Raw genomic sequence first — 60,948 nt, 5'->3', positions numbered from 1 at the left:
AGGGAGGAGTTTCATTTTAACAGCATGTTTTAGTTTGAAATGAAAAAGATAATTTGATTCGTTTTAACTTAGAAATCAAACTCATCAGTAGCTTGTTCAGTAATGTGCTCCTCTCAGTTCACTCCCAAATTTCTAAAGTTAGTTCTGTTGTAGTGCGATAACATTGTTTCTGCAGGCTTTGTGCTGTCTTGATTTCATTGGGCAAGATCTCTCACCCACATTTTGTGGTTTGGCTATTTTCTCTCATCCAGGAAAGCTGATCCAGATTTGCTGTTTGTTTGTCCAAAAGGAAATCACACTGAGAGAATTCAAGTTACAGAAGCACATTCAAGTCGCCTTGAAATATATTTAAGTTACTACAAAAATCATCAAATGGAGGTGTTCTGTGAGTGTTCAGTCCCCAAGATATTACTGCCTGATGATAATTAATTTAATTAAACATGCTCATTGCGATTAGTTCAAATGCAACCAAAGCAACAGGGTTAATGGAATGCTAATATTCAGCACAATGCTTTAAACTCATAAGCATAGATTCATTCTTCTTTATAGGAAGTTTCTTAGAAGACTTTTATAAGAAGTACAGGTATGGAAAAATGCCAAATCTTCCCATAACTATTTATACTTGTACTGAGGCATACTCAACGTGCTGCAGTCCTCTGGTAGTCCCAGCTCAGAAAAAAATCACATTTGGAACATGAATACAAACCAAAACAGGAAACAAAGCAATTGCTGAGGTTTTTCACATTTTTTTGCAAAACCAACCGAGGCAGCAGTCTCCCTCGCTCAGCAGTCATGACCTCATGTTAGCATGTATGTGCAAGGACGATCATATGAACTGGTGTTTAAGTCTGGCCAAACAAGCAACCTTGCTCTCTTGACTTTCTTTGTGTGATACATAAAGGGTTGTCTACACTCCAAGACACTCATTCATCGTGCATCTCTGATGGTTGGTTGTTAGCAGACATTTTGGTATGAAGTTGCCTACAATGTAATATTTATCACCTTGCCAAAAGGCTGATTCTGTTCATCTGGGCGTAGCGTTTTCAGTGGAAAAACTCTTCAGTCTCAGCTGACTGCAGGTTTCCCCAACCTTATAAACGGTACATTGCACAGTGACTGAAACTAGCAGCACTGGGCTTTGATCGGTAGTTGTTGATCAATGGTCATGAGAATTTGCATATTAATGATTAAGGAACTGACCTCACAGCCCATTGTTCAGTCAGTTGTGCTAGTTTACTTACCTGGATGACTGAGCATGCATCACGACATTTATCACGGGGGCAGCACGGTGGCACGGTGGTTAGCACTGTTGCCGCACAGCAAGAAGGTCCTGAGTTCAATTCCAACATCAGGCCGGGGTCTTTCTGTGTGGAGTTTGCATGTTCTCCCCGTGTTTGCGTGGGTTCTCTCCGGGTACTCCGGCTTCCTCCCACCGTCCAAAGACATGCAGCTTGTGGGGATAGGTTAATTGGATAATCCAAATTGTCACTAGGTGTGAATGTGTGAATGAATGTGAGTGCGAATGATTGTCTGTCCCTGTGTGTTGGCCCTGCGACAGACTGGCGACCTGTCCAGGGTGTACCCCGCCTCTTGCCCTATGACAGCTGGGATAGGCTCCAGCGCCTCCCGCGACCCTGAAAAGGACAAGCGGAAGCGAATGGATGGATGGATGGATATAAGTCAGTGACCGTTATCCTTTGGTCTCAAATTAGTAGTTCCTCTTTCCTCAGAGTTGATTAAGTTTAACTCAGGACCTGACCACTTTGTCACCACTTGTTGTTTCTCCTGTCGCTGCTTGAAGTCGCGGAATTGCTTTCCTTACTCGATTAGGTAATCCAAATTGGCATTATTTTAATTTATGTTACTATATTACTATCTGATAGTTTAGCATGACTGATAGATCATACCACTAGAACATTTGATTAATTAGCTAAGAGTCTCGCTGTGTTGAGCAGTTTTTAAAAATACTGGCGGTGGCCAGGAGCAACCCTCAGTAGATGCACCTGCAGTATAAATGTCAAAATCCTACATGGCTTTGTTCTCAAGTTATCGCATTCACAAACTCGGATGTTCAAGTAAGCCGATACCTCATCAGCCTTTTACGATTGAGAGGTAAAAACCTATGATGTGAACTTTCCTTAACTCTTTACCCCAACAAAGCTAGTGAATCAACTGACCTATAATTCAGTTTGTCAACACATGTTGACAAACAACGAGAGGCGAAAATGTTGGACCTGCCAGGCCTGGGAGCTGCTGCTGGTCCTCAGTGAAACTTTCCCCAAACTGCAGCCTCCGGCCTAGCTCACAGCTTTGCTATAAATAAGTTTGCCATTTACTTTTTTGTGTTGGAGTCTTTGCTGATGAAATGACTGGAAAATTTGACCTAATTCCCATCATGATATCAGGAATTGAAATCAAATAGAAATGTATCAATAGTGTTTCTCTTAGAAATCTGAATCCTGTCGCAATTAATACATCTAAACAGCATCACTGTTATTTACTGCTGACTAATGTGCTGTGAAGAAGAAGTAAAAGGAGAAGTAAAACTTGTGCATAGCCTTTTGATGTAAGTGGGTCACACAAACAAAATAATGACTAGTGGAGCTTGTGAAGATTCAGAGTCTGGTTAGATGTTGTTAAGACTCTGAACTAGTTGGTTTTCATGGCCTTACTCTGTTAATATGCTTGTGGGGTTGTTGTGTGGCTTGGTTACCGTGGCAGTGGTGGCCCGGTTTTTGTCTATGTCCTGAAAGCTGAAAGCCTCTGTGTCAGGAAACCTTTGGTTCCCATGATTGATCACCTGTGGACACAATACCAGGGTCCTGACCCAATGGGGTTCCTATCTACGCAGTAATTAACTTAATACCAATTAATCTACAGACTCTGCTGTCTTCTGTCAACTCTGGCTATTTTGTGAAGGGGCATGGATGTGCAGAACCTCGGGTAAATGTGACAGGAATAAAACGGCTCCAAGCTGATGCAATTAGTGCTAATGGGTTTTCTTTTACAGACGGACAAGAAAAAGAGCTTGGGACTGAACCTATGCAACCCACTCACCTGTTAGTTTCTCTGATGAAGAGCTACTAGATGAGGTTAAAGTATCAAAGAATATGAGATGATATTTAACTTTAAATCATGATCATCTGTTTATTTAAAAGATAATTATTCATGTGTCCTGCTGCTGTTTCTGTGATGAAATATTGCTCAAATGAAAGAGAGGGTGGCATTTACGGTAACATGTGCTGGGCTTACTGTTGCCAAGTAACAAAATGAGAACCAGACTAAATGAACTGGCTTCATAATATGTCGTTTGTCTTCAACCTCAGATGTTAAATCACAGTTTCAGCAGTGAAACAAGTCCACTGTTGACACTTTATTAGGGTTCTGCTGATGGATGATGATCTTGGGGATAGCGTGATCATCGCTTATTAAAATTTAAGATTCCTCGTTTATGGTGTCACTTGCACTTAGAATAGCGGCATGTGGGCGTGCACGCTCATGCACATACACACTGCCACTGCTCACAAGTGTGCACACTTTAACTTTTGACTTAGCTTCACTGCTCCATCATCATCACAAAAAACGTAGTTTATCCCCTCAGCTCCTGGTTTCCTCGTGCGCGTGTGTTTATGTAAAAGCGAAAGTGAATTTCAGGCGTGCAGTGATCATATCAACCAACAAGCTACAGCCTGAACAATACGGTTGACTTATTCCTAGGACTTGCATGGTAACCGTATAAGCACACCTTGACATGCTTCCAGGGATGTGATTGTGGAACAAATAAATTAAAGAATTTGTTTGTTAACACAGTTTGAAATATTCCACCATGAATACACTTTCAAATAACTAGCACAATCACAGCAGTGTGGCATGCAATCACTTCATCTTTCGTGTTTTTGCATGTTTACAAGTCACTGTCAAATCATTTGAATATGCCACGAACACTCAATAAGATAAAGTTCCTGTTCAAGTGTTTTTTTGGGTTTTTTTGTTTAGCACAGCCAGTCATGTGTAGCACTCTACATAAACAGTTTCTCAAAACCAACTGGACCAACTGGATTTCCACTCTCCATTGTACCTGCTCTCACTTCGTAGTTCTTTCATTTAAAGTCCCTGCTCTCACCTCCTAACACTCCCCCCCTCTTTCCTTTGCCTTTGTCTTCAACCAGCAGTAGCACAGTTTCCACTGGCACCCTGTTGGTCAACAGTACTGGAAGTGCTTTTATTAACATCCGTCCATCCAATCCAGTATGAAAATCTCATTCTCGATGAGCTGAATGTTTGATTTGGCAGAAATTTTATGCTGAATGCCCTTCCTGAAACAACACTCCCCATTATTTGGGCTTGGGACCGGCACTAGTAGTACATTGGCTTGCAGCCTCCGTGGCTGGTTAGTCTCTAAAAAGAAATGCTTTTGTATCCAGGTTGCCAAGCAGGTGACCTGGAGAGATGCTAATGTGAACTGGGCCTGAGGTCGTTTGAGTATGTTGCAGGGTTTTTGACTCATATACGATACATATATCGTACATTATGGATACATACAGATAGCGTGCCAGATATCGTGTAGCTCTGAAGTGTGTTGTACCACTGTGTGTTATAAAATTTCTTTTAAGACTAAAGGAAATGAGAATAGGTATAACAGAGAATGTAACTGGACTTTTGATTATAAAAATAGTTTGTTGTCTTCCTGTTAACTAAAATAGTTTTTCTGTACAGGTTTTCCCATGTTTTGACTTTCAGTGACCTGGTGCTTTATTTAAATTCATTCCTGCTTCTGTCATTTTTTCCCTCATTCTTTTTCCCTTTTTTTGCACTTGCCCAGTTATTTTCAATGGTGGCTTGTTTGCTCTGCAGTCACTGTAGCAATGTAAAATACACATCCAAAATACAGAAAACTGGAGGAGTTTTCACTTCGTTTTAGCAGCATTTAATTTTTTTAATGTTTTTTTTCCCCCGCTTCTAACTAGTGGCTTAATCTCTGTGAATCTGACTATTATAAATGAAAAATAATATGTTGCCATATGAACCACAAACATTGGGACCTTGCAAGCTTCTCCCACCAGCTATGCATATCATTTTCTTTTCATTATTCATTTTCATATGATCCATAATTCATGTCTTGTTGAAGTGACTCTATATGCACGCAGCTGAGAGTCTGCAGGGGGGGTGTCCATGCTTCTGCTGCAGTGTAGCACGTGCCACACACTCCACATCGTATGTCCTAGATTAACAGGGAGGCAGAGTGGAGGGTCTACAATTGAAGAAAATGCACTATGATAGGGTAATGGCTGTGGAATGGATGATGATATGGGGGAAGGTAGAGACTAGCAGAAGACAGCCTAAAGAAACAAGCCCAGTGTAGCTCAATGGGAACACAATATTAATATTGTGTCAGGATTTATCAAACAAGGCTACATTTGTCCAGTTTTGGTGAATCTGCAAGTCAGTGCCTTTGTTTTCTGTTCTCGGTTAGCAAGGAAGGAAAGCGCATGGTTTTCTGCTGTTTAAGCCTATTTCTACTCGATCCTGACATACTTTTCTGCTTTTAAGAGTTGTGAAGACGTATCCAGTAGATCCGAAGGTCCAGAAATAAGCCAAACTGTCTGCCAACCGACAAACATGGCAAAATCCCAGAGGCCTTGTTAACGACTAGCATTACATGCCTCTCGAGGAATCCGATCATAAGTGAGCAATTCATAGTAGATCAGTTCACATCTGTCATTAGCTCTCACAGCCCGAGTCTATATCTGTCAGCCAAAGTATTTGTTTAAGTCTTCATTGTGCCCCCCAAAATAGAGGTCTTCTTAGGTGTCCTATGGTTTATTGACTCCAGAACATTGGCTGCAGATACTTTTGAGTCTTTGGGATGCAGGTGCGGGCCTCTGACACAATGAATACAATGAATGCTCATTTGGTTTTGAACAAACAAACAAAACAAACCAACTCACATTATCTGTGTTTCCAAATTTGTGTTTTCCAAATGTGTTAGAATAAGAGTGTGCTTCTGTTCGGCTTCAATCTGGCCAAACACACATCTGCATACACACCGCTAACAGACATCTGATCACTCAGGCCAGAAAATCTTTGACCCAACTTGGACTCATTCACACTTATGGTGAGATCACCCAGAAGCATCTTAATGTCGAATCTAAACAGGATTTTGTTTGGTTTCCGATACTTAATGGGAACGTCGATGCTGCTGACCTGTAGCCACAGTATTTCTTCTTCTGTGCTGCTGCAGCATGATTGGATAAGTTCATGAATGTGCAGGTGTACATGTTTTCCTGAGATTACAATGAGTAACCTGCACTTCCATGCTCAGTGCTGCTTACACATGCTTTTTTTTTTTTTTTTTTTGAAAAGGTCTGACTGTTGAGAAATACACTGCTTGCTTCATATCTAGCAAACAAACATGATGAGGTATTAACTTGGATGGGAATGATGGAGTAACAGATGGAGCATGACTGGCACATTGGTGATGGCTGAGGTTTCCTGTTCTCATTTGCCTGCAATGTGTCCATCATCAGACATTTGTCATCCAGCCAAAGTTCCCTTGAGAATAAAAACTTGGCCTCTTTTAAAGGCAATTACACACCTCAAAGAGCGTTCACACTTCTACCCTAAGCCCTCTTTTTGTCCCACCAAACAGCAATCTTGCTCCATTACCCTTTTCCCAGAAGTACAAGTTTATTGCAGTGTTATGGAAATTTTTAGAAAGTGTGTCAAGCATTTTGCATTTTTAGTGTTTGCTAATGGCAGCCGCCTGGCTGCCGAGTAGAAACCAATTGAAGTTGTGTGACCTGATTTTCTTTAATTAAGAAAAAGGTGTTTGAGGCAGCACTTTTCTTCAAAACTTTTAAAGAGGTGACAGCAAAGGCAGAGAATGAGTATTATTCCAGGTGGAAGGTGACTGGAGAAAGAGGGAGATGAAATATTGGAGTGATTATGACTTATCTCTTCAGGGTGTGTGTATTTGTCTTAAAGGTGGTGGATGGGGTTAGGAAATCTCCCTCGACTCCCCTGGGCTCTGACCCTCAATCTGCTGTTAAGCTAAACCCCGTATCCTGCATCCAGGGTTAAAAATCCCCAAGTGTGCAAGTGGGGAGGTCTGTTGAATGTGGATCCCCATAAAGCCTTTAGAAGCCTGTGTGTGTGTGTGTGTGTGTGTGTGTGTGTGTGTGTGTGTGTGTGTGTGTGTGTGTGTGTGTGTGTGTGTGCGCGTGTGTGTCAGACCTCCAGAGATGTGTGGGGGTCTTCAGGACATGTGTCAGCACACAAGCACATGCAGGCCTGACCTATAACCCAGAGCGTCTAGTCTCACCCATCCATTCCCTCCCTCTATCCTGCTCATCCTTCCACCCTCTCCTCTTTTCCTCTCTGGGGATGATTCCTCGCTCTGGTGGAGGTGTCGAGCAGCAGCTGTTTGTCTGCAAAGAAGAGTTAAGTGGAGCTGGTCAAGGGATGGATATATGGGAGAAGGAGGGGAGCAAAGAATAATAGAAAAATTGATCTTATTTATGAGTTTTCAGTAACCTTTGCCACAGATTGCATTGTTGTCAGATATCCTTGACTTCAGTAGCCCCTATAGCAAATTAGTTATAGATTTACTACCATTTGCTTCAAATGTGAAATGCTGTTTTTAATAATCGAAAACAGGGATAATCTTTAGGAATCATCAAAGTTCTCTTACTTACAGGAATAGTCGTCACGTTTTGGGGTAATTTGTTTTTAACTAGCTAAGGAGCAACCCTGGTTAAATTATCTTTAACCAAAGAGTGGAAATGGAGAAATGGATAACCAAGCACAGGAAAAGAAAAATCATCAAACCAGCGGTTTGAAAGATGACTTCTTGTTTGTGTGATCTGTTCTGAAGCTGAGGCATAAAAAAACAGCAAGTTGTGGTTGTGTGCCCACCTGTTCTTCATAACTCCAGGAAGGAAAGGCTTTTAAATAAAACATTTCCATTACCTTATAACTCCCTATTACACCAAATGTTCATTTTACAGTGACATGTAAGGGAATCATTAATAAGTTTTAGGTCACATTCAAACCTGCATTAGTTTGTATTGTTGTTCTGTGTGACTCGTTTTAGAACAACAAACAAACTTTATTATTTGTCACATACAGTATTATCATACAGGGTACAATGTGTAGTGAAATGCTCTTGTGTCCGTGCTGTGGACAGGCTGTGGACAGGCTGCAGACATAGCTGCGCCGTCCCAGGGATTTTTTATTTTTTTTGTGGTTAGCATGAGGGATCTAGCCAGGACCCTTACTGGATACTGGGTGAGAATCAAACTTGTGACTCCTGTTCCAAGACATGTAGTCTTACCACTACACTATCCAGCTGCCAGAAGATAGTTTGGTGTGGACTCGAGCAATCACCTTAAGACCCTTTAGGTAGAGACGACTCAGGGTGATCCCAGTGAGCTGGAGTGTAGTCAGATACACTACATATAAAGTTATACTATGTTAGACAACACATTCTCAGGGACACATTAAACCTTCCAGTTTTTGAACCAGGTCTACTTCCACGTTATACTCTATGCTGTTTACAATATTGTATAAATACCTTGCTTGTGTTAACCGTCACCAATCTAACTATAACTCATTCATACAGTCATTCAGCATTCTGTCTTTAGGCATATGGGACCCCCTGGGCATCTGTGATGTCCCAGAAGGAATCTGCCACCCTAACCCTAGGAAATCACCATCTGTCTTGGATCACCTGACCTGAAATGGTCAACCTTGACCTTTACCCCTCCACTCCTTCACACGTGCCTGCTGAGCCTGCACACACACAAGAACTACCTAACTGTGTCATTTAACTCAGTGAACTTGAAAGTGCAGCACAAAGGATGTGGATGCAAACACCAGATTGTATCAAATCCTCTCACTTCAATTAGAAGATTTTAAATCGGAATGAAAAAGATGTGCACTTGTAACCCAATGAATGTAAAAAACAGTCAATCTTATAATAACAGTCAATGTCTGTTTTGCTACAGTCACACTGGAGGAAACAGTTTGAAATCAAAATTATTATAATCATGTGCAAGGAATTAGTATTTTATTGATTTTTAAATGGTTGCTTCCATGGGGACAAGATCTGCGAACACTTGTAGTCAGTTGCCATAATGAAAGTGACTTTGTTGCAAAAAAAATGACGATAAAATGCAGATAAAACAGAATCAGTCTGCTATCAGGTTGCGATTGAATGGGGTCAAGTTAGCAATGTCATGCGTTCTTTTGTGATAATATGCAACAAACTATGATAAAATCTGCAAAAATCTCTTATGGGATCTACATACAGAGAATCTTACATTAAACGGAAATTTACATTAACTACTTACTTGCTTAAGTAGTTAATGTAACTTCAGAATCACAAATAATGACATATTTGTTACATCAAGACAGACCTTATGACTGCAAATTAAATTTGCTGGTTCCAGAAACAAAATTAGCTCAGATTCAGAACTCATCAGAACTTATTTATTGCAATGTGTTAGCAGTCTGCCTGTGTTTACAAATTAGACAGCAATTATTTGCAAATGTCAGAGGTGATTGCAAGGTGATTCCTGTGCAATCACCTTGCAATTGATTGTAAAGTGGTTGCCCATGATTTGAGTGTGCAACACACCCTCAGCTGCTGAGATCGCTGTAAATACTTGCAACTAGTTTCCAAATGTGAAAAAAAAAAATCTGTGTAATAACCTGGCAACCACCATTTGTTTTTGTTTTTTTTTTAATTTTTGTTATGAGGAGGTTTCCATCATATTTTTAGTGACTGGGAACACGATGGAGAAAAAGTCCCAGGACAACAAAATTAAATAATTTCCTGAAATTATTTAAATGGAGGAGGAAATGAGCAGTATTCTGTTATTACAAGTCTAACTAATCTGTACAGTGTAGATAAATCCAAGTTTATGCAACAATATTATTCTAACTCTGCTTAGTTTCCTTCATTTTCTTTTCTACACCTTATATTATAATCTGACCCTCTGAGACACAAACATGGGACTTAAAAAGGATGACCCATTCCCAACAAACTAAACGCAGAGAGATGACACTAAAAGACAAACTGAAACTAAAGAGTTGCCTTTTTGCTTTCGAATGCATCTTCACCAACTCTTACAAGTGTAAAAGGAAGTTACAGTTGGCTGTATGCAATAGTCTCCTTACAGTCTTTTTACTGTTATTTATTGCCATACAAAAAAGTTTGTGTCTGTATCACAAACTGCTGTGATCCAGGTTTGTATTTACAGAAAACATGCGGAATATGTTGATGGTCATTTATGTAACAACCCAGTGTTGCGTGTCTGTCTTTCAGACCGCATACAGTTCCAGCCAAGAAGACAGGGCAGCTTGTAATATTGGCTCAGGGGCATAAAGTCTCCAAAACAAAGTGCTGTGTTGAAGCTTATTGCCTAGAGTACAAAGCAATAATTGAGATGATTGTATCAACATGTTTATCTTCTCTCATCTGGACTTTAGGTAAGACGACACAAAGAGATTGCAGTGTTCCTGCATCCCCAGTGGAAATTATACCCTTCAGAAAAGGCACATTTTGTTTTTGTCATTTTTCACTGTCTTCTAGTGGTATCTCAGACACAGGGCCAATAAAACCCAAAACTATCTGCACAGCGAGATACCACAAAAAGTAAGAGAGACAGAGGCGTTTTGCAGTCACGGTCTGGACGAAACGCACTGAAAGAAAGTTTTCTTTGAGCGACTTTGACTTGTAACGACGTCTTCATCCTGTGTGCTGTTTACAGTGAACAAATAACGGCAACCGTGTGAGCACGTGTTAGCGGCTGCTGCCACATCTGTGTAGAAATTTGTTGACTTTACCATGAGCTCACAGAGGGGCTGAATGTAATTTAGCAACTGGTGTTTTATATGCATGTGTCAGTTTTTCCGTTTTTCTCACATTCCTGTTGGTGGGGGTAACACAGCTGTACACTGCCATTATAAAACCAGGAGGAACGCTGTGGTTGGCCCTGCTGGAAGTCTTGTCTGCTGCCGGGGCAATTGCTCTGTCCGCAACTCACGTTTTAACCAGAGCGCCAAGGCAAATCAGACTCCTGCTTGCTGCTGCTCGAGACTTCACCCCATCGAGCTTCTCTGTTTCCCTGCTTTTGCTGTCTGTTTAGTGATATTTTCTCCACCTTTTGGGCTCACTGTCGTACTTGGCTTGAAGTTAAGCAGCCAAAGGAGTAGAAATCCATGTCAGATAATTACCCTAGTCTGTGCGTGATTGATGGTGTGTCGGAGAAACAACAACAGGCCAGTGCCAAAAATTAAAATAAAATAATGATTAGAGTTCTGATAAGTAAACAGAAGAATTTTATTTTTAAACACCTACTTCCTTTGCAGCTCCATAAATAGCTTTGTGATGGAAACTGTGAAGTGTCGATGAGAAGTGACATAACTGGTTGGATGAATCGAGCGGAAAACTTTAAAGAGAGAAGCTGTCAGCAGTGATGGACTACCTGTATATGAGCCAAGCCTTTCTTCAGCAGTAGCCTCTCTGCCTCTGAATAGCAGGAAACTGGCCATATAAACAGCTACAGTTGATGGAGGGAGCTGAAGCAACACAAATCAACATAAATGCTCAAAGTGAGAGGGAAAACAATCTGAACATTTCCAGGTACAATGGAAAAAAAAACAACCCAAAATGACGTGAATAATCTTCATTTTTTTTCTTTTGATCCTGATGTTTACATAAACACAGACTGATTTTACTTGTACTGCAGGAAAAAATGTGCATCTGGGCCAACTTCTTTGGAAAAAGATGCTTATCAGGCTCCAGCCCACTCAGCAAAATCATGTCATTCCTGACTCGAAGGAATTTACAAGTGGGAGTAAAGGTTTTCCAAGGAACTTCCAGAGCAAGTAGTATGTTGCAGTGAAGACCACGACATCATTGTTCTTGACAAACAACAAAACTATTGGGTGGGGGAGTGGCACGTCGACTGTATGAACTTCCTTTTGTTGGCACACACTAATGTCAGTTGCTCTATTTGGTTAGGAATTCTAGAGGAGGCTGATTTTTAAGTGTATTTCCCGTTTAAAGGATAAAACACTTTATCTTAGGTTATACATATTAACCATTAAGTTAACCATTAACTATATTTATTTTTAGCTTATATCAGTAGGATGTTGGATACATATTAGCTATTATAAAGCACTTATTAACATCTTATTGTCTATATTTACCAGCTTTCCCCCCACAATAACCACTTGTTTAAGTATCGTGATTTTGGCAGTATTAACTGCTGCATTTTGGAATAAGATACACTTTAGCCCTTTTATACTATAAATCTGAATGAAACTTTTCCTGCTTCCGAGTACATTTGAGTTTTTGCGAGCCTGCATGCTTCCCCCCTCACAATAGAGACAACGAGACTTTATAACTTGAGGTATTTTCTCCTATTGTCATATAAAGTGTTACTTTGTGAAAGATGTAACAATAGGAACTATTCATTATCTATATTATACATAACCTTACTGTAGCCCCTGACTGCCTAAAAAAGCTTTTTTAGCTACTTCCTTAAGCCAGCTTTCCACTGAGTAGCTGCCTCTCATAAACAAGATGGTTTTTACATCCACTCTTACTGACAATATCTAATATACAAAATTAAAGAAAAGCATGCCAGGTCCCCTTTAAAAGAGTTTATGTGAACAGAAATTTAAATTCATTCTCTAACATTCATCTATCCATGTTTTTTAACCACTGTGCCAGTCCATAGCCACTGAGGGGCTGGGTCCTGTCACAGCTGTCAAACAGGGTGTATACCCTGCACAGGCTGTTAGTTGATACAGGCTTATACAGTGCTGTGGAAAAGTATTTGCTCCTTTCTGATTTCTTATTTTTGCATATTTGTCAAACTTGGAGGTTTCAGTTACAGAATTCAGTTTACCCAAGCAAAATTACTGACAGATCTTTGGAATCAAGAAATCACTTATGGGAAGGGAAGAAGGCTAAAAGATCTCAACACCCTGCTACACCCCATGTGACCAAAAACAGACACCACCAATGGCGATGAAATACCTTTCAGGAAACTCTCCTAAAAGGTAAGGAGCGTGAGTCCTCATGAGCTTCCTGATTATTCCCTGGAAGTCATTGAAAATACAATCAGCCAGCATAGGCTGTAAACAATAGTCATCCTGCTGTTTAACTGGATCTTTCTATCTAACGTTGTCACTGTTGCTCCATGGAGGAAATGGTTCTTGTGTTACATAAGATTTGAAACAGTCTTATATATGAAACTAATGTAAGTGTTCTGGCAAATGATTAGAAAATATATACTATTTATATGAATTGGGAAGCTCACTTTATGAATGTGTGTGGTCTGATAGTTGTTTTTTCAGGAGTGGGTACATAGTGGTGTATTTTGATGCAGGCCTCAGGTGGCAAATATAAAACAGTTATATAATCAGAAAAGCCTCTAATAAATAAAGGCACAATCACACAACCTGATACCAAAACTCCTGTTTATGAAAAATAAAGAGTCACAGAAAAAGATTTCATGACATGTCTGATATCAAACTCACACAACACTCCTTCTATCACTAGAAAAGCAAAACAGTTCTGGAGCTTTCATTTTAACCCCTTTGGCCATATTTATATACAAAACCTCAAAGACGCTCTACTGACTTTGTATCTATTTATTTGATGTCTTTTATCAGTTAATTTGAACTGAATAAAGCTATTTCAAGACATAACAGCACCTCCTGGCTCTGACTCTCCCGAGTGTTTTTGTTTTTTAACCATAAAAAAGAAAAGTTGTGTTGTTTTCACATCATCTGTATGGGTGTATGCAAGTCATTTGGGTGTAATAGTGTTATATGAAAGTTTTTAGGTCTGCAGGGTAAAGGTCAATGGTACCTCACGCCATAAGGGAATTTCGATTCCATGAAAGGGTGTACATGGTCTGCAACAACACTTAGCTAAGTAGTACTTTTCAAAGTAGCATCCACATGGTTTGGCAGAGCCCAAGGTTTTCCAGCAGAGAATTTGCCAAAGTATCACACTGCCTCCGCCAGCTTGCCTTCTTTATCTGGAGCATCCTGATGGTAGGTGTTCCACAGGTAAGTGGATCTGGCCAGCCACATGATGTAAAAGAAAATGTAATTCTTCAGTCCAGAACACCTTCTTCCATTGCTCCGTGGTCTAGTTCTGACGCTCACATTCCCATTGTTGATACTTTCAGCAGTGGACAGGGGTCAGCATGCGCACCCACATACACAACAAACTGCAAGTCACTGTGTTTTCTGACACCTTTCTATCAGAATCAGCATTACCTTTTTTGGCAAGTTGAACTACAGTAGCTTGTCTGTTGGATCAGACCACATGTGCCAAACATGCCTCCTCGCGCGCCAATGGTGATAGATACTGGCTACTGCAGGCTGGAAACACGCCACAAGAACTGCAATTTTGGAGATGCTCTGACCCAGTTGTCAAGCCATCACCATTTGGTCCTTGTTAAATGAGCTCAAATCCTTACACTTGCCCATTTTTCCTGCTTCTAACACATCAACTTTAAGGACAAAATGTTCACTTGCTCCCTAATATATCCCACCCACTAACAGGTGATGGCTTTAATCATAAAAGTCTAGTTGGTGAGTGGTTGGCAACCATTGGTGAAATGTGAGTATGCCAGATGGGCAGTGGTTGCTGCCTGTCTGTAGGTGACTATTCAGTGCTGCATCGAAAATCTTGTTCCGACTGCTTTAGTTGCTAGCAGATTAAGTAGTTGGCAAGCGTCTGCAGATAAGTTGGCATTTTCTGTGCAATCTACAGAAACCACAGCAAAGTGTTACACAAACAAGAATCAAAGAACCTTCAAAATAAAAGTTGTGCCTTAGTGCTGAAACCAGAACATTTCAAAAGCCAGTCTTTTCAGGTTCAATAGTTCTTGAAATCTGTTATGATGTGTAACATTATATTGTTCTTGACTGGATCCTACTTTGAAAACCAAACAAGCTTACACACTGAAACAGGTGGTGTAATGTGTGTAATGATGTGTGCTGTTAGGTCAGGAAAGGAAAGGTCATGCTGCCCATCAAGTGTTACTCTCTTTCTCCACCCTTTTATTTTTTTAAATAAAGAGAACAAGAAGAAATCCTGTTTTTCACATCACCACATTTCTAGAAACATTTCATGGAAACTAACCATCCACCATCATACACCCTCACTTATATTGTGATTGTGCTATGATCGCCTCACATTTAGCTCTTGGCTGCTCTTTGATGTGTGCTAAGTATAATCATTGCATCACTCTCATTCTTATCAACACTTATCCAGACATTTAGCCTTGCCTCTTTAACTCAAAGGATGATGCAGGGAGGAATAAAATGAGGAGAAGAAAACAAAGATTCTCCTCGTGGGAACTGGTGCGGTAAGTGATACATCCTCCTCTGCACGTATGTGAGGAGAGAGGCAAGAGAAGGACTCCTCTCTTCTTGAAGCTGAGGTCATCCTAAATTAGTTAATTAAAGCAGTTTGTTGCCAAAACATTAGATCATCCCCCAGCTTGTTTTGTCATTAGCTGAACTTGTGTCCCTGCATTAGTCTCCTCTCAGTGGGAAGAACATGAAGGACAGTTTGTGTTTCCAGTGGGAGAGAGCTGCTAGTTGTAACCTTACTAATGTCCAACTTTCAACTCCCCCCGACTTTACGTTATTACAACCTATATTGTTTTGTTCTTGCATATAGTCACACTAGCGGTCATATAGCAATCCCGTCAGTTTGATTCCATGTTAGTGTAGGATTAAGCATATTATCCCTTAAAATATATAGAATATAATGATATATTTGGGGATTGTACAGCTGCTTGATTACAGAGCCCTTAGAAAAACATTTCTATTTTCAGGCATGTTCGACATTTCTCATACATATTCCTTTTTTAATATATAGAATAGCATTGAAAAATGCGTATTTCCACAATTTTGCTCAAGAATATAATGGAACACAACGGCTGCTGGAAAATCTGCTCTGCCTCTGCCTCAAAATTCGGTTCTGAGCCTGTTTTTTATTCTCGCGAGAGCAATGGGGTTACCAAGGTACCGGGCACGCAGCGTCCTCCAAAAATTGCAAATGCCTCCGGCTAGCCAATGAGGGGAGCTCGGACCGTACCAAAGTGGGAACCGGTTTAGGGGTGCTCCTTAAAGCTTTCTCAAAGAAACTTGGCAATATTAAAGGAACTCGGAATTTCACAACATGAAAGGGACAACAGTGTAAACGCATTATTACAGTGCTATTGGAGAGACTGCAAAGCTTTAAATGTGCCCTTTTACAAAAGCCCAAATGTAACCGTGTGTTCAGAGTTAATTAATGGATTCGTCCGCGCCAACATTGAAAGTTTCGTGAAAGTGAACTCCAATGCCGTTAGCTTGCTGTTGGTTTACTTGTGTTTAAATGCTTTGACACAGCTGTTTGAACGTCGAACTGTATTTGCTTTACTCAGTTGGTTTTGCAGGTGAGTAATCTTTTTGAACTGCTCATTTGTATAGGTTAATGTTACGCACCTGTATGAGGAATACACCTTTGCCACAGTGTATTGGCTAGTGGAGTCGCATCTAAGGAAGATGGACATCTTTTTGCATTGTGTTAAGGGGACCTTGAGATACGAATTAGTTTTACTATTGAAGATATTGACTGTGGATCTGTAGGTTCGCGATTGTAGAGTCTGAAATGGCCCACTGAGCTTGCAGCAGGCCTCAAATGTTGCGGAGAACACCATGCTGGAAAATGTGCTCTTTAACTGGAAACGTGCACAAAAGAAGTGTTGCATAAGAAGAGGAAGTCGTGTAAAAGGATGTGAGTCTGGTTTAAAGGTCATGCAGAGCTTCACTGTGCTCGGGATGTTGATGTATTGAAGCTCAGGTTTTTGCCAGGGGGGAGGAAAACGGTTCCCTTTTGTGTGTCAAAGGAGGAAGTTACGGCCCTAAATGCATTGCTGTTGAATTGGAGGTCCCTTCCTGTATTGACACTAGCAGCCTTCTCTTCAGCTGATTAAGTTTTTTTTTTTTTTTTTAAACCTTTCAATCTATATAGTCTATTTTATCTAATCTATCTATGTCAAACGCATGTCTAGACAAAGTGAGTTGTTTTGTATGTGATGTAAGCTCTGAATCATGTTGGGTAATTTCTCTGTCCACTCCTCCAAGGTCAAAAGGTCAGCTGAGTTATCTTTAAGATACCACAATGGGACCTGATTACAAAATTCTGCGCGTGAGGTAGGCAGGTAAAAGATTGCAGTAATGGGCACGAGGTGAGGTAAATGCCTTGCAACACTTTTCACCTGGGGCGACAGTCACAAACGCACCCTTGTAATTTCCATTCTTAATAATTTCCAGGATAGGAATGTGTGTCTTGCAGCCTAGAAAAGTCACTCACTTGCCACTTTTTTGTTGTTGCTGTGCTTGTAATTGAGCTAATGTAGATGGGACTGCTTCTTACATCTATACTGGAAAAACATTACTACTATTCAAACATGTTTATAGCAGTGGTGAAGCTCTGGCCTACTGGTATTCGCATTTGACTGCTGAAGAATTTGCAAAGACTTTGTTTCTGAAGAGAGGAAACATCAAATAGTAGCAGGAGTGTGGGTTAGTGTTGTCTGGAAAGAAGCTTATGGGGCTTTTAGACGGAGACCCACCACAGCCCGAGGGTGTATTTTCACTGTTTTTGAAGCAATAGACGAGATCCTGCTCTTCTAATGTGATTGGAAGATGTTGCGTTAACATTGATAACAGCCTTTTGTCTAGTTCAGAAACTTTGCATGCTACTTGGTACCAGCAGTGCCAAAATAGTGGTGGAAATGACAAGGGCTGTTTGGTTTTGTTTTAATTCATTGAAGAGCGTGTCACTGAATAGCACTCGCGGAAACCGTGCTTGTGTACAGTGGGGCAAAAAAGTATTTAGTCAGCCACCGATTGTGCAAGTTCCCCCACCTAAAATGATGACAGAGGTCAGTAATTTGCACCAGAGGTACACTTCAACTGTGAGAGACAGAATGTGAAAAAAAAAATCCATGAATCCACATGGTAGGATTTGTAAAGAATTTATTCGTAAATCAGGGTGGAAAATAAGTATTTGGTCAATAACAAAAATACAACTCAATACTTTGTAACACAACCTTTGTTGGCAATAACAGAGGTCAAACGTTTACTATAGGTCTTTACCAGGTTTGCACACACAGTAGCTGGTATTTTGGCCCATTCCTCCATGCAGATCTTCTCGAGAGCAGTGATGTTTTGGGGCTGTCGCCGAGCAACGCGGACTTTCAACTCCCGCCACAGATTTTCTATGGGGTTGAGGTCTGGAGACTGGCTAGGCCACTCCAGGACTTTCAAATGCTTCTTACGGAGCCACTCCTTTGTTGCCCGGGTGGTGTGTTTTGGATCATTGTCATGTTGGAAGACCCAGCCTCGTTTCATCTTCAAAGTTCTCACTGATGGAAGGAGGTTTTGGCTCAAAATCTCACGATACATGGCCCCATTCATTCTGTCCTTAACACGGATCAGTCGTCCTGTCCCCTTGGCAGAAAAACAGCCCCATAGCATGATGTTTCCACCCCCATGCTTCACAGTAGGTATGGTGTTCTTGGGATGCAACTCAGTATTCTTCTTCCTCCAAACACGACGAGTTGAGTTTATACCAAAAAGTTCTACTTTGGTTCCATCTGACCACATGACATTCTCCCAATCCTCTGCTGTATCATCCATGTGCTCTCTGGCAAACTTCAGACGGGCCTGGACATGCACTGGCTTCAGCAGCGGAACACGTCTGGCACTGCGGGATTTGGTTCCCTGCCGTTGTAGTGTGTTACTGATGGTGACCTTTGTTACTTTGGTCCCAGCTCTCTGCAGGTCATTCACCAGGTCCCCCCATGTGGTTCTGGGATCTTTGCTCACCGTTCTCATGATCATTTTGACCCCACGGGATGAGATCTTGCGTGGAGCCCCAGATCGAGGGAGATTATCAGTGGTCTTGTATGTCTTCCATTTTCTGATGATTGCTCCCACAGTTGATTTTTTTCACACCAAGCTGCTTGCCTATTGTAGATTCACTCTTCCCAGTCTGGTGCAGGTCTACAATACTTTTCCTGGTGTCCTTCGAAAGCTCTTTGGTCTTGGCCATGGCGGAGTTTGGAGTCTGACTGTTTGAGGCTGTGGACAGGTGTCTTTTATACAGATGATGAGTTCAAACAGGTGCCATTCATACAGGTAACGAGTGGGGGACAGAAAAGCTTCTTACAGAAGACGTTACAGGTCTGTGAGAGCCAGAGATTTTCCTTGTTTGAGGTGACCAAATACTTATTTTCCACCCTAATTTACAAATAAATTCTTTAAAAATCCTACCATGTGGATTCATGGATTTTTTTTTTCACATTCTGTCTCTCACAGTTGAAGTGTACCTCTGGTGCAAATTACTGACCTCTGTCATCATTTTAAGTGGGGGAACTTGCACAATCGGTGGCTGACTAAATACTTTTTTGCCCCACTGTATAAGGGTGCATGGTTAGACGTAGCAATCCACTGTTTTCTTATGAACCTCCTCTCCCCTCTAAAGACGTGTTGACTCGGTCTTTTAGGTTATCTGATGCATCCTGAAGCAGAAGTAAATATCTAATATTGTAGATGACTGTAGTTATGATTTTGTGCTCGTATAAATAATATAAATGCTCGCTTTGAACTTCAGCAGGTTGTGTTGACCATGTTGACTTGGATAAATGGACTGGGCTGCAGCTATGTGATTGGTTGATTAGGTGTCTATGTTGGCGAACAATTAAACAGGTGTACCTAACAAAGTGGCCAGTTGCGTAGTAGCGTTTAACACGGGACTGTAAATCTTTATAAATCTGCTTTAAATGAGCAAGGTTTTTCTTGTTTTAAAAAAAATTCTTTTTGCACAACATATTTCATAATATTTGCCCAAATATAAAAGACATGTTTGATCATCAAAATGTCAGGTGTGAAAAGATAAGACGATGGATATATTTGTCACAGTAAAGTATCAGACTCATGGACTTTAATGTACGAGGAGGGGATGTATGTCATTCTGAACCAGCAGAAACCCAGAATGATGCTTTGCTGTCCCAGAATCTCTCAGAGCATCTTTTTAAGAACAAAAAAATCTTTCTTGTTGTTTACTTTTCAGTATTTTGGTCCTTCTGGTGGTGCCTCATCTTAATTTTAGCCTTTCTGGGAAGGGGGGGGAGCAATCCTTTTTAGTCAGTGACTGTAATGTCACAGTTTGTGCCCAACATAGCTGCTGCACAGACACACACATGCTGGAACATCTCATCTGAAAAGTTACCCCAGATGGCACTCATAATAGTTTGGCTCACCGCTGGAGTCTAGTCGTGTTCCGTTTTCTCTCAGCTTATCCACACTGTTTATGTGGCAGCAAGCCTGTGATTAGCTGCAAAATATCATATTTTCCATTGAAACCTACACACAATCCATCACAACAAATAGCCACCAAAATAATAGTGTGGCTTAAGCTATGTAATGCTCCACTAGCTGTAGACTGTAATATAGCCAACAACAAGGGAAAATGTTTTTCTTTGCAGAGTGCACGCTGGGTTTCCGTGTGTGTATGTGTGTGTTTACATGTAAACACTCATCTTTGAGAGAAACTACAATGAGTTCTGTTTTAGTCGAGTTTAGCCGAGATTAACAAAGGGAGAGTTTGGAGTGGTGTGTTCGTAGGAGGCACAAAGACTCCCACTACGCTTGTTGCAACAGTCGGTATTATTCATCGTGTCACATGGACTGACTCAGAGGCTTGCGTTTTCACACTTGCTGCCTGGAAGCTGTCAGCGTTGCGTTGTTTTGCTGAGTTTGCCAAGTCCTGCTTGTTGTCTCTTTCTCTTCTTCTCCTCTTTTGTGTATTTGTAGCTTCCTGACTTGTCTCTGGCTCTCATCTGTTCCATGGTGCCACCTGTGTTTTGAATTTTATCTTCGTCCTGTCCTGCAGTTTATCTGCACTGACATGGCGATGAGGTCATCTTACACTGACACTGTTATTCAGACTGGGGAGGGTAATCTGCTCCATTTGGCCAGAGTATACAGCGCAGCCACAGCTACAGTTGGGCGTTATGCAACACTGTTCCACGAACTACTTTACGTTGGATGAACCAGATTAGTATCAGATTTATTTACTCACATGTCACTAAATATGATGTTCATTTTGATTGCAAGTAAATGGTAAATGGACTTGTGAAGGGCTTTTTGAGTCTAAGCCCTCAAAGCACTTTTTCATAGCACTTTCTAACGATCACACAGACTCCGTCGTCTGCTGAGTCACAGCCATCCAAATGTGCTGGCGATTAGAGGTCAAGCATCTTTTCTTGTGCCCATATATACAGTACTGTGCAAAAGTCTTGACCCACCCATTATTTCCTGATATTTTTGTTAAGAAAATGGGAAATGGGTGCAGAGTGTGCACTGGCTGAAATGCAGCCCCAGACAATAATAATAATAATAATAATAATAATATAATGGATTGGATTTATATAGCGCTTTTCAAGGCACCCAAAGCGCTTTACAATGCCACTATTCATTCACTCTCGCATTCACACACTGGTGGAGGCAAGCTACGGTTGTAGCCACAGCTGCCCTGGGGCAGACTGACAGAAGTGAGGCTGCCATATCGTGCCATCGGCCCCTCTGGCCATCACCAGTAGGCGGTAGGGTAAAGTGTCTTGCCCAAGGACACAACGACCAGGGTGGAGAGCCCGGGGATCGACCTGGGCTCTCTGTTAAAATGGTTGACAGAGCCTCAACCATTTTTCACTAACGGCTGTAGACACTGTTGTACATCTCTCATCTGCAATTAATGACAGTTTGAACCAAATATTTCATTATATTTCATTTGGATTGATCACCCAGAGTCCAGTCCTGGTCCTCAGAATGACCTCGTTTCTTGTTTTTTACGCACATGGCTTTCGGATACCGTTCACACTGTGTAACCATCTTTTCATAGATTCAACTAAAGAAATTTGAAATTTAGCTTCTTTGCTAAATTCTCTGTTGTGTAGACACAACACTGGTTTACCCCTTTAGTTATGTGTGTTTTTATGCTTGAATGACTCACGGGTCTGTGTTAAGTGGGTTAGCAAAGAAAGCATTCCTCTGAAAATGATCAGGTACAAAGTGTGGACTGAAAATGAGTGAAAAGAACAGCCAATGTTTAAACTTTGAAAGCCTTTCAGAAAAGCCTGGTTAACTATTGCTCAAGACCACTTTAAAAATGACAAAGTCCTCCTTGGAAGCAAAATAAATCAAATGAGGGGTGACTTAAAGTGTTTGCACAATACTGTACATTGAAATGAGTTTACTGAACTCATTCCTTGGCCATTAAAAGAAACCTATTCTGCTTGTTTTCAACTCCCGGACAGTTAAAAAATAATCCTTACTTATTGTTACTAGGCCTTCGTGTAGCTCTTCAGTTCCTCTTTCAGAAACGAGCTCTGCTCCCTTTGAGGCAACTTTTTTTTTTCTGATTGGCTGTCCATTACAGTAGACTTGAAATGTAGCTATGCAGGACTGCTGTGTTCACAGGTGGGACTGCCTAAAGCAAAGGTGTCCAACTCCAGGCCTCAAGAGCCGGTGTCCTGCAGGTTATAGATATCATCCTGGGTCAACACACCTGAATCAAATGATTCAGGCCTCTGGAAAATTTCAAGACATGTTGATGAGGTAATTTAGCCATTTAATCAGCTGTGTTGGATCAAGGACGCGTCTAAAACCTTCAGGACACCGGCCCTCGAGACCTGGAGTTGGACACCCCTAGCCCTAAAGCAAAACATGAGGAGCAGTCTGAAGTCTGAGCTTTTTATGCTTGCAGAGATTACATGCACTCACTGATCTTGATGAGCTTTTAGACATTGATCATGTTTTAATATTTTATATTAAATATATTTTATATATTCAGTAGGGGTGGGGAAAAAAATCGATATTGTGTAGTATCGTGATATTTTGTTTGTTAATAATGTATCGATACAGGGACAGCAGAAATCGATATTTTGTTACAAAAAAAGTTTTTGTGGACTGGAACTCTGACTTCAGAGCATGTTGATCCTTTTTCTGAGCAAGAATCCTGACATTCCAAATGTGTTTAACTTTTTTTATGGCAGCAATAAACATGACAGTTTACTTATTTTAATTTAAGACATGTTTTATTTTAATTAAGTTTAAAACTTTTTTATTTAATGTAAAATTATATTTTGTTTTAATTTACTTTCAAATGCTTCAGTTGCTGAAGGGGCTGCATAGTTTTCACAAATTGCATAGTTCAAAATAGCTATAATTGTACCAGATGGTTGCATTCAGTTAAGTTGGCCTAGACTGTAATACAAACAATAAAACTGACTGAAATGAGAGAAAGAGAAAGACTTTGATATTAGATAAAATGAATATTGATAAAGTTTACCTTTATGTACAGAATCTGAATATCGCAAAATATTTTAAAAAAAAATATTGGAATAATATCGTATTGTGCATTAAGTATTGTGATAATATCGTATCGTGGGATGTATGGTGATTCCCACCTCTAGTATTTAGTATATCTACGGAACAATTATAGGTCTACTTAGAGAAAGTCCTTCATTGCAATATTTTAATGTCATGAGATAAAAGCAGGAACTCGTAAGTGAAGGTTAATGTGAGGTTGTTGAATTTTTTATGGTCTAGTGGATATATTAACTTATTCAACAACCTTCATAAAGTGTTAATAGGGGAATATTTAAGATTCATTTCAGTGTACTGCAGCTGGCTATGGTGGTGAGGATCGGCTGAAGGCTTTAAGGACACTTGAGCCTAAAGCAAGTGGAGAATTGCTTTATGTGTCTCTACGATGGGCTTACTGGGCTGCAGTGACTCCCAGCTGCATTCACCAGAGGAGGAGCTGGTTATAATGCTTCATTATATAAGAAAATACTTGCAGAGATTGTTTAGTGTCTCCTTTCAGTTGCAGATTGATCATTCTTTTTTGTCTTTTCCAATTATTATTTTTGAATAGCTGAGCAAAGCAGATTTTCTGCCCCCAGTGTCTGAGAAGTGTTATTTAGAACCAAAGGCTCTAAAAACTGATCAAAAAAAACATTTTTACATGTTTATTTTTTTTTCATGTTCATGCTGTTTTTTTTGTTTGTTTTTTACAGAGAGAATTCTTTGAATTTCCCAGTCAGGTTAAGCCCTCTCTGGTCCAAATATCCCAGATGGTAGGAGTCATGCGGCCGTACTTACAGTTTAGTCAAGTCTCCTCCTAAGAAATGAGGTCAGTGTGACTTCTGGTCCAGGCAATCTGTGCCTCTGTATCTCCTGACTTCTCGAGGTCAGCAGCTCGGGGCTCTCATGTTGGTGTAGTGACTAAGAGATGCTGTATAGCACAGAGAGGAACTTGACCTATTAAAAGGAAAACCCATGATTTTTTTTTAAATTTATTTTTTAATTGTTTTTAGTTTTATTTTCAGTGGAGTTGCTAGCTGAGCGAGCCTCCACAAGAGGAAAACAAGTTTCTGAAAGTGTTACTCGAGCATTTATTTACTAAAAAAGGTATTTTGTTCCCAGTATCTACAGTTAATGGTGTTTTTGTTTGGCGCTATTATATACAAGCAGCCTCCACACACGCGCGCACACGCGCACACACACAGAACCACATTTTGAGACTCAAAAAGGCCTTCAAACTTGTGAGGACCGGTGAGTGTGTCCTCACAAGTGACTCTTGGGTCTCACAAGTATAGTAGAATGCAGATTTCAGTCCTCACAAAGATAGCTAGACAGGAACACACACGCACGCACACACACAGGGCCATTAATCATAGTTGGATCAGATACTGGGATCTAGACAGTTAACACTGAAGTAGTTGCAACGACAGAAGTAGAAATATCTGGTTTGGTGAGTCTGTGCTTAGCTTTGACGTGTCACTGACTGCTTGCTCATCAGTTCTTGGATTCTACACACATGACTGCGCCTGTTGGAGTGTGTGTGTGTGTGTGTGAGTGAGTGAGTGAGTGAGTGAGTGAGTGAGTGAGTGAGTGAGTGACGGTGTGTTCGCGCTTCTGTATTTTTTTTTTTATTTTGCGAGGATCTTCCATGTGCTCCACCCTGCTGACACAACTGACTGATGTCTGGATGCCACCCATCCTTTTCTTTATTCTCAGAGGTCTACGTTTCATCACTGCATGTGTGGGACACTCTGCCTCTTGCTTGTCATCGGTGCCTCTGGCTGTTTTGAGGTCATTATTTGGAAACGGGCTTCTAGTTAACCATTATTTACCCTGCCCCCTCTACACAGGGGCTACTGACCTACTAACTAAATAAACAGCTTTTAACATGTCGCTATGCTATAGATCTCTGCTGCTGTGTCATGTTAGTATCACTTTTGCAATGCTGTCTTCATGTAGATGCAAATTGTTTGTAGTGTTGTACAGAGTCCATTTCATGAGGAAGGACCGATCGTGATTATCAGTTAGTTTTTGAGTTGGAAAGAAATGCATACGTGAGACGATAAATGGCAAAGAATTCAATGAGAAGTTGATATTTGAAGGGAAGTTTAAGAAAGTGTCAGATTTGACTGTTTATTCTATAAATGCAGTTTTATTCACTGGTGACTACTGAAAGTAAAGTTACTTAACATGGTGCTTTAAAATAAGTACATGCAGGTTGTCGGGTTATTTATGTCATATTGTTAGATTTGTGGTTATATTGTTAGGGGTAGCTTACCATAGTGGGAAAACATAGTTATTATCAGCATACGTGAGTAAGACGGGTAAATGAGCTATATTCTGGGAAACTGTTATCCACATGTTGTTTGAACAAAGCACACGGTCTTTTAAGGGCAATTTTGTTTCTGACTTCAAAACAAGTCAGAAAATGACTTTCCAACTCTGTAGGAGGGGCTCTCCTAAGAGCAAATAAATGCAGGTTTACTCCTGAGCTGCCTTTCCCAGCTCGCTGAAACAGTGTGCGGATTGATGTAAGCTTAAGTAAATGGTGTTCTTAATGAGCACAGATGTAATCTGGTACACAGTCATTAGTGTTCTTCCAACTAATTCCATAATGGACCTGTAGCATCCAGTTACTGTTGTTAAACAAGGCGTGATGCACCATTAGCAAAGTTATGTGCAGGGTTGTAGTGAGTAGCCTTGCTTTGAGGCACAGCATTGGTACGTGTTGTGTTGCTGGGTTTTTAGAGCTTGAGTGGTTGCAGGTCAAGTAAAAATGTAATTAACCAGCAAAGAATTCATAGCGGCATCATTCTTCTTTATGCTGCCATTTTTTTTTTCTCTCTCTCGCTCTCTCTCTCTTTAAGAATTTGGGATCATAGCTTGACTCTGACATCACAGGATTTGCACTGAGGAGTTTGGATGTTAAAGGCCACTTGTTGGGTGAAAAGTGTAGTTTTAGTTTTGTAACACTCATATTGTTGCTGGAGCTTCAACCTTTTTTTTTCAGGTGTTCAGATATAAAAATTAGCTGCATTTATTTGTTTTGTTTACAATTTGTTTAAATAATTTGCTTAGGGATTATTAAAGGATTCTGATTTAGATTTTATATCGCACCAATATAGCTATTGAGGAGTATTTATGCCTGGGAAATGGTTGAATGTACAATTGTTTAAATAAATAACCAAACGATGGAAAAAGTATTCATGAGATGAACCTTTGAGGGAAGTGTAGAATCCAGTGTATACCTATTTCAACCAGTGACCAATCATATGTTTCCTTACTGTGTGTTTTGTATATGCTGGGGGTGAGGGAGGCAATCAGAAGAAAGTTCACTTGAGTACCTTTTAACACAATTCATGTGTCACAGTCACGGTCAAGTCCTGGAATTTAAAATGTGGATGTGCACGTGAACAGAACAGGACTGCTTTAAAATCTGCCTCCTGTGAATTCTCCTACTTAAACGGCATTACTGAATCTCTGGAGTACCTTTTTAATAGAGTAGAGTAGAAGTGGGCAGTATGAATAAAATCCTCTTCCTGGGTTAGTGGGGACGTACAATTTCATTTACAGCAGTGCCTGCAAAAATCTAATAAAACCTGAAATGTTCAATGAGTAACTGCCTCAGTAAGAACTGTGTGGTGAAGAGTCCTTGAGTATCATGTTGCTCTGTGTTGGTCAACACTTTAGGTGCATCCACACAGAAAGCAGTTTGCTCTTTGTGCAGCACTTTGTTGTGTATGGGGATGTCCATTTACTGCCCTGTCATATGTCAATCAATGGTAACCTTCGCTCTTTGGTAATTGCTTCAGTTTAACTTGGGACCTGCCCACTTAAATAACTGCTGGAAACATGAAGTTTAAAGTTGTCCAGTGTCACTGAAATTCTGTGGTCTCTGAATGCAAATGCCCTTCACTGTGCGAACTAGCAGGAGTATCTATAGAGAAACTTGGACCACAGGAACGTAACTTCTTGTGCTTTTCATCCAAGCTCTTACAGCAGTGCTTTTGAGAAGTTTTCTGTGAGTTATGTGAACACTCCTACTCTGTTACCTCAGTTTGATTCCTGCAGGATGACAGACACTGGGCCTGCTTGGACATGCCGGCATGTAACGGGAAGAGTAATGTGACATGTTAGCCCAGCAAGTCCCTGCATTTGTGAAGTGTATCTGGGTGTGTGCATCAAGTGACAGAGATTATAGTTGTGGTATGAGAGAAAGTGGGTGGAGCTGTAACTTTATCCCCCCTCACACTCTTTCGGTGGTCTCGGAATCAAAAAGTGTGTGTGTGTGTGTGGGGGGGGGACTTCCAGTGGGTTGTCAATATTGACTCAACATTGTATGAGAGCCTGTGTCTGCATCTGTGTATCATAGATCAGAGTATTTGCCAAATGAGAAGGCACCACACATTCACACTAATACATTTAATCCACCTGCCTCCTCTGAGTCTCAGAGCACAGTCATGTGTGTTAATGGAAGACGTTCAGGGAACGCTCTCTGACTGCTTTAGATACTTAGAGCACCATGTCTCTGTCTCAGTCATGAATTTAAATATATGAGAAAATTCCGCATTTGCAAAGAAGTATGATCCTGTCTTGGTGCTTCAGCATCCTTTTTACACGATATAGTCCTGTCCTTATAGGATCCTAATATAATTTCATAATAAAATCTGGTATTTAGTTTTACATCGTTGTTTAGGTTCAGAGTTACAGAGGTATCGTTCTGAAATATGTCAGCTCTAGATTTTATGGCTGGCTTGTAACTCCACTAAACCTTCTAAATGATCTTTTCTGTAAATGCTGGGATATTTGACCTGTCTCCCCAATGTGATGCTCGGTTGTGGGCAAAAGACCTGCAACTGACAAATAAAGGCTATCTCATCATCATCTCTCATCTCATCATTGATCATTATATTTGTTTGTTTGGGGGGTTTTTTTGGGCTTGAGATGGCTAATGATGTCAGTCTGAAGTAGCCAATTGCTGACTCTACCCTAAAATAGTAAACTTTTGTTGTTGTTTTTGCTCAGCTGATCTGCAGTTTTATGGTGTGGCAATCATAAAAATAAATGTAATGATTTAGCTTAACTTCCCAAATAAATGCACAGAAGTTATTAGCTAATGCTAGCAAGCTGGGTTAGCAATCTTGCTAGCATCAGTTAGTCAAATAAACTATACAGGTGCATTACAGAGAACTGGATAACTGCTTATATATAAAGTAATAATTCTCTTAAGCTGGGTATTTTAAAATGGGATCCCTCTGAGATTGACTCACCTTTTAAAGCCAAACTCAAGTGACCATGAAAGAAATTGCAGTTTTTGTCACATCTCTGGTTTCTTTTTTTTTTCTGCCTGGAGGGTGTTCACAATTGCTTCTTGTTCACTAGCACTGCCTCTACTCTACTCTACTCTACTGGGTTTCGGTCATTTTTCCATTACATTTGAGAACCAACATAATGCGCGTGGGGTGTCGTTATATATATACCTGCTGCTAAACCAATAGTAAACACCTCATTATTGGACCATGGTGTCAGTTTGTGTTTAGCCATTTCACTTGTTGTGGGTTTCAAAAATGGCGGGTTTGATTCTTGTGAAGGAGTTGCTGTCATGACTCATCCATTGATGTCACTCCCCCCTTCATCTCGACCTGCTTACGTCAAGTAGGTACTAAAAAGTACCTGGTACCTGTCCTACCATCTAATTGAAAACCCTAATGGTCTGGTCAAGCCGAGAAGGTAGTAGTGGGGAAAAGAGGCTAATATGTCATACTGGTCAGAGATCATGTAGCTCTACATGCGTGACGAGAGAATGTGGAACAGAAAGGGAGAGGCTAAAAGGGGAAAATTTTTGACACAGGATAAAAGTTAGCAGATTATGCGCAGGGGGAATAGAGAAGTTTTTGTGATGAAGTGGAAGGGAGGAGAGGAAGGAAGGGAGGGAGGAGAGCCTAAGTGGAGGTAGAGAAGGTGTTGGAATGTGTCAACCCAGCTGAACTATTTATTGTCCTATCTAACCTACTCCCGTTGTGTTAATGCAGAGCCGTCGACAGCGTTTCCTCTGCAGCATGGAGTGAAAGTCCCCTCCTACTGCTGCTGCCTCAGAAGAATGACTGACCGCTGTGTTCATGTGTGTCGGACTCAGACCTGTGACTGTGAGCACCTGAATCTGTGTATGTGTTTGTTGGTCTGGTGCAGCCTGCCCTGACTGCTCCTTTAAACAAGCGCCGCTGTGTGTTCAGACTGTAATGAGCAAGAGCAGCTCAGCCACAGTGTGGAAGATGTTAACAAAAAAAAAATATTGAATGTAGAAGACAAGTAAGTTTTGCTTTTTTGTGTTCTTTAAATATAGTACACAGAGCTTTATATATAGTATTCCAGGAATCCTGTCGAGGTATTCCAGTAGTAAGGCTTCTCCTGAACTGCTGTTTTACTGCCTTCAGTGACAGGATATCCTCAGCCACACCTCTTTGATAATAATATTTGCTTTCTTGAATTCGCCCACTGTCTGTTAAGCCACTCCCCTTCCCGACTTTCTCACTTACTAGCATACATCGTTATCTCTGGATCTGTTGGAGAGGAAAAGGGTAATATTTCACTTGAAGAAAGCCACGAGTGTTTTTATTTGGACGTTGTCACAGATGGTAAATTAAATGGAACCCACCTGGAAAATTGTAGTCCTCTCAACTCTACCATTAAAATGGTTTGGAGGTTGACACCAAACAAAGCCCTTATGATTAGGGATGCCACGTTTCCATTTGGGATTAGATGCACATGTTGGCTTTGGGTACCGATACTGAACACTGACCTAGCACCTAATCATTTTTTTATTTTTTTTTATTAGTAAGTCAACATCAGGGTGGACTTTGCTTCAACTTTGCAAATAAATCCAGTAATATAAATGTACTAAATCTGTATTTAACATTTAGGAAAATGTCAAATCAAATTAGGCCTGAGATGGGCAATATTTATCTAAGGCACAAATCTAATTTAAGCTCTGCGTGAGAGTCATTACTCTGCTGCATGAAACTGTTATTTACAGTTTAGTTTCTCCTTTTCCGGACCCTCGCCCCCACCCGCCCTCCACCCGTCTGTAGAGCTGCAAAAAACGGCAGGAAGTGAAATAACAATAATTGAGTTGATGACAACACTTAAGTGTTACACAAACAAATGCCCTGCTAGTTTCTACCTTTATATAATGTCTCTCTGAATAAAGATAACAAGTGAAAGTAGATAAGAGATGGAGGCCAAGGCGTCTTCTTGCTGGAACTTTCCAGTCAAACCAACTTGGTGTGACCACAGTTGACCAACTTTACATTTAAGTAAAGGGAGACTGTGTCGCAGGCATTTTTGGGAGTACATTAGCTCTCCTGCTAGCTGCTGCTGTCCCATCAGCTGTTGTTACTCATATCTGCTGCAGCTTTTTAAGTCAAGATCAGAATTCTGTACAGTCCACATGTTAGATGAGTGCATCTCTGCTCCGGAGGGACTGGCCGTTTATCTCTACAGTGTTAAGATGAGATGATAAAATAGAATCCACAGAGTTAAGTTTAGATTTATTTATTTGCTCTGAAAAGTCTTCATGGGGACGAGAGGGTCAAGAGGTAAAAACTAGTAATTCAGTGTTTGCAAAGTAATCTGCTTGGAGTGCAACACATACAGTTTACATACTGCTTCCACTAGATGCTGATTACCGAAGTGTTTCAATGACCTACAATGTTTCTTTACCATTTTTTTTTTTCCCCTGAGACTGATAATTCTGCTAAAGCTGTTAAAGAAACTGCTTTATTCTTCTCGGATTTTTCCCTTATAGTGACTGGCGATACCTCAGCATCCGGATGCGATACACAAAGCCCCGTTACCTTTTCTGGTATTAACGGTGCCACGGTTCTGGGTAACTGACGGGACAATTTCAAAGAGTTAAAGTGTCAGGAAGGTTTGTGTCACTGCTTGGAAAAACTCAGGCTTCCTGTTCACATAGTGTTGGGTTTTTTTCCTCCTCCGGTCTTTTCCTGAGGTGGAGTCTTCCCTTGGATGTGGGAGGAGACGGGGGAGAGTCTTATAGCTTGAAGAGCAGAGACTCCCTCCAGGTTAGTGTTCATTTGGCTCATACACAAGTACTGGCTCACTGGCAACTCGCAGCAGCTGAGAACAGCTTTGCACGCTCGGAGCTGCTGCCTGCTTCCTTCAGCCTGACACGTTCAGTATTTCTTTTTGGGTTTCCTAGAGCCGGCTAACAGCTTAAAGAACGTAAGTAAACTTTGCTTTTTCTCCTGTTTGAGCACAGTCAGCAGTGTGTACACGTGGGGGTTGTTTATCTAAACGGAGGGGAGGGCTTGTTCCTCTGGCAGGTATCCACAGGACAGGTCACGCTTCAAAGTTGTCAGTTTATGGAACGATTTGGTTTTCTTTTCCCTGTTTTATTAAAATGACATTCAGTTCTGGATGAAATCCTGCATTATCACAGCGGGTGCTATTGTCTGTTTCTCTGTCGCTGCCGGTACTTCCTTGTCCTTGAGTTGGGTGCCAAACCTAAAAATACTGGTCTTGATTATAACTTTTGGCAGCTCTGCTCCAGGACTAATTTCATTCTCTCAGCTGTAAGGGGCTGCGAAGCTTCACGTGTACTGGCAGAGCCAACAATATACCCTCCCTAAAACTGAATTTAAATTCTTGTTGTAGAGCAACGTGTTGTGCTGACTGTTGTCACTCCAGAGGTGCTTCATTTTATCTCCCACATAATATCTCTCTTTAAACAAGTTGACTTTTCCCCACTCTTTTTTTTTTCATGAATGATTTTTAGGCTTTCAGCACCAGTGTGAGAGCTAATCAAGGATTACACAAAGGGTTAAAGGCAGAAGAATGTGTCCTGTGTGAGTGTGTCTGTACATGTATGAGTAAAACACTCCTTGTATCCAAGCCAACTCTGAGGCCTAGCCACTGAGGCGACTCCACTGACCGCTCTCCCTCGTGTGTGTGTGTGTGTGTGTGTGTGTTCTTTATCTGACTAAGGACAGCGATGGGTGATTGTGTCTGGAATGTGTTCATCACCGTGTTGAAGGGGGGATATTTTCTCCTCCCTTTTCTTCTTGTTTTATTTTATTTATTTATTTTCGGTTGCTTTCAGGCTCTCCCATTACAGCAGAGGTGTGTGTGTGTGTGTGTGTCTCTTTATGGCAGCAGATGACTGTGCTTAACACAGCTGCATACTAAAAGGACATAACTACCATGTAATTGCAATAGTAGGTATATTTACTTTAATGCTTTAATACCCCAAGGTGTGAGTGTGCGTTGTCTAATAGATTAGCTCCAGCTGACTGAGGTGGGAGTAGTTGCCCCCAGCCACTGATGCAAACTCCGATCAGATGGGGGGTGGGTATATCATAGTGGATTCTGTAATCAGCAAAAAATCTTTGCTGGATCAGAGTTATTTTATCCTCTGGAGATGCAGCAATGGCAGAATGTCTTCAGGCATTGTAAAGTCAATGAGTGGTAGTCCTGCATGTTAGTACCCAGAATAGGAGGGAAAAGAATTGTCCAAGTTCTTACAGTTTGTTATATTTCTGGGGGGAAAATTATAATAAAAATGACAGTGCTGAATCTTTTTTCTGCATCATAAATTTAAGCCTTCACAGGCATATAAAGGTTGGCAGTGGGCACTTGTATAGGCTATGTTGTAGACCAGGGGTCCCCAATCCCGGTCCACGAGGGCCAGTGTCCCTGCAGGTTTTAGATGTGTCCTTGATCCATCACAGCTGATTCAAATGGATAAATGACCTCCTCACATGTCTTGAAGTTCTCCAGAGGCCTGGAGGCCTGGTAATGAACTAATCATGGGTGTGTTGACCCAGGGTGAGATCTAAAACCTACTGGGACACCGGCCCTCGTGGACTGGGGACCCCTGTTGTACACCCTACATACATTCTGTACAGAAGTCTGAAGTGGCTGTGGTGAGACTCATTGCACGTGTAAAGGAAATCAAGGGTCATTATAAATTCTGATGCTCTACCTCAAGCGGTTACAGTGTGCTTAAACTATATAAATCTCACAGATATTTAACATTTCGTGACGATTGGAGGGTGGCGCTCTGAGATTACAATTGAGCCGTGTAACTCTAATGAGCTCTAAAGTGAAAATAGAAGCACAGCACACAAGTAATTTACATACCACTGAAGGGTGTGAGCCTCATGGGACCCTCCTGAGGGGGGGTCATAGGTATAGTTTACCCCCCACTCAAGAGAGTCACACCAATAAGTGTGAAGTGCCTCTTGACAATATGTAGTTTAGGATCACAGTTGTTAACAAAATATGCATTTTCTATCAGTGGTTGAAAGGGTGAAAAATGGCTAATGATATGCAAATATCATGCAGTCTAATTTATATACCTACGTACCTTTTGCACTCGAGCTCAGGAATAGTTCTTAGTTTTAAAACCTAAACTTCATGGGTATCAGACCTTTAGCAAAAATACACTAGAACTCGGGCAGCAATTTTAATTACACTCTAATGAACTAATTGTGGTCAGAACTAGCTAAATCAATAAATCCATAAACTCAACAGTCTTGTTTGCACTGCTGCCGGCTAACGTCCGCCACCTCTGTTCAAATCAAATCAAATCACTTTTATTGTCACATCACATGTGCAGGTACATTGGTACAGCACATGTGAGTGAAATTCTTGTGTGCGAGCTTCACAAGCAACAGAGTTGTGCAAAATACAATAATGTAAACAAGCAAAATACAAGAATGGCTACATCTGAAACTAATAAATATATGTACAATATATAATAGTATATGCATTTCTGGATGTGTATACTAAATATTTTTCTGTGTGTGTGTGTGTGTGTGTGTGTGTGTGTGTGTGTGTGTGTGTGTGTACACATATTTTACAAATTAAATAGAGTAAACAATAAATAAAATATATAAAATATACAGAGTTGAGACATGTTCACCATATTACAGTGCAAATTCGGGTTAAGAGTTGAATTAGCTAAATTGTTATAATGCCTTAACTAACTTGGTTGTGTTGCTAACCTGACTCACTATAAGAATCTGTTTATGTTAATGTTGTGTCTGTATGCACTGTTTATGTAGTCTTCTATGTCTGGCACATCTTAACTTGATGTCAGCTTAAAAGGAAGTTGGAGTAAAAGGCAGATGTTTCATTTATATACCCGTTAGATGTTCTTATCATCTTCTTTGCATACACTTTACACACTGTTCTTACTACTTACTGCACTCAAATGATCCCTATATCTATTTTTTCCCTTTATTTTACAAATGTGGACACATCACAGATGTTCTGTATTTGTCTTCACAGCTTGGCTTAGTTTTCCCAAGGGAGGACTCAGCCACCTGCTCTCCTGTGATTACCTACTCAGTCAAAACTCTCTTCCTGACGTGAACACACAGGCACACAGACACAAGAGTTCATTGGTTTGACCTCCATTTTCCCCCCTCTGGTGTAATTGTACATGGATGTGTGCGTTTCCTGGGGCCACAGACACAGACAGATATGGGCAGAGGTGGAGGAGGGGGTTTAAGGGGAGACGGACGGATGGATTGACAGAAGCGGGGAGATCCAGGGGAAAAAAGACGAGCTGGGTGCTATAATAACTGTCGGTTTATGGTTCAGTGGTTGTTTTTGCAGTCGACTCGACTTCTGTCCGTATAAAAACAGTTGCATAACCTTGTCCAGACACTTCAGTCATGCATGTCAGTCCATCCAGCCAGGAGCAGTTCTTCAGTTGGAAACAAGCAACGTGGCTGAAGCTGATAGCCGCTCAACAGAATAACAGCAAGGTCTGACGCTGTCACGACCAACTGTCTGTCTTCATTATCATTCTTTGGAGCTCCCTAAATCAGCCCTAAGGGGAGTGGTTGATAACTTTTTGAACCCTTCTTTTAAGCTCTCTATTGATTTTTAAAAACTGAGGCTGAGTGTCCCAGTGGGATAATGGGCAGGGGCTTGTGTTGCATTAGTTTCTGTCCAAGCTTGGTCTGATTCTCATCAGGTTATCGTTCATCTGGAAGCCACAGGGAGGACACCAGCTGAACCCTGCACTGAGATGAGAGATTTGTTAATACGATCCATCTTGCTTACTGTCCCGTTTCTTGACCTTTTGTTGAACTGGGTTTTGGTACAGATAAATTCAGGTCTGGTCCAAATAGATAAACTATAACTCTGTAGACCTTCCTTTGGCTTAACTTGCAAACAGGTTTGCACAGCAGGTGAATGATTTAGTTATAACTAAATCAGGGATAAGTGCGCTCAGTCATCTACAGAGCTAGGAGCAGAAAAAAAACTGCCTGAGCAGTCTGAAGCATGTGACTTTTGGCTCACTAGATCACTTACCCACTCACTGACTTCATTATTTGTTTCTATGAGCATGGAGCATTGTTTGTTTTGCTTTTTTCTTTTTTCCCCCTTCCTGAACACTTTGGATTGTAGTGCAGCATTTCCATGTGGGCTTCCTTGCAGTTGACAGTCGGGTGTTCACAGGCTTCAGGAGCAAATCGGGAAACTCCAAGTGTCCAGAAATAGATGAGCTAAGTTCACCGCGAAACAGGGTCAACCTGCGGGAATTGCCCACAGCCGAGGACGTTTGTTTGGTTTTCTCTTTCCCACTCACGTTCTGTTGTGAAATAAATCCCGGCTTCCTGCTCATCCCTCCAGTGGGTGAAGCAGCTGAGTAGTCACTGTTGATGAACTCACCACCTCTTTCCTTCCATGCTGGGGTAAAGCTGACAGGCTCAAAAACTGAAGGATTTGAATGGTATCGCATGGAGCTGCACTCTGGCTTTGAGTCAGCATCAGGAACTGTTTAAGACTCAGTATGATTCATTCTTATTGTGAGGCTCACCCTGGATGGGAGGTTGACACTATCTCTCTTAGTTGGGCTTTCTCTTGTTTTCTCTGCTATTATATATTTTCTAATCTTGCCTATTCTCACCTTTTCCTTTTTCCTCCTCCCCCACCCTCCTACTGCAACCCGTTTCCTCACGAGCTGCTACTTATTCAGTAACTTGCTAGAAAATATTGGCGAAGCAAATTGCTCCCATTCATGGGCTCTCTCTGTAATTACACTTAAGCCGGCGGCACGGTCAAGTCAGCTGTGGTAAAATGCCAGTCACTGTTTCCTTTCAGCTGCTTTACAACATTTGTGCGCGCAGACATTTTGGGCTTCTCTCTTTGATTTCAAACATTCTGTTATTCACCCCCCACAGTCACTCACACGCCATGAAACGCAGTCTCTCTCTCTCTCATGCAGACATCATAAACCATGTTGTTGGCCACTTATATGGTGGTTAGAAAACTGAACGTAAAAACAGTCCGATTCATAACAACTCAGCGGTTTGCATAGTTTTGTGATGATAATCACAATGCGCAAGTTTCCATTGAGGAATAGGAATATCATTCCTCGGCCCTTTGCCTTTTTGGAGACATCATCAACTGCAGTTACAGAACATGAACGGAAACCAAGAGGCAGAAAAGTTAAGAGAAACGAGACTGAGCGCTGCTGCAACGCTCAACTCGTGGACCGGTGGGGACGAGAGGCTTAATGGTGCCGTTTGCACACACATTAGTCCCATTAGCAGAGCGGCTTTTAGCCATCTGACCCCTTTCACTGGAGAAGATGAATGACAATAGCTGCTGTTTTTAAAGTAGTGACTATCCAGGCTCACAGTATTTGCATGTGGACGACTCTTCTCATTGGCAGGCTCAAAGGAAGGAGGGTAACTGGGTTAACATTTACATAGTTAAAGCAAATCTAATCTCCATGAAGAGGGAATTCATTTAGCAGCTTGACGATAATTGTTGTCAGTTGTTGGAACTCGTTCTCCTTCACTAACAATATCAATGCACAAACTGTTGAGCGCAGAATGATAACAAAAAGACTGAATAAAGGGTGGATCAGGGGATTAGAGTTATCAGCAGAGGTGGGTTTATGCTGGTGTGACAGGGATCTCCTGCCCCCTTTGTGTCTGTGGGATTTGTTCACACCAGTAATTGTGTATAAGTGTATGTTAGTCATTAGGAGTGATAGAAATCAATAACCACGCTTTAAAAAGGCAAAATGTGTAGACTTTGGATCACAAGCTGTTTGGCTGGACATTTTGGGACACAGTGAAATAGAACAAATACTCCAGCAAAGGTTGGCAGTTCTTACAGAAATTAGTGTTTTTAAAGACATGAAAAGACTCTAAATCTGGAGCAAAGGAGGTGTGTTTTTTCCTCCTCTTGGCAGAGGGCTGTGTAAGTGTAATGACAAGGCCACAGCATACTAAAACCGAGGTGGCTGAGGTTTCTGTGACCTAACGTTTGTCTTCACGGTTTCTGTTAAAGCATTTTCTCTAAGATGAGTTTCTTTGAGTAGATTCAGGGACAAGAAATTCTATAATTACCTGAAACCTTTTAACCTTTTAGCTGTTAAACTACTAGTTAGTTTGTCGTGAGGATGATGAATGTAGGAAAACAACAATGTGAAAGAAAGAGATCCACATGCAGCAGCAGATCAGTGATGTTTTACATATGTTTTATGGCGAATTCCTCAACTTACACAGTCAGATGAAAGTGCTAATCAGCACAGTGACGGGGAGTGTGTGAGTGGCTCCAGGTGGGTTGTGGTCTTCAGTGTATTTACTGTTGTGCGCTGCAGGCATTTACATTAGCGGGTGGAGTGCCACCATGGTGTCACATAACTGGACGTGTTGTGCGTTAAAGCTTAACCGTGTTAAGTTGCATTGAGCGCTATGATAAGGATGAACATGTGGAAAAAATACAGTAGAGCTGCTTCCCTGCAGTGGTTTGAGCTTTTTTAGGACACCAAGACAAGTCTGTGCTGATGTCATCTATCTCATGACTTTGTCCGCTAATCCACCTCTCCTTTCTTTTCCTACTTCAAGCTCACTTCAAGCTTTCTCTGTATTGTGTTTTTCATGAAAGACTCTTTATTTTATTATTATTTTTTGTTCCATCCCCTGAATGCATATATTCCCAAAGGCTTTGTGCAGAAGCTTCAGGTCGTCTCACTCATGCTTGGGAATCTTTTTTTTTTCTTTCTGTTTTTATTTTTGTGCTGCAAAAGTGTTTAGTTTGAGTAGTTTGAGGTAGGCTATTTTAAACTCTTCTTTGGTCTGTTACAAGATGAAAGCTAAGCGTGTGTGTGCGTTTTTCTTTTTAAGTGTAAGCTGTCAGTTTTTCTCTCTCGTCTGCTGCTGGTCTGCTGTTTGTGGATGTGAGCGTGAAGAGGGAGTCAGACGGGGCGAGATGTTGGGGGAAAAACAGGGTCACATGTTGAGGGAGACAGGGAAGGAAGACGGCTATAAAAAGATTAATTAAAAATGTGTGGATAGACGTGCTGGAGAAGAGGTGGAGGTGGGGGAGGGGGACGCACCGTGCCGTCTATCTGGATGTGATGTAACCCTGGAGTGTAAGGCTGTAAATGATAACATGCAGCAGGGAAGAGGTGTGGAGGAGGGGGAGAGTGGGGTTGTTGTTTTTTTTTTTTTTGTTTTTCTGTGGAATTGAAGGGGGAAATAAATGAACAGCATGTGTGTTAGCAGTGTTTTAAAGCCCTGAAACTGAGAGAAATAATCCACAAGTTAATTGTGCTCCGGCAGAGGAAAAACTTTGTCCCAGTTCTTTGTTTAAACTTTGTTCTTACACTATTTTTCTTTTCTTTCTTTCTTTTTTTTAAAAGCTGAATCAGGTTTGGTTTCGGTGATCTTCATCTACTTTGTCTTCATTAGGCTAAAATGCAAACACACAAACAGCCACACAAAGAGCTCAGCAGCAGGAACAGTTGTGCAGGCTTTCAGTGTGTTTTTTTTTTTTTTTGTTTTGTTTTGTTTTGTTTTTTTTCACATGTTTTCATAGCACCCCACTGAGCTTGATGCAAGTCAATGTAAAAATTGCATCTGCGGTGCCCCTCTTTTCCCCCGCCGTCCCCTTTCTCTCCCCCCTTTCTCCCTTTCAAAGAATTTTCATTTGAATGAAAGCCCTGCCTCAGTTTTGTTGTGCTTGAAAGGCAGGGGGAGGGGCCCAATTGGTCAGGATCTCCTTTGAGCCTAGCCAATGCGAGCACACCTCTCGCCTCCCAGCCCGCCCCTTGTACCCCTCCGAGTCTCCCGGCGACATGCGATTGGCTGGCTGGGAGGAGCCAGACTCTGTATTAAAGCCTGTCCCGTCTGCTCCACTTCAGTGTTAAAGAGAGTCCTCGTCTGTCAGCCAGAGAAGTGTGCGTGCATGTGTGAAAAAGAGAGAGTATGTGTGGATGCGTTATGGTATTAAGCGGTGGAAAGAAAGTGGAGGTTTATCTGACTTGGACTTGTTTCTTTCTAACCCTCTCCAGGACTACAGGGCGCTCCTGCTGAGTTGCCGGCCGGCTTTTTGGATCTGATCACAACTGGACAGGCGGGCTGGGGCTAAACAGAGGATTGTAAAGAGGATCAGAGAGACTGTGGTGTTGTCTGAGTAACTGGCGACTGATCTACAAGACTTGCCTTTTGGATTTAAAGAAACAAAAAAAAAAGAAAAAGACTGACCCTGACCCAGTCTCTCACTGTTCTGGATCACAGCTGAGTTAATAGAGGTGGTCTGCACAAGGCTGGTGTGGAGGATCTGACCCCAACTGACCCTGTCTCGCAAGTAGCCTTTCACTGAGCCCGGACTGGGAAAAGGGACAAATAAAAGTGCAAGAGAGGTGTCGTGGAGGACAGACGAAAGGCAGAGGAGCAGCACAGCGACCGGTAAGGAAGTTAAATGGGGTTCTGAGAGCACGGGTGTGAGAGGGGGAGGAGTGGGGAGAAAAAGAGTACAAAAGAGCCCTTTTTTTTTGTTTCCCTTAAGCTTAGAGAGGATGTGTGGGAGCTCTAAAAGGATGTTCACTGACCATTAAAGCCAGGTGTTTGCCTGCCTCTCCTCCTGTCAGCTAGTGTCTGACCATGAAGCTGTAAAACTGTTTTCACATACAAGTGAATTATTTTATGTTCCAATTACTTGTAACTCATGGAAAATCTCTATTTTCTCTGTCCAGCTCGTGCAGAATGCCAGTGGAGACCCTGCGGCCCTCAGATGGCCGTCTGGCCGGGGTCCCCTTTACCTCTGCCATGCCTTTCAGGATACTCAATAAGGGTCCGGATTATTTCCGCCGACAGGCTGAGCCCGGGGCCCGCAAACTGAGCGCCGTGGAGCGCCTGGAGGCCGACAAGGCCAAGTATGTTAAAAGCCAGCAGGTGGCACTCACCCGCCAGGCCCCCATCCAGCCTCCAATCATCCGCAAGCCCCTCGTCCCTTCGGGGATGATGATCAACACCCCTCCAGCCCGGAAAGTTAACCGATCGCCGGCTGAGGGGGAGAACACTGCAGGCAGGCAGGGAGCAGGAGACAGGAGACGACCTGCTCTAAACTTGGATATTCTAAATAACCTAATCAATGACGTATGTGATGGACCATCACATTGTTCCCAGTCCTCTTCCTCCACCTCCCCTTCCTCGTCATCTCCGTCATCGGGAGCTAAGAGCATCAGTAGCAGTCTTTCAGGAGAGCAGGAGAGGAGCAGCCGACTCTCCAACAACCTCAAACCTTTGAATCACGCCCTCGCCAACTCATCGTCCACCTCCTCCTGCACCTCCTCTCCACTCAACAATCATCTTCGGACGGCGGCAGCAGAAGTGACTCGACGTCCACCCCCTGTGCCAGCTCGCGCACCCCGCTTTGGCGTTCCAGTTCCCTACAGCTCCCCTAACTCGGTGACAGTACGCAGGGTGGACGTTCGGCCTCATGCTGAGATACGGAAGCCCCAGAGAGCTCAGCTGCAGCCACAGCTCAGGCCCAGACAGACACCCCAGGGCCAAGTCGCACACCCCCAAGTCCCACCCCCGTCACCCCCTCCCCCCTCCCAGAATCAACCGCAACCCCTCCCTCAGTCATCCCAAGCCATCCCCGCTCCATCAGCCTACCTGCCACCCAGTCCAATGCTAGTCCGAGCAGGCATGATCCCTCCAGCCTCACCCGCTTTCACCCGCATCTCAAACGCCAGCTCCAAAGGGTCTGCCCGCAAGCACCCATCACTGCACCGCTCCAAGTCGGACCTGAGCGACCGCTACTCCCGTGCCACAGCCGACCTGGAGCGTTTCTTTAACTACTGCGGGTTAGACCCCGAGGAGGTGGAGGGAATGGGCGGGGTGGAGCGCTTCACGAGGGCCAACTCAGACATTGTGTCAGTCTCCAAGCTCCGAAGCGTTAGCACGCCCAGCTCGGAGTGTGGGGACGACCGGGTCAGGGAGGACGAGGACGACGAAGACGACGGTCCGTCAAGGGCCAACGAGCGGGTCCCGTATGGCATCTCTGTCATCGAGAGGAACGCTCGAGTCATCAAGTGGCTGTATGGCATCCGACAGGCGAGAGATTCTAACAACGCCGTCTCTAACGTATAGACCGTCAGGGACTCGGACTCCTGTTTGTTCATCTTTTGCTGCCTTACGTTACAGATACGGATAATCCTGCAGTTGATGTGTTTCCTGTAAAGACTTTCTTTTTTGTTCTCGGAATTTCACATCGGATGTTTAGAACTGGGCTGCAAGTCAGTACTTGCAGCGGAAGATGCACCCCCCCCCCCCCCCCCCCCCCCCCTTTTTTTTAGATGTTGTATAACAATATTGGTATTGAAAGCAATAATAGTCAGAGAATGGTGAGGATGAAGGCAGAGGATGATTGCGATAGGGTCTCCTTATGTAAAGGTACTCTCTGTGTGTGTGTGTCTGTGTGTGTGTGTGTGCGTGTGTGTGCGTGTGTGTGCGTGTGTGTGTTTTGGCACAAAGGCAGACTGCCACTGAGCAAGCCAGGAAGGAAACCACGTTGATACTGTGAAACTTTTTCACACAAAAAGCTTCTACGATCATATTCCTGTTTTTTGTTTTTTTGTTTTCAAAAACCTTTTAGGCTGTTGGACTGTTATTATACACGTTTGTGTCAGCATGCAAGTGAATCATTTGTATACATTATATTTTAGGGTATGTCATCAAGCACACGTCTTCCTTGCACAGAAGTTCGCTGCACTGACTCACGTTCAGGTCAATTACAGTTAGTGCTGTCTGTATATCGGAGTGCAACGTCTTCTAATTGTGCGCATCCGCAACACTTTCTCACATCGTGGCTCACGCTGTGCTGGTGCAGCCCGAGAAATCAGTTTGCTGTGTATGTCCCTGCACGTATGAGAGCAAGTCATATGATGAAGGATGAGCTCACATGTAGACGGTTGAAGTAAGTGTAACATGACAAAGATATTTAGCCTCCAGGGTGGGAAAAAATTGGAGGGAAAAACGAAAAGATGGATGAAAGGAAGACTGAAAAGAGAATACTCATGGATCAAAAGAAAAGCTACCTTTGCTGTATGAATATGTCTGCGGCTCTGAAAGTGTCTCAGGAAGATGGCATACTAACAAAATGGACCAATATTTATTTGGAAAATGTAATTTAATGTATTTTTTAATATTGGATGACTTTGTGTACAGAATTCAATCTCTGTTCTTAAGTGCAATCTGATGGTGTTTACTAGAATCACAGTATATGTAGGATGACAGTTAAATCCAGGAAGGAGACAAATGCAAAGTGTGAATGTTGCACCTGTCTCTCTGTGGGGAGCACAGAAAGTGAGACTGTTGTGTATTTATTCAACTTCCTGTTTGTCTGGGAACAAGAGGTCTGTCTCCTCCCTCACCCTGTGTGAGTTCTCTCGAGTTCTCCTCTGCATCTACTGCCTTCGTAAGTTATCCAGCAGTGTGAGTGGCGGCCACGTTTCCTCAGACGAGAGGGCCGGAGAACACAGGAGCTGTGACGGTGGTGAACAAAGTATGCTGTTGAGTCCATCACTCAATGCCCAAAGAATCTTCAAGAGATGAGAGATGGAAAATGCTTTACCATGGTGTATTCTGAGCAGTTAATAAAAAAAACAAAATGTTCAATTACGTTACTCTTTGTGGTTTTTCTTTATTTCTCTCTAAATATTAAGGCAGATGGCTCCAAACAGTCACTCCTCTGATTTATTTGGTGTTTATGATAGGCTGCTGCCGAGTCCAGCTCAGTTCATTTGAAGCAGGTCTGCTTTAAATTCTATTTCAACATGAATAATTGACACATGGCAATCTGACATCAGCACAAAATTGCTGAGCAAGTTGTAATCAGTAACACCAGGTTAGGAGCTACTGTTATGCTTTTACTCAAAAGTACTGAAACGGATATTTAGTGAGACGGAACAAACTGCAGTGTAGATAAAGTCTGACTTTCCTTCACTGTGCCATTTGTGACACCTTTTTCAGAGATCTGGACCTTTTAGGTCTTTAAACTGCTTTATTTAAGGGGAGGCAGTGTGAAAGGGGCCCATTTCTAGCAGCAGCTTTGCAATCAAAAGCTGAAACTCCATCTAACTCCAGAATCTCTGCTTTTGGGGTTTGGAAGGTGACCGAAAAGCTTAGTGCTTTATGGATCAAAGGACACGTGCAGAGAAGTGGCTCATGCTGGAGTAGCCTGAAACACTCCTCAGTGATTCTGTTATTGTTTGATTCCACTGCAACTGACTTGAAATAAACATGCATGTGGTGCAAGATGTATGTTCTCGAGAGTTGTGCGCTTTAAAGACTAAGAACTCAGTTGTGGACTTGTTAGGGTATTTGTAATTGATAGATTTATTTTATCACATAAGTGTTTGATCCTAAAGCTGCAGAGAGAGTTTCCAGAACATATTAAATATACTCAACAATTCAGGCAAGATGCAGTGTCAAAGCCCTCAAGTGTAAGAATATTTTGTACTAATGATGAATAAACTTGCTTTAATATGTTTTGTAAGGAATAACATTTAGTTTCAACTCAACCATCCTGGGTTTTTGAACAGTCTGGGATCCAGTTCACTGTAAACTATAATTTCATCACCCCTCCAGACCAACTCTTCAGATCAAACACCACTTCAGATGAGTAGTTCTGGTTTCTTATGTCTGTGTTATGGCATTTTCAAACAGCTGGACTGAGGTTCTTGTTTCATGCCTGAAACCAGTCCTTTCAAACCCTGGTATGGTCTCATTCATTATGTCTGCCAAAACATAGCTTTGATTGACATTCTCTTGACTGGTTTTTAGTGTGTGGGTGGCTAGAGAGTTGAAGTGTGATGAAGTGGGGAACTTTGTTGCAAATGATAAATATTGCTGCCTGGAACCTGGGTTTGGGCATCACGACAGCAGCCTGCTTCATTTCCCAAGCAGCTCTGATGAACAGCAAGCAACACTGAGCTGGAAGGAGAGAAGTAGAAAATCTAACTGACCAATGGATCGCAAAAGTCAAGGGCTCAGAGATGGAAGAGCACCACAGAGAAGCCTGTGAATGGAGCTAAATAACAAGAAAGAAAATTGGGGTAAAGACTTGTGCGAGAATTGAATGGACTTCTGAGCATACGGTAAGTTGGTCAAAACAGCTGGGTATTCCTTTAAATCGCAGTAAGTTAACTTACAATGGAAATGTTACTACCGAGGAATCGGGTAACGTTTCCAGCAACTAGTCATGTGTGTCATTATAGTGTAGAAGAAAGGTGAGCACCAACCAAATATGAAATGCAATCATAAAAACCTTTATTTTTTGCTGAATGACCAGAAGTGTTTTTGCAGAACTTTGGGAACCATATCATTGGATATAATGTCAACACTTGTTTGACATCTGCTTGAAATTCTGTTATTATTTGAGTCTTCATTTTGTAAGTATTTGGTTGTATCAGATGTTCTGTGATCTTATTTTCTGAAATAAGAGTGGGGCAAGTCTTAACTTAAACCGACTTTGACCTTTGAACAACAAATTCTGATCGGTTTATCTTGAATCCAGGTGATCATTCATGCTAAATTAGAGAAAACTAGCCCGAGGCTAACTTAGTCAACATTTGGTCAGCACATTGTTAGTTTTTAACAACCAGCTCTTTAAAATGAAAAACAAACCCATTGACCAATTGCTGTTGATACTGTATGACAGGCTTAGTTGACACCATCACAATGTAATTATTTCAGTTGAACAGACATCTGAAATAAAAAATAAGATAGCCGATAGCCTTAATTAATGATGTGCCTAATGTTACAGAATGCCTATAAACACTGAAGTAATGCCACATTGTTACAAATGCTTCTTCCATCCCAATAATGTTAGTTATTTTAGCTAGTTATGCTAGCTTGGTTATGGTTTGCCCAGCTACTTTGTTGCTACTTACTTACAATATTAGCTAATAGTACTTTCAGTGATATAATATTAGCAAAATACAACTTGGTTTGTAGATGCCACAGGTCCAGTACGTACATCATATTCTGAAGAGGTGACATTCCATGTGCCAATTGCCAGTGTTGGTAGCCGGGGTTCGGTCTGCCAGGGCCTCCACTCCTGGTCGCCGCCCGGCTCACAATGCTGGTGGTGGGCCTGCAGGAGGATGAGCCCATGTCCCGTATTTGGGGACATGGGCTCATCCTCCCCGGGGCTTGGCTCCAAGGCAGGGCCCAGTAACCCTATCCAGGGTGAACTGCTCCCCTGGTGTTCTGCTCATAGGGGGTCTTCTGAGTCGCTCTTTGTCTGGTCCCTCACCCAGGACCCCTCCACATCGAAAGGAGCCAGTCGAGGTGGTTTGGGCATCTGACAAGATGCCTCGTGGGCAACTCCTTGGCGAGGTGTACCGAGCATGTCCCACCGAGAGGAGGCCCTGGAGCAGACACAGGACATGCTGGAGAGATTATATCTCACTGCTGGCCTGGGAACGCCTTGATGATCCCCTGGACAAGCTGGAGGAGGAGGCTGGGAGAGCGAGATCTGGGCTTCTCTGCTTAAGCTGCTGCCCCTGCGACCTGGCCCCTGATAACCAGAAGATGGATGGATGGATCTTCTGAAGAGTAGGGACAGGATTACTGGGAGGTGGATGTTACTGGATTGCATTTGTCATCCAAATTCAGTGCTAATTTTAGCCAAATTTTGATCAAATCAACAGAGAGTAATGTGATTGAGCATGCTTTTCTGCCCTCTACATTCACAAGGATATTAGCAGTTGGTCGGTTTGTCAAGCTAGTGCTGCTAATTTCTCTATGTGGTGCCATTATAGCATTGTGAAAGAAGAACTAAGTCATTTCTGTAACTTTAATCTGTTCTTCTGCTAAATTGACTTTTAGGTCACACGTGAGTGCCACTCTAAGTCTGTTTTACTTTATTTTTCAAAATTAGTTGTCACTGTGTTTGCACTTTTTTATGAGAAGAGATAGATAAAAGATCTGAAAAGTTAACTACACTGATTAATTTTCTTTAATAAAAAGGACAACAGGGCAGCAGCCCTGGGTTTTTGACAAATATAGAGAAAGAAAGACAGAGGTCACAGGTTGACTTCAGCTGCCAGGAAGTATTCCAAGCTGATCATCTTGCATCACATCTTCTGGGCCTTACATAACAAGCCCCTCAGTCTGGCACAACAATTCCCTTGTTTTCATTCCATAATAGAGTAGTTACGTAACCAAGAGCGGACACCTCTGACCTGTTCCTCTGGGTGAGGTAGGGTTTGGTGGTATGGGCTGATGTAAAGAGTCCAAAAAGGCTAAGCACTTCAGCTTTGGGAGAGCAACACATGTCTCGAGAGGATAAGATGTCTCCCCCTGCTGTGGTCTCCCCACAGACAAATGAAAACACACGAAGAACCATCTCTGTGTCATCCTCATACTACCTCTCTCCCCACTCTGGCTGACCATATGTCCATATTTACTGAGAGATCAGCTGGGCTTTGGCACTATGTCAGAATACACAAGCACACGCACAGAGTTTGTATTTGTGTGAGTGCGTTAGCATGTTTGATGACTTTTGTGGCGCTTACACACAGATGATGTTTTCAATCCTTTTGGGATCCATGTTTTCATTGCACGCATACTTAAGGCCAAATGAATGCACAACTGTGCTGGACTTGTGTGACTGCGTGTGTGACTGCGTGTGTGACTACGTGTGTGACGTGAGGAGTATTGCAGTGAGGATTGTATATCGCTTGATCCCTGTAGTACCGCTAATGTATGTCAGAGCTTGATATAGTCGTTCTGAATGGCCCTGGGAGTGATAAGCTGATTAAAACGCTGGGGCAGATGGGATCTCTGTGTTTTTGACTATATTTGTGTGTGTGTGTGTGTCTTTCAGTGGGACCTACTGTACATCCCGTGGGAAAGCAAAACTGGGCTGTCTGTGTTAGCTTTACATGTTGTTGCAGAGTGCTGCGCTGCTTCCCTTATCTCTCGACACCCATCTCCCAATTTTCCATGCTCCGTATAAAGACTCTGAGCATTTATCTGTTCATCTAAATCATACCAGCCTCTGGATGCTTCCTAATCACATGGAGCATTATGCTTTGTTTACATTCCTCTATACATATGGACACGAAGCAGCTTTTGTCATTCAGCTGGCCTCAGACAGACCTGATACTTAGTTCCTGCTGTGGTTTGACTATTTGGCATATTAAACTGTGAATATGCTGGAAAAGTGCATTGAAAAACAGTCCAAAATATTTGAATATCCACTAGAACCAATATTCAAATCTTATTTATTCCGAGCAAAGAATTCACTGCAGGTTGTCTTCAAGACATGAGACTGTGGTGACAGATTTTTTTCCTCTGAAAATGGAGCTGTTCAGCACTCCTGTGTAGCGTAAGAGAGTCTAAACAGCAACTAACACCAATGACCAGAGCGATCACTGGCAGTCAATTACATTCAGCAACTTCAAGTAATCACAGATCAAATAACTGCTGGTGAGGCGAATCATAACAACAGTCATCTCAATTCAATGTATACTGTAAGGTAAAGACCCTACTATAATAGACTGCAACAATCACATGACCCACTGAGCAAACACTTGGTAACAGTGGGAAGGAAAAACTCTCAGGGAGCAGCAGTGATCTACTGCAACTCGTTATTCATCATTTTTAATTTTTTTTAGCTTTTATCCAATAGAGACAGTAAAGCAGGAAGAGAGAGAGGGGAGAAGGCATGCAGCAAAGGGCTCCAGACTCAAACTCAGGCCTACTCCTCTCTGCTCATATGGCTCATCCCACTGAGCTAAACCAGGATTTGGTTGTCCATCTTTTATACTGTCTATGGTGCTATGTACAGTAGTCAGTGTTGATTACAGTCCAGGATTGGGTGGCTATTTATATCAGTCACAAAGAAAAGTCCTTTTCTTCAGATTGGGAGTCCTTTGTTGGCTCCATGGAGCAAATAAATAATCACAAGGTGACATTTTTTATGTTGTGCTCACAAATAATTAGAATGAATTAAAAATTTAATTAAAATAAAAGATTAGCAATCTTTTATTCAGCGTAAATTTACACTTATATGTAATGTGTTATCCTAGATAGAAAAACCTTAGTAAGGGGCAACATCATAATGTTCGACGTGGCAACAATGTTATAGAGCAGGGGTAGGCAACTCTAGGCCTCCAGTGCTGATGTCCTGCAGGTTTTAGATGCGTCCTTGGTCCAACACAGCTAATTCAAATTGTTAAATGACCTCCTCAACACGTCTTGAAGTTATCCAGAGGCCTGGTAATGAACTAATCATTTGATTCAGGTGTGTTGAGCCAGGGTGAGATCCAAAACCTGCAGGACACCGGCCCTTGAGGCCTGGAGTCGCCTACCCCTGTTATAGTCTACCTTACAATATAAACCACCTTGAGGCAACTGCTGTTGTGATTTGGCGCCATATAAATGAGATTTAATTGAATGCTGAATTTCAACTGACAAGAATTCGTCATTTTACTTTTAATTACCTGCTGATTTGTAATCTTGCTGACTGGGCTGCATCAAACTTTTTCAAATGTAATTACCAAGTTTAATGATTCAGTATTTAAATTTAGCAACATCAGTATCAGTGTGTTTAGTCATAGTTACTGTGATAGTCACAATGTTGCTCATATGAGGCTGCTTGTGTTTCACAAAGCATGTTTAATGTAATGTATAAATAGCACATTTCTAGTCTCACTGACTGCGCAAAGCACTTTAGACTACGTCGCATTTTTACTATACAACCATCCATTTTTGTCTGCATCACATCCATGGCCACTGTAGAATCATCAATAAGCCTTACATGCATGTTTTTGAGCAGAAGCTGGAGTATCATGAAGAAACCTAAACAGGCACAGGGAGAACATGGAAACACTCCACACAGAGAGGCCCCAGCAAGGGTTTGAGCTAGGAACCTTCTTGCTGCGAAGCAATGGTGCTGACCACTGCCACCCAAGCTTACAGCATCTAGTATTCACAGGCTGTCTCCCAGCCAACTACTAACCAGACCTGCCCATGCGTAGCTTATGAGATCAGCTGTGCTCAGGGTGGTATGGCCATAAGCCATAAGTATTTGAACAGCATTAGTGCTAGCAAAAACAGCGGCAGGTGTTATTTTGAATGAAATGGTTTAAAAAATGTTTTATGAACTAGAATGATGAAGGATTTGGTAGTGATTGAGAGCTTCACTGGGGAATTATGGTAGAAATGAAAACTTTGTAAATATAATGTGTTTAGACACCACAATTGCTTGTTACATGGTTGCAGTGCCATTGTGTGTTTGCTACCACCGCCTGTTTGATTTTAACATAACTACAGACATAACTACAGCTATTTCAAGAAAAAGATGTAGTAATAGTTAGGTTGGCAACAGGTCATTAACACGACTGGGTCTAAGAAGAGCATCTAGACAGGCAGAGTTTCTTACAAGTAAAGATGGACAGAAGCTCAGAAAGCTGAACACAATGTCTACAAAGTGTGGTAAAATTTCAGAATAATGATCCTTAACATAAAATTGTGTCGACCTTGAATATTTAATTATCTATTGTACATGACATCATCAAGAGTTTATGAGAATCTGGAGAATCTGTACTCAAATGATAAGGCTCAAAATCAATACTGAACTTTGGACCTTGAGGTGGCACTGCATTAAAAATAGAAATCACCACATGTTCACTTTCAGAAATCTGCCTGTGAACACAGTTCAGTGTGGCATCCACAAATGCAGTTTAAAGCTCCACCATGCAAAGAAGAATCCATATGTGAACATAGTCCAGAAACACTGCAGTCTTATTTAAAATGGACAAAAGTAAAGTATAAAACATGGTCCTGTCCCAACTTTCTGGAAACATGTTGCTGCCATCACATTTCAAGTGAACGAATATTTTTCTTAAAATGGTAGACTAAGAAACTTAAAAAGAAGGTGACTGGACATCTTTATGTTTGCTCTAGACGCTACTCCTCTCTTCCAAACGCCTGCTTTAGTTGAACTTTTCATGAACTCCAGTTGCCTTTTTAAGCTCCTACGTCTACCATGACCTGGATGACTAAGAATCTACATAAAAATGGTGCATTTTAGGCAAACACAAGTCCAGCACAGTCATGTATTCATTTTGGCTTTAGGCTTTGGACTTTCAGTTTAAACATTTGATTTGTTTTCTGTGTTATACTCTGTATAAAATACGCCATCCATCCATTCGGGTCAAGGGGGCAGCAGCCTAAGAAGAGAAGCCAAGACCTCCCTCTCCCCAGCCACCTTCTCTAGCTTATCTGGGGGAACACCAAGGTGTTCCCACGCCAGCCAAGAGATATAATCTCTCCAGCATGTCCTGGGTCTTCCCCGGGGCCTCCTCCCGGTGGGACATGACTGGAACACCAGTCATGTCCCACCGGGAGGAGGCCCCGGTTTGGGCATCTGACAAGGATGTGTCCTGGGCACCTGCTGGGCTCACCCAGCAGGTGCCCAGGACACATTCTTATCAGATGCCCAAACCACCTAAATTGCCTCCTTTCGATGTGGAGGAGCAGCGGCTCTAGTCTGAGCCCCTCCCGGATGGATGAACTTCTCACCCTATCTCTAAGAGAGAGGCCAGCCACCCTTTGGAGGAAGTCAATTTCTGCCACTTGTATCTGCAATGTCCTTCTTTCGGTCACTACACACAGCTCATGACCATAGGGTTAGGGTAGGGATGTAGATCGACCGGTAAATTGAGAGCTTCGCTTTTACACTTAGCTCTCTCTTCACCACAACAGACCGGTGTTGTGTCTACATCACTGTAGCCACAGCACCAATCTGTCTGTCGATCTCCCGCTCCCTTCTCCTGTCATTTGTGAACAAGACCCCGAGATACTTAAACTTCCACTTGGGGCAGGAACTCATCCCTGACCCAGAGTGGGCACTCCACCCTTTTCATGGCCTCGGATTTGGAGGTGCCAAGTCTCATTCCCACCACTTCACACTTGGCTGCCAACCATTCCAATGTGAGCAGGAGGCCATCACACGATGAAGCCAACAGAACCACATAATCAGCGAAAAGCAGAGACGAGATTCTGAGACCATCCAAGTGAAAGCCTTCCGCTACTTGGCTATGCATAGAAATTATGAACAGAATTGGTGACAAAGGGTAGCCCTGATGGAGCCCATCACCCACCAGGAACGAGTCCGACGTATTGCCGGCTATGCGAACCAAGGATCGAATGGTCTGTAGCAATGGGCCAAACACCCCACACTCCCGGAGCAACCCCCACAGGGCATTCAGAAGGACACGGTCAAATATGCATTTATGAAATTTTCAAATGATTACAGTCTGCTTTTATTTATAATTTACACAGTGTTCCAGTGTTTTTGAGACTTTTGGGGGTTGTAGGTGTCATGTCATCTTTTGTAACTCTAACCGTAACCCTGGTCAAACCATAAAATGTAAATAAATAGAATTTTTATCACAATTTGGGTTGACAGTTATTTCTGGCCACCCTGAAATCACATATGATCACTAAAGATATTTTCTAAAACAGTAAAGAATGAGTGCCCTTCACCTAATGCCATCAGTAAGTCAAAGTTTTCATTTTTCCGACTAGAGATGAATTGGTGCTGCTGTGGTCATTTTCACTATCAGGTTTAAAGTACACATTTTTACCACATAGTTTAGCCCATTTTAACCATGAATAACTACAGTAATAGGTTAAAAATATAAGCACTTTACTACTAAGGTGAGGTAAGAATCACCCATAGTGATGTTACAGTGTGTCTGCATTGTGCAAGATAGGATTCCAAGTGTTTACTGACAGGCACAATTTTACTCCCATGTTTTCCCACTAGAAACAGAAGACGTGGGAGGCTGATCTAGAAAGCATGGTGTGATTAAGAGTGTGTTTAGGATGCGTGTGATTAAATGAGGTGGATTGTGGATATTTCATAATACTGACGCACTCACAGACCACAGCAAAGATCAGCAGTTTATAACACACACGAGACACACTCAGACGGGACAGCACAGAGTTGCAGAGCAGCAAAGCCACATCTGAAATACACACTCATGTCTGTACAAAGGGAAGATGCCAGTAATTAAGCTTGCTTATCAGGTGTTGTGTAAAAGCCTACATAAGTGATTATAAATAAATTGGTCTTAGTCTCACAGTTGTCGCGTTTTGAATTTAGTGTGATGGTATCTTTACCCTTATGTTCTTTACATTGATTCAAGAAGTGCAGTTGTGAAAAGGAAAGTAAATTATGGGACATAATTAAAAATAATCTAGTCTAGTCTAGTAGGTTCTAATATTATTTATAGTGTTGTCAGCGTTAATCTCGTTAAAAGGACTTTAACGCCATAACCACATTATCGCAGCAAATCTCCGTTAGTGAGTTATCGTGGATTGCACCGTGTGTGGGTCTGGACGGCGCTAATGTGTTAATGAGCTAACCACGCTAATGCGTTGACGCCGTGCAGGTCTGAGATTTGATTGGCCCATTGGACCAGCATGATTCTTTTCTTTTCATTCTGTTGTAGATTTGCTGCTCTTTGGGAACATTGACCTGTTAAATGACCCAGTTTCAACCACACTTCAGATGCCTCACATTTGTATACAGAGGCATTCCGGTCCTGCAGTTGGAATCATCACCTCTCCACCACCGTGCTTGACAGCTGGTATGAGATGTTTCATGTTTTCAAGTTCATTCGCATGAACCTTAATATTTAACATGCTAACTGGTAGAGTCTGATATGTAGCTCCTGGGTTTTTTGCAGTTTCTGTGAGTATCACACAGTCTAAGGTGAATTTGCTGGGAGGTCTACTCCACTTGTCGATAATCTTTCTCATTGTAGAAGGATGGCCTTCAAGTTGTTTGGAAATGGGTTTCCCAAATTGACTGGCAGAAACAATTGCTTCTTTCTCACATATTTGCTGATATATTTCCTCCCGATACCTGAATGCTCCAGACTAGCAAACTGCCAAAACCTCTTGTTTTATAGAGATGCTCACACTTGCTGATAATCAGTTAGTCAAGTCCATTTGATTCACATTGCCTAGTAGCTATATGGTTCTGCATTGCGCTGCCATAAAAACCTAATGGTTACGTGAACTTTGTTGATCTACACGTGTTCCTCTACAGGGCCAGCAATGTTGTAGTAACAATGTATATAGTTTTTACCACCACTGTTCCACAAGCATACCTGCCAAGTATAAACGTCATGTGATATATATTTACAGGCATGTCAGAATTAGATTGTTTCAAATACTCAAATGGTTGTCTGGACGGTCTGTCGTTATAAGTAAACAAGGATTATGTGGCTGGAGCCTTAGGAGTCTTGGCTGGACATGTCGGAGACAGATGTGGAAAGTTTGAAAACAGTCTGAAACACCTTGCCAGAGTTAAAGGAAACAAAGGACAATCTGAAAAGTACCTAATTTTTCCAATGGAGCTGTAAAGGTAGTGAGGGAACCAAATAGAAAAGGTCAAATTTGAAGTATTGAACATGAAAAGTACCCATATAAATGCCTCGATTGTTTCATTAAGTTTCAAAAAAAATGTCTTGACGCCCGTATTTTCTCTTTTTTCCTCTGTTATCTGTTTAATCTTTCTCTTTCTGTCAATGTTATTCCTTGCCCTGGCATTTTTATGACTCATGCCTCTTGGATTTTATGTGCTGACATTCCGACAAGAATTTGGACTGACCTGAGGTCTCAGACTCAGCCAAGTAATCTGTGAACAAATCTGCTGAGCTTTAAGACAACAACATGCAAACACCAAACAGACGTGGATTTGGATCCTTTGCAGTCATTTTGCTCTCATGTAAATTATCTTTCGTACAGCAGCCAGTGCCTTAGAGGGAGGACACAGTTAACAAATAACTGTACTCCTAAAAGAACATTCAAAGAAAAGAGCAAAGTACAACCAAGGAAACTTTGATTTGAATATACGTCATTGCAAAGCTTAAAAGCACTGTGACAATTTTTTTTTTTTTTTTATAATTGGACAGAATTTTTTCCTGCAGCCAAAACAAAATCTCTCTTCCTTTTCCCCTCAGCAGTAATCAGCGGATGCATGGAGTGTACCCGCCTCTGAAAAACTGCCAGACGCACACAAATGTGCCTGGCAAGTGTGTGTGAGGCAAAGAGAAAGTAGGCTGATCTCCAGAGGCTTAATGTTTACCTAACCTCTGACTGAATGAAAAATCCCAGTTTTTGACACAACTGCATTATAGTTAATTTTCCAACTTGCTGTTACTTCAACTGTTCAGGTCTTCCGCTGTGGGTGGCAAATTAAACAATTAATAGTAACAATTAAGAAAATATGTTTGCTGGCTACCCTCTTTCCAGTTCAGGGTCACAGGAGAGCTGAAAACTGTCCCAGGTGTCATAGTGCGAGAAGCAGGGTACATCCTGGTCACTTGACCCTGCAGGGCTAACACGAAGAAACAGACAACCACTCATTCTCACATGCACAACAAAGGCCAATTTAGAATTAATTGTGGGATTGAGGGAGGAAGACAGAGCACCTGCAGAGAACCCATTTATTAATGGATGAACATGCAAATCCAAAACAGAGAGGCTTGTTGCAGGGCCAGATGTGTACGTGGAAACTATTCTATGATGACATTCTGAGATATTAATAGACCATATATATATACATATAAATACAAAATATGAGTAACTGTATTCCGTTACAGTTACCGTTTAAAAAGGTGGTATTCAGAATACAGTTACTTTGTTGAAATAAATGGATTACATGGCAGTTTTTCCCTGTTTTAAATGTTTGGCTATGCCCTCTTTTGGTAATTCGGGTGGAAACCCAAATAAAACACCCATTAAGAGGCTCTACTGAGGGGTGAAATTTCCAGGGGCGTTAGAGGGGTTATGACCCCCCCCCCCAAAATAATCACTCCCAACCAATATAACCCCCCCCCCCCCCCCCCCCCAATAATATTATGAATTATCGTGCATAAATAGGCTGTTGATTTTCTTTACTCATTTCAGGTATTATCAGCAAAATAGTTGCATGTTTAATCATCTGGGAATTTACCCAGATTCATTTATTTATTTAGACCGAGATCTTGATCCCCCAATGTTCAGCACAAAGTTACGCCGATGGCTCTAATGCCTGCATCTCAAACTCATGGCCCATGTCACCCCTACTTGTGGCCCGCATAATGACATGAAGAAATATTTTTGAAAATTATTATTCAAAAAATTATTTAATATGAAGGCAATAGGCAGGGTGTTTCAGCCATAGCCTTAAAGAATGTAGCCTCATGGGCAGTGTAGTCCGTGCTGCAGCAAGAATGGACTGCTCGTTATGTGTCTGTGAGCACGAGGAGAAAAAGGATAGTCGAAAAGTACTGACCAGAAGCGGGAGATGGAAGCATGTAAATATAATAATAACATTCATGTAGTTGTAAAGAGCATGATAATATAATAAGTAATCCAAAGTATTCAGAATACGTTACTCTCATTGAGTAACGTAACGGAATATGTTACAAAATACATCTTGGGGGATGTATTCTGTAATCTGTAGTGGAATACATTTTAAAAGTAACCTTCGACTACTCTGCCTAGGGTCGACAGTGCAGCCTAGGCGGAGTAGTCGAACACAGATTCACTGAGCGCTCAACACAGACAGCATCGTCAGAAGGAAAATTGATAAAATAAATTACAAATGTTGTATTGTTCGATACATATGCGTACCGAACCGAAAGCACTGTATCGAACGGTTCAATATCGATACGAATATCGTTGCACCCCTAATATATATATATATATATATATATATATATATATATATATATATATATATATATATATATATATAATGATTCATTAATGACCTCCTTTTAGTACTGGTTGGATTCTGTCACCAAACTTCTATGTTCAGTTTTCTGCATTTTGTTTTGGACAATGCCTAATCTGAACTAAAATAACATGAGACGATGATTCCTGTTACACACACACACACACACACACACACACACACACACACACACGCTTTTCTTTCCAAGCTCCTTAGACTTCGGTGACCTGGATAACTGAGAACCTTCACAGACAGGAGAATTAACCAACTGTTTTCCACTGAACCATCCAAAGTCTACTCCCAGTGGCAGAGCAACAATCTGAAAACACCCCTACCATGGCTGGAAACAGAGCAATACTGAAAGAGCATATGGAAGAAGGACACAACTCATAACAACAATGGTCAGCGGCTACTGGAGCTACTTGCAGACCATAGAAACCTCCCTGAAAATCCATGAAAGAGTCTCAAGTATGAAGAGTTGGACAGCACTAAGTCCTGACATGATTCATGCCTACTGGCTAAAGAAGCTCCATCTGTGCCTGGAGCTTCCCTATGAACCATAGGGACTACAGAATGGAGAAATTGTCAGTCACCTCCTCTACATGGATGACGTTGAGCTGGAGTGAACAAGACATTGACTTACTCATCCACACCACAAGGATCTACAGCAGTGATATTCAAATGTCAAGCAGACTGCATAAGTGTAGTCAGATAGTAACTAAGAGAGGGAAAGCAATCAGAACTGAGGGGATTGCACTACCATTGCAGCCATTGGGGATAGCTACAAGTACCTTGGGATCCCACAGGAAAATGGGAACAATGAAGAGGCTGCTAGGAAAGCCACAAGCACCAAATACCTGCAGAGAGTAATGCATGTCCTGAGGAGTCAGGTGAAGAGTAAGAACAAGATCCAGGCAGTCAACACCTCGCCAGACTACCAGATACCCTGCTGGGATACTACACTGGCCAATAAGGAAATAGAAGCCACTGACATCAAACTAGATAGCTCCTTGCCATGCATGGAGCGTTTCACTCCAAGCTCAGCACCCTAATAGAAAGGAAGGAGGCTGGGGACTACTAAGAGTCAGAACCACTATCCGGGATGAAACAAAAAAGATCCATGAGTACACCAGGAAGATGGCCATGACTGATCATGTGCTTATAGTGAAAACCTCAGGTAGCAGCAACCAGAGGAAGAGGAGCAAGAAAAGAATTCATCATGGAAGGGGAGGCCCCTCTACGGCATGTATCACCGGCAGATAGAAAAAGTGACTGATATCAAAAAATTCTATCAATGGATGGAGAAAACTGGAGTACAGAGGAACTAATCATGGCAGCACAGGAACACGCTCTAAGAACAAGAGCGATAGAGCACAGCCAGTGCAGGCTGTGCAAAAATGCCTCTCAGACAATCCAGCACATAACAGCTGGGTGCAGATGCTAGCAGCCAGGGCATGTATGGAATGCCATAAACATCTGTGACTAGTATGACCTGGAAATCCCAAGGTCAAAATGCGATGATCACCTAGGTTAATTGAGAATGACCAAGCTAAGATCCTCTAGGTTATGTTTTTAGAATTTTCTAAACTGCCTCGTTTAGTTCATTCTTGCTATCACCCAGCCCTGGGTGTCTCCATCCATGCCTGCCACACAGCTGTATGTGACATGATGTAGCTATACCAAGTGAAAGCAACATCAGGAAGAAGGATCATGAAAAGCTCACAAAAATCTCAAGTCCATTAATCCAGCCTTAATAAAAGTTTTGTTTTATGTGTCCGCACTTGGATACTCCTCCTCACGCCAGACAGTCTGCTTCTGCCAGATTGTGACAGCAGCGGAGGTTGATCAATCTTGAAAGCTGGTGCTACTAATTCCTGCAGGTGTTCCATCTTTTCTGGATTACGTACAACCCCCTCTGTCGGCATAAAAGCAGTGTTGGAACACACTGTTGTACCATACCCTCATGAGCATCACTTGAACAGTATTGCACTGCAGAAAGTAGTGTGTTGCTACAAAAATGGCGAGAAAATGGCAATTAACAATGGAAAAGAGTAAGACCATCCTAACATTTAAAAATGTATTTCTTTCCTACAGGGAAATTGCAAAAAAAGTCAAGGTGTCAATGAGTACAGTTTCCTTCACCATCAAAAGCCACTCAAGAACTGGGGAAAACACTGAAAGGACGAGGTCTGTGCTTCTGCAGACGCAAAGGCACAACTGAATCAGAGGACAAGTTTCTGAGAGTTAACAGCTTGTGTGATAGGTGGCTCACAGGACGACACCTTTAAGCACAGCTTAATAGTGGTCATAGTAAGCAAGTTTCTGTTTCAACTGTGAAGAGAAGGCTTCGAGCTGCAGGTTTGCCGGGACAAGTTGCAGCAAGAAAGCCATTACTAAGACGCTAGAATAAGACAAAGAGCCTTGCCTTGGCCACACCACCATTGGACTACAGAAGACTGAAGGTTTTATGGACTGATGAATTAAAATTGTAAATCTTTGATCCATCATGTAGGATCTTTGTAGGTGTAAGTGAAATCTCGAGTAGGTGAAAGGGTGGTTCCACAGTGTGTGGCATCAACTGTCAAACATGGAGGAAGTGTGATGGTCTGGGGTGGTTTTACTGGATCCAGGGTCAGTAACTTGTACAGAGTGAGAGGCACCCTGAACCAAAAAGGCTACCACAGCATTCTGCAGCGCCATGGAGTACCCTCTGATATGCGCCTAGTTGGTCAGGGGTTCATCCTACAGCAAGATAATGACCAAAAACACAAGTCCAAACTATGTCAGAACTACGTGAGGAAAAAAGAACAAGACTGTAAGCTTGAAAACATGGAGTGGCAGCACAGTCTCCAGACTTAAACCCCATCTAACTTGTTTGGGATGAAATGGACAGAAGCAAAGCAACCTACAAGTGCCACATGTTCATGGGAACTTCTGCAAACAGATATGGGAAGAACTTTCTGAAGAATATTTGATTTCTATTGTAGAAAGAATAAAACTCCAATTGCTTAGTTGTGATATGCTTTCATTTCATAATGCAATTAGACATTAAATTTCATAATATTCAATAAAGTATTTTAGATTACTTCATACCAAAATAATTTATATTCATAACTTATATTTCACATATTAAAACACTAATGTTCTTCATAATATTTAACATGTATTTAAATATAATCCAACATTTGCATGAATGCCAAGTTCCAAAGTTTTACTAGATTGCACTGTACAAGATGATCAGCGTTCTTCACTTCGAGGTCAGAGGTTTTTAATATTGTGGTTATATGCATGGGATTTACTCAGAATGCTATCTTCAGGAGGCACCGAACTCCTCTATGAGTCTTCACAGACTCTATAATGTCGTGGAACATCAGTATTGCTGCTCATGTTTATTATGTAAGTTTTTTGCAAGGTCTTCAATAGTCTTGGCATTTAGGGACTTCCTCATCAGTGATAAAGGAGTGTTGTTGTGAGTCAGAAAATGAGTAAAAATGTGTAAAAATATGGCGAGTGGGGTTCCTGACTAAGCATCAGTTTGTGACGAGTTGGAAGTGATAATGCGTTACTTGAGCAGGGTTGTTTTTTGAGATATCGGTGCCAGTGCTTGACACGTGTGCCTCCAGAGACTCCTTGTGTGCTACTAGAATCATTATGGTGATTGGTTATGGGGCCTTCATGGCCACAGGAAATGTATATCTGCATGCCAGCTGTCTTTGACCGTTGGATCACAGCTGGTATTCAGCAATACAGTAAATCGTCCATGTGCAGCTGTCATTTGAACTCAACTATGGGAAAGCATTTAATAAAGAGGATCGCCAGCCAAGTCTTCTTTGCCAAGTGTGTTTATGCCAGCTATGATGTTGTGGATTAGAAAATCCTACTTAAGGATGTTGCGTCTGTATTAAAATGCAAAAACTTTATATGTGATGTGGATAAAAAAACACTTGTGCTGATAAAACCAGCTTGATGGCTTCATCTCAACTTTAAGCAATGTCCCCCCAGGGGAGCTTTTCCCAGTGGGTAAAAATATTCAAGTTGATCTGGGTGCTGTTTCCCTGCCGAGACATTAAAGTGTCTGGAAACCTCTCAAGGATCAAACTGCGATTTCACAAATTGACCAGAATTTGTAATCCAGCGAGCTTGAATTGTTCCCTCTATCTGAGAACAGCTGGGACCAAAAAAGCCAGACAGGAAGAGCCTGGAGCATAGACGCACACGGCGACAGAAACACACTCAGGGTGTTCAAACCATGTAAATAATGCACACACACACATACAAACAGTGACAGCTTTTTATTTCACTTCTTTCAGCTGTGTTTTCATCCTTTGAGAAGACAAAGCAAAAACCCTCTTCTAGTTACACATGCACAAGCTAACCCACTTTTGACTATGT

The 60,948-nt window shown here is 41.9% G+C and overlaps 1 protein-coding gene across 3 annotated transcripts; it reads left to right on the top strand.

Annotated features, from left to right (window-relative positions):
- Window positions 1–16,332: 16,332 nt before the first annotated feature.
- Window positions 16,333–43,429, top strand: wu:fa11c10 (protein FAM110A). 3 transcript variants are annotated; one of them, XM_026154713.1, is made up of 4 exons: window positions 16,333–16,481; window positions 17,173–17,241; window positions 39,809–40,205; window positions 40,493–43,429. In XM_026154713.1, the coding sequence occupies exon 4, from the start codon at window positions 40,503–40,505 to the stop codon at window positions 41,892–41,894; it is 1,392 nt and encodes a 463-aa protein (XP_026010498.1). In that variant the 5' UTR covers window positions 16,333–16,481; window positions 17,173–17,241; window positions 39,809–40,205; window positions 40,493–40,502; the 3' UTR covers window positions 41,895–43,429. The 3 variants fall into 3 exon arrangements, with proteins under 3 accessions (XP_026010498.1, XP_026010496.1, XP_026010497.1); XM_026154711.1 differs by lacking the exon at window positions 17,173–17,241; XM_026154712.1 differs by lacking the exons at window positions 16,333–16,481; window positions 17,173–17,241 and adding an exon at window positions 31,562–31,704.
- Window positions 43,430–60,948: the final 17,519 nt, after the last annotated feature.

Source organism: Astatotilapia calliptera, chromosome 20 (assembly GCF_900246225.1).
Source record: "Astatotilapia calliptera chromosome 20, fAstCal1.2, whole genome shotgun sequence".
Classification (NCBI taxonomy): domain Eukaryota; kingdom Metazoa; phylum Chordata; class Actinopteri; order Cichliformes; family Cichlidae; genus Astatotilapia; species Astatotilapia calliptera.
The sequence above is the reverse complement of the archived record's forward strand: the minus strand, read 5'-3'. Positions and strand labels throughout refer to the sequence as shown.

What these genes read in the sequence shown, in the direction of transcription:
- wu:fa11c10 (XM_026154711.1), top strand. Translation starts at nt 40,503, where the DNA reads ATGCCAGTGGAGACCCTGCGGCCCTCAGATGGCCGTCTGGCCGGGGTC.